Source organism: Nelumbo lutea, chromosome 6 (assembly GCF_056320005.1).
Source record: "Nelumbo lutea isolate HS-2025 chromosome 6, American lotus-T2T, whole genome shotgun sequence".
Lineage (NCBI taxonomy): Eukaryota > Viridiplantae > Streptophyta > Magnoliopsida > Proteales > Nelumbonaceae > Nelumbo > Nelumbo lutea.
In genome coordinates, this window is record NC_142689.1 from 26,289,167 (window position 1) to 26,360,775 (window position 71,609).

Consider the following 71,609-nt stretch of genomic DNA (forward strand, 5'->3'; position numbering starts at 1 on the left):
ACATTTATTGCATATGAAGCAAAATGAAACAACTGTTTGGTTTACCGTTTATCAAATAAATGGTAGAAAACTGACACACTTTGATTTTTGTACATAGGGCATTTGGGGAAATGTCAAATTTTTGTTTTACTCATGCCCCATCGCTTCTTGAAACCAAATGCTAATGTGCTATATTTTAATGAGTATTAATCTAAGGTGGAGAATAAAGAACCTTTAAAGTAAAGCCAAACAACAAAAATAGGAAACGTTTTAAAGTAAAAAAATATTTAAAATCAAAAAGTATAAATAAACACTTAAAATGAAAAAGTACAAATAAGCGACCTATCCATAAACACCCACAGATTCAAACACATACTTTGTTGTTGTTGGTTTGCGTCCAAAGTCCAAACTTAGTGGAAGAAAGATGAACAGTGGAAAAAAGAGTTAGAAGATGGGCATTTTTATAATTTTATCCCTCATGCTAATGTTAGTTTATTGGAATTGGATTTAAATATATATATTTTTAAAAGTTGAGATACTAAAATGTCACATTTAAAAATTCAGGCCCTAAAAGTGAAATTATTCCTAAAGCACAGGGGTTATCTTCATACCCAAATTTTAAAGATGTCGTTAAAAAATTTCTATTGAATGACAAAGTATTATTATTACTTTTCCAAACCACCTTTGACATTGGAAAACGCTTATTTTTCTACATGTATACTTTTAATTATTTAAGAAAAAATTTATAGGGCTCCATTTGTTTCCAGCTTACACGCGTTCGGCTTTGCTCAGTGCAAGCGTACGCTCACACAGTTCGAACAGCCTCTCCCAACCTTACAACCTTACATCGGGAATAACTCCCCAAGAGATTTTAGATATCGAGATATTCACAATGCAATGCTATTCAAAATTTACAATTTTTCTTTTATTCTCATCTAAATTTTGCATCTCAAAAAAATGATGCAAAATTTGTATAATCTTCTCAATGTTTTTTTTTTGTTTCATTTATATTTATGGGTAGTGTAAATTTTGCATCCCAAAACTGATACAAAATTTTACATCACCCTCTCCTTCAAAATTTTACAACGTGATTTATTATTCCCCATTTTTTCCCTCCAAAGAGAATCTTCCACCCACCTTCAATTTTTTCCTTCGTTGAAAGAACCCACACTAAAATAGGGGATTAATGGATTATGTCATTTTGCTTCCTAATCTACTTCCCAGCAAACAGAACACAATAAATTAGAATTTGCACTTTCGTACATTTGTAATGATGCAAATGAAATTTGGACTAAACAAGTGGAGTCAAAGGAGCTACGATCCCACGTTGTGTAGCCAGTTTGCCACCTGGCATAGTCATAAACTAGACAAAATACTTCGAGTAAATTCGACTCCTTCTCTTGACTTATGAGAGCTCTGTATTTTCACTTGATGTTCACTTACAAGGTGTATTGAATCGAGTGGTACAATATACAAAGAGAGACAAGATGTCTGAGAACTTTTAACAACTGATAGCGTCGAGCTGGTTTCTTTCTCTTTTTGTGCTTATCTTATCATCTACGTAGTTGGTGTGAATCTTCATGCTTATCCTTAACCGTATGTCTGCATTTAATTAAAATAAAATGAGATCAGAGGAGTGTCTTTTGGGATTCTGAACACTCGTTCAAGAATGAGGGGGAGTATGGTCATTTGGAGCACTGTCTTCTGTCTATAAATTCTGAACGAGGGTGTCTGACAGCATTTTGTGCTTTTCCCGTAGTTCCTGGACTTCCCATTATCGACTATTGACGTGCGCATTCAGGTTGGGTGGGTACTTTGGTTGCCTACTTGACTCGCCGGAAACTCTCCCAAATTTGTCCAAATAGCCTATCAGCTCTGGTCGTCCAATGGGTGATCTTGGAAGCGTAGAACACTCGTCGGTAATGTCCAATTTCCTCCAGAAGTCTGGTGGGTACGGCGTCATCGATGGTGGTCTTGCAACGGAGCTCGAACGACACGGCGCGGACCTGAACGATCCTCTCTGGAGCGCCAAATGCCTCATTAGCTCCCCTCACTTAATCAGAAGGGTATAACCTTTAAACTCTTTTCCATAGGATTTTAATTTCAATTTTCTATTATGTTTTTTTTTCACTTTTTGATGGCACCGATTTCGTTCTCCTTTTCTGTTTGTTTCATTATTTCAATCAGTTAGCTATCTCTTATGGGTGGATAACTTGGTTTTGTTATCTCACATGCATTGGCCGATTTGTATTCTATTCATGTTTTGATTTTAGACATCTCGCTGCCTGGTCCCCCTATGGAATATGTTCCTTTTTATTTGTTTTTCTTTGTTTCTTGTTCATGCATATTTTTACTGCTGAGGTTTTTATGTGCTGGAGTTCATAATTATTAGTTCTCTCCGGTTTACTGTCTCTGTGGCTGGATTTAGAATTGTGAGCACCAGACTGGATCCTTATTATAATTCATATGTTTCTCTTGTATTTTTGAGTGGAATAGGTACACCTGGACTACCTTGAAGCCGGCGCTGATATTATAACCACTGCCTCTTATCAGGTACTTGAGTGTTCTTTGCTTTTATCAGTAATTACCGATAATGGTTTCTCCAGAGACTTGTGTAATTTGAACAATGGTTATTCTGTTTGTACGACAGGCTACTATTCAAGGTTTTGAGGCTAAAGGCTTGTCAAGGGAAGAAAGTGAAGTTCTGCTGCAAAGGAGTGTAAAACTTGCATGTGAGGCGCGAGATATTTATTATGATAGATGCACAAAATATTTGCCTGATGGCATTGGAAATGAAAGAATCCTGAAAAAGCGTCCCATCTTAGTAGCTGCCTCTGTAGGAAGCTATGGGGCTTATTTGGCTGATGGGTCTGAGTACTGGTCAGTTGAGTTCCCTTGGTTGCAATTTCTTTGGATTTGATATGTTTTTACATTCTTTTAGTCCACAAATCTACAAGGTGCTTTATTTTCAGAACTTAGTTTTTTTCTTATTTATTTTATTTTATTTTTTGTTTTCAACTCCAGCAGTTGTGACATTAATTATTTAAGTGCATAGTTGCTATCCTTTTCCCAAGCGTACCAAAACTAGATTTTCCGAGTAGATGGATGTTATTTGTTCTCAAACCGTGCGTTATTTGCTGTCCAAAAAAAGCATAATCAGTGAGTTACTGATTTTTTTTTTTTTAAAGCTGGGAGTTGATTGCAATGTGGGATACAGGATAAGAAAGGGGAAAATGCATATACAACAAAAATTGATGTGGCTCATCACATGAGTTGTCTCATTCATTGGGCAAAGACAAACTGAGAACTTCACTATGCAAATACTCTGAGGTTATTGATCTATTAGACAACCCATACTGTAGCTTAGGATTTGTATCAAAAACTAATACTGATGTGCCAAATCATCTGAAATGTATGGATAATAAATGATGCAGTCTTTAATCATCTAAATGGTAAGATTCCAAGCCGGAAATGTGAACCCCATGATAATAAAGGAAAAAAGAAAGCATATCTGTAGTCGTAATTAAATATCCAGAGAAAGCAAAGCACTTACCACATCATTATAAGATTATTTAAGATCATATATTTCTTTGTCAGTGGATTCTAATAGCTTTCCATGTGTAAGAAAACTTGTGAGTTTATCTTCTATCCATTGAATATACTGTTAATGGGTTTCATTTTATACTCTTTTGCTATTTCATTGTTCATCAGTCCAATGATTTTCAGTCCCTGTAGTACTATAACAAATTAGTACCATTGCTCTTTTCTTGGATGGTATTTTATGGTATTTTGCATGTCTTCTTTTCCTTGTGGTGTCATTCTGCAGTGGTAACTATGGCGATGCAGTTTCTCTTGCAACTTTGAAAGATTTCCATAGGAGAAGGATTCAGGTTCTAGCAGAATCAGGTGCTGACCTAATTGCATTTGAAACAATTCCAAATAAGCTAGAAGCACAGGTACGTTTTTTGACTCCCTATAAATAAATGGTAGAATTTAGGGGGAGTTTGATAACAGCTGAAGTTGCTGGACCAAATGACATTGATTTGTCTTTTAGTAGATAAAATAATTAAATAATAAAATATTCAAGGTTATAGCAACCTACCCAACTTTAGCTTCAGCCATTAAGGAGCCCCTAACCTCCTTAAAATCATATTCACTTAAAGACAAAGCGATAAGCTTTTCAGTTCAGCAACTTCAGTTGTTATCAAACAGCCCCTTAATTTCGTATTGTTGTTCTTACTTAAAAGTTGATGATGAATGGTTCATCATCCTCATTCTGTTCCATGCTTAGGGGTGCAACTTAGGCTAGGTTCAGGGCCAATGGAGGTCCAATCCTAGAACATGGATCTTGGGTCTGGGAAGGTTGGTTGGGTTTAAAAATTTTCTTAGTTCTTACTCACATTTTGTATTTCTACAATTCCTTTGGACTTTATAGTGCAACTTAGAAATAGAACAAAAGAAAAATATGTACACATATTACATAAAATGCATAAAATATGTATTTTGTGCATTTGTGCATGAATGTGGGGCTGGGTTGATCATATATATGTATATAATGGTGTAAATATATCGTATGAACATATATACTTAGCAGAAATACACAACATATGTATGTCATGGGGTAAATAGATTATAGAAGGTTAGATGGACTCGGGTTGGGTTGGACCAAGCTTGTTCTGTGCTTGGACTACCCAAGCCTAATCTGAACTGAGGCTAAACCTGATTTTTCAGGTTCAGGCCCAATTGGAGTTGGAGCCCAAAATAGAAGCCCAATCTGTACAAACGCTTGGTTTGGATCAGGTGGGGCTCATGTTGGGCCCCGTCCAGGTTGCAGCTTTATCCAAACTACACAGCCATTGGAACTACTGATCTTCTGATCTAGAGACATAACTTGGATGGGTAGCAACTCCATATAAAGTGTCAAAATACATCGGACCATTAGTATATGGATCAAGAGTATGCTAAGAATCAAGAATGATTTCCTAACTGTATTTCTGGTTATGTTACATAGATATTTGTGAGTTGTGTTATTCACATCTGGATACCATAACTGATACAACACTTCAGGGGACTTTTCTATTTGTTACATCTATGATATTTGCTTAGAGTACATCAAGCTCTTACCATAAAAATTGGGAAAATCTGTAATTTACATGGTTTGATAGTTGATGATTTAGTGTATCCGGTCCTTGTTTGCTTAGTGCTTTTTCTCTGATTTACACATCTGTTTTTAATATTTTTTCTTTTTCAAAAGCTTTATAACATGCAAAGATATGATTAGGAAAGTTACGTTACTTAAAACCAAGGTATAGCAGCTGAATCTCTGAATCTTGTTTTTCAGGCTTGCCAAATCACACACCTCACAAGTCATACCTATGACAGATTCTGATGATGCTTGTGCCAGTATCCATATAACATACATTGCTAGGTCTATCCCAATTTGTTTCTGACAATCTTTTGGTTGGTTGGTGGTCATGTAGGCCTATGCTGAGCTGCTTGAGGAAGATGATATAATGATACCAGCATGGTTCTCATTCAATTCTAAGGATGGTTTCAATGTGGTTAGTGGAGATTCTTTGCTTGAGTGTGCATCAATTGCTGATTCATGTAAGAAGATTGTTGCTATTGGAGTCAACTGCACCCCTCCGAGATTTATTCATGGTCTCATTCTCTTAGTTCAAAAGGTATGATCCTCTATTGTGTTGTTTTTAATCCGGGTTAAATATGAAGAGGGTCATATTTGTTTTTCTTTTCCATCTTGGAGGAAATTAAATCTTTAGAAGGAAAAAGATGGAGAAGAAATTAATAATCTGGTTAGTGTAATGTCCTGTTCTACAGAGTTTGAAGTTTGGAAGTCATGGTTATCCTATTTAATCTTGATTATTTTCTGCATTCTATTTTTTACTGTTGCTTGTTCACAAGGATCTATATGTGCAGCATCAAACAGGTAGATTAATTAAAAAATAAAAATGGAAAATGAAAATCTCAGAGACTTGGTCATAAGGATCTATTTTTTACTGTTGCTAGCTGCCAACTGGTTGGTTGGTAAGGTCTCTGGCTGGCTGTAGCGGGGACTTGGGATCAAATCCTACCTGCACCAGTGTTGGAGGGGTTATGGGTTACCCCTTGTTGTGTAATCCCATGGTGCAAAAAAAATTAATACTTCTCAAAAAAATGAAAAAAAGAAAAACAAATGTCTTATTTGGAAAGAGGTCTGTTATAAGTTAAATAGCACAATGACAGTGGAGTATTAGTGGTGTTGTTAACCGGTCAACAAATTTGTATGCATTATTTTTCTCTTTTTCTGTTCACTCTCATGTTAGACTTAACAAATGTCAATTTCTGATGTTCAAAGATGATGCCATCTTATACAGACACCCTAATAGTGAATTTAAACACGAGATTATTTTTATAAATACCCGACTCTATGGAGGAAGCAAAAAATCATATCCAACTAATATTTGAGGTTAGATTGTGTATCAAGGAAACTTTTTTTTTTCTTTTCTGGATCAATGAAACTGTAGATGCCTCAGTTAGAATGACACTGCTGCTAGATTATAGCGCTGTCATTTACTGGAAACTGTTTTCACTCTGTCAGTGCCTCCTATAAGTCTCTTGATACTCTTGCCAATAGTAGCCTAGTAGGAACCTTTTACATAATAGTAGCCTAGTATGAACCTATTAGATTATAGCGCTTCTATGGATACTGTTCTTAATGCTTTTAAGTTGGTGATTCATATCAATCAGTCAGTTCATGCTTCTGATTTTTCCAGAAATTTGGTCTTTAACCACTTTAATTTATTAATGCTTCTGATCATTCCCTTTCCATGCAGCACTCTGAAATACTTGATGTTTGTCTGTGTAACCCTGCAGGTGACAAGTAAACCTATACTTGTTTATCCAAATAGTGGTGAAACTTATGATCCTGATCGAAAAGAATGGGTGGTAAGTTTCCTCCTTGATCTTTTCTGCTACATTTTTTATAACACTTGTTCTTTGCATCACTTGGGAAATCAAGTCATAGGCTCAGGAGACCAGGATGTTGCTTAGATAAGACAAGCATTTTGGTCTCCAAGTTTATGTAAGACTGCAAATCTGCAATACAATTGGAACTATTAGCTCACACCCATGTATCTTTATCTATTCAAAGCACAGATGGGTAACCTAGACTTTGGCCTGTAAAATTCACCGCTCAAAAATTATGTGTTCTCTTATCAGCATCATATTACCTCAATCTGTTCAATGTGAAGAGAAAGAAGCCATTCTTTGTATGGGGCCCATTGGTGAGAAATTGGACCTTCATCACCTCAATCAAACCTAGGCATCATCCATTTGGGGTGAAGTTTAGCTGAAAAAACAGATGAGCAGGCCTACAATTTGTACACCTAATATCATGTTTTAGTCCCATCGTTGAACTCCTAATTTTCTCTGTTAACCCGCCCTTTTTCTATCAGATTAATTGCTCTTGAATGGACGATCACGAATTCACGATCAGCAGTTTATAGGCAAACGGGCCACATTCAAGATTGGAATCCTCTGTCCATGGTTGACCATGTCCAGACTATATCTTTTCCTTTTCAAAAGAAAAAAAAAGGATGAAGTGCTTCATATAAAATCACTTTTATATACGCATACAAATCAAATAAAAAGTGTAGCCAAAAGTAAATTAGAATAAAGTAGTAATGAACTATTGATCTTTTAGATAACTATTCCAAAGTGGATCATGCCCGGACCAGCTGATACATATCTACTTCAACCGGAATGCGGAGTCATGCGTGGCACCCCAGATAACCCATGCTAATGGAACAATGGAAATGGGAATAATAATGATAACTAGCGGGTGAGCCCCTGCGAAATGGAATAAAAAACAGACCGAACTATTTGGTTTTTTAATAAAGTAGCAAAATACATTGTGCTTAGATGGAGTTAAATTCAATTCGAAGTTTTTGATTTGTTCCATAAAATCAAGTTCGAAGTGTAAAAGGGGCAACATAGAAAAAATGTTAAAATGGATTTTGAATCATTTTAAGCAAAACTTTCCATATCAGAAAATGGTGAAGCTCAAGTACTCTGTTTGAAGAGTCCAAGTTTGAAATGTTAGATGTGATTACTCTTGAAAACCCATCATATAGATAGCTAACTGTTTGAATATCTATAATTATACATGTAATTAATATTGTAAGAAAATACATCTATATATAAAGTATTCTAATCTCTCTTATATGCATTCCCTATGTGAAATAGCACAGGTTCATCCTCCACAAAAGCAAGATGTTATCAGACACTGGTGTCTATAACTATCAAGTCATTGTTAGTAACTATCCAAAGTACAACAATAAGCAACTGTATATATGAATAATTCAAATTTTTGATAGGTCCGAGGAAAGAAAATTCATTCATTATAGAAATCCATGATGTATAAGGCTGATATTTGTAATAATGAAGCTTATCCAGTTTGTATGTACATAAACCTTACATATGCCATCTATAAACGTACTTGTTAAACAACCAAATTAACCTTTTCATTGGGTAGAAATCAATAAGTTGGTATCCTTTCCAAGTTTCTTAGCAAAAACCTATGCTAAGAAGATTAGGGCTGATAATAAAGTGTAAGATTTTCCTACGCAATCACTTTATGCTAAAATGAAAGCTATAGAAGGAAAAGTACAAATAAAGTTCATAACCCAAGGAGATCAATTAATCAAGAGATGCAAGAAATACTGCAATATAGTAGAAAATTTATGGGGAGATACCACGTAACATAATAAATGCCATTTGTCCTTACGAAAAATATAAATAAATGAGTAATGAATGCCTAGAGGAGTCTAATGTTGTTAGAGGATCTTATATGAGTATGTACCTTTATTAACTAACTATTGAAGCTTGTCTTTTTCTTCCATCAAAATTGTTCACCCTTGAATCCCAAAGGTGGGTATCAAGAGTCAAGACTATATATTATTCTAATTTGGGAAAAAAACATAGTAGAATTCTCTATTTCCTTTTACAATTTAGATTATAAAAAAATTTGTAGAATCCCATTCTCATATTTGAATTGAACATTTAATCATTAAAATATTATGAAAATTAAGTTAATAAAACACAACTCTTATCACTATTGCTTTACCCAAGATGTGCTCAAATACTCAATGAGTTTTTTATTTATTTTTGATAATTTGTGCTCAAATGCTCAATGAGTATGTTAATTTACAATTTGCTACATCCTAACTGGTTCAATAGAAAAACCTCTAAACTCTCCCTTACAATGTCCTCTTCTCTCCTTGGCAACAATGGTTTAACTTGAGATTATTAGCTCATTGTGTCTTACTTGTCAGTTATAAGTCTTGAAATACATTTATTAGATTCAAAATTTGAATCAAGAAAAGAAATTGAATATTAAACGATATCTTTAGACTCCCAAACATGTCATGAAGACCACAAATACAATAGTACAAATTACAAAACCAGCATTCATGTATCAAAGTCCAATTCTTGAGCCCTGTCTTATTTGAGATGTAAATATACAAAGGTACATGTATCATATAAACAAATAAAACAATGCTTTTTTAGGAATTATTTCAATAAAAAACAGATATATGCTAAATAGGATAGAATATACCTAGCTTTCTACTTTAAATCACTAATTTGAAAATCTGGTTGTTCCATACTTTCATCTATTTGTATCAGGTTTTCTTTGAAAGTTTGAATTAAAAACAAAACCAGGGCAAAAAATCCTCCTAGCCCTAAACTCACAAATAGTGAAAATCTCTCTCACTATTAGTGAAGGAAAGTCCCTTGTTGTGGTATGAATCCCCTCAATGAAGAGTATTCAATGCACTAAGAAAAGGAAAAGAGAAAAAATAAATGTTCAAACTCCTTGGAATTTGTAAAGAAAAGCAAAGCGACCATTAGTGTCATCATAAAATTACTCTTAAATGTATGCATTCTACAACATGAAGTTCCATTGAAAGGCAATTGAAACCCTTAACTGAGCCTTCACTTGCTTTTGAGCAACTGTTGTTGTCAACTGAAATAAGTCTATTACTCTTCAGAACATAGACGATATTACAAAGCATTACATTTGTATACACTGACCTTTATGGGTTTCATAAACAAAACCAAAGATTTTAGCTTTCACTAGATTAATATGGCCAACACCATACACAAATTCAGCTTCATGATTTTGAACAGAATTCATGGGCCAAACTATAAAAATAAGAAAATATTATGTTAGAAATAAGCTCTAAATAATAAGTACAAAATGCCAAATTAATTCCATAAGTGAATAACAAGACAAAAAAAATAAAGAAATGATCTTTAAATAGAAGCCATCTTTAAACAGAACCTACAAAAAAAAATTAATTAAACCACTCTTCCAGGTAAGTAGGATGCAAAAAACCCAACTCTTTGAATCTGCATTTCCCCCTTTTCTGTGTTGGGCCCAGCACATTATGGGATATTGACCCATATTATAGCCCTCTCCTTCAACCAATTGTTTTTTTTTCAAAAAAAAAAAGAAAAATAAAAACTAGGGTTAGATCCTTTTTGCGTGTGATGTGTTGAAGAGAGAGAGAGAGGAAAAGAGAGAAATCGAAATACTATGTAGATTTCTTAATGCGCAGAGTTCATCAAACGGACGGAATTTTCCAATCCACCATCAGATCGAGCAGAAATTTGGATAGTAAGTGAATGACTCATTTTTCTTCATTATGAACAGTCGGATCTTTGATCAAAGCCCTAAATCGCCAATTATTTGAGGTCGAACAAAAGCAACTCATACTTGTTCGGGAAAAGAAAACATCTCGCGGCAGTCTTCATCAATTACTCTGATCGAGGGTCATTTGTTGTTCGATTTGGCTGAAATTTGGTGGGATTGTTCGAAACTTACAGACCTACGATTTGAATGGTGGAGATCTGATTTGTAGCAGTGAAAGTCTCCATGTTGTGGCATGAACAGTAGCCGTGTTTGTGAGTTTTTCTGACTGTTATTTTTCACCACTTTTGATATTCTCGTTTGTATGTTTGAAAATCTATATTTGCTCTAAGTTTGTGAGCATATTGTGGTATTTGAGTTGTTGTAATTGTTACCTCAAGTTATTAGTGAGATTTTTTATTGAGTCTCCTTGGCCCCGTGGTTTTTTACCCTTCACATTGGAGGGGCTTTCCACGTTAAATATCGTGTGTCTCTCTTTGCTTGGCTTATGATTGTTTTTGTTGATATCTTGCTTGGAATTGTGATAGCTAAATATCTACAAGTTTTTTTTTTTTTTAAAGAGAAATAGTTTGTGGATAAACTTAATTTCTTCCCAACATTCTATGTTTTGGACAAATGACAAAACTACAATTTACTACTATCAAGTACAATCAGTTGAACAAATACAAATGCAAAACAAGACTTGAAACAGTAATCAACAAGTTCCAATAAATGTAAAGAGAATCCTACCGGGGTATTAGACTAGTGCCTACATTCCACTATTCTTCTCAAATATAGAAATTTTCTAGACAATACCAAAGGTTGAAAATATATTGATTCTCCCAAGCATATTTTTATTTTTATTTTTTATTTTTATACGTTGGCATTCCCTCAAGCAGATTGACAACATAAATGTAAATCGAAAATCTAGGCTATAGCTATTAAAGTCAAACAAAAGACTAAGATCTAAGGTACAACTAACCCAAATATTAGATTTAATCTCATTGCCCCACTTCAAATCCATTTGCATGCCCAGAATGCACGAATAACAGCACCATAAAGTCTTACACAAAACACAATACATAGAAAATTGAAATGCAAAGGGAACATACCAAGGTTACCCTTGCCTTTGGAATGCATCGGTTTCAAAACCTAGTTTCATGCAAGCCATTTCAAGAAATGGAAAACGAGAAGAAATCTAAAGTAAAAGATGGGATTTGAACAAAGGCTATTTCAAGTGTAGTGAAAACTTCCAATTGAAACTCAATGTTGATTGAGAGAGAACTGAACTGAAGAAAACCCAAACCCTAACTGAAGTAAAGAGGAAAATCACCCTCGACTGGAGCTCGACCTAATTTGCAACCAACAAGAAAAATGAGCCTCTAAAATACACCATGCAAGCAAGAGAAATCAAATCCTCAAGAAACCCTTAAACAAAAAGAAAACAAAGCCCTAAAAAAGACAATGCACTTACAAATCCTAAAACAGATTCAACAATCCTTATAGGCATGCAATGGTGAACAATTGTAGAGAGAGATGAAGATAGGACCATGAGGATATTCTTGCAATTGAAAGCCAGACCAAAGAAATAATGGGCGGGGTTAGGAAGACATAAGTTTAGGGAGAGAAAGAGACAAAGGGAAGATAGAGACATGCCTAGGAACAGTGTAAGGCAGCAAAGCGATCAACAGATTGAGGAGTAAACCAGAGAGGTCATTCCTAAGATTTACTCCAATTCGGTTTATCGAGTGAACAATGTTGGATGGACAGGCTACTGAGGAGTGTTGATAAAGAGAGACAACTTGTTAAGAAGAAACGATGAAAGAGAGAGTGAGAAAGGGCTTAAACCGGCTTTTCCATTGGCGTTTCTAGCGAGGAGACAAGAAGACAATAAGAAGGAAATGGAGGTAGTAGAGAAATTTCAAGGGATGGTGGGGGAGGTACAAACTCGTGCGGCACGTTAAACGTATGATATCATTCTATAGATTTCGCACGCTTACTTTATGTCGCTCGTGGGGATCATACTGCCACGAATCATCCACAAAAGTAGAGAAAAAGGTTTTATAAATGGATCAAGTAGTGATTTTGGTCTATGATAAGGAGGGGTGTAACAGGGGTTGGGTTGGGTTGAGCATTTATCAAAAATTGAATGGACCCAAAACTGATGTAATTGAAACTTGAAAGTTGTCAATTCGGCAAGAGGGCAACCCGATCTGCAGCCATAGTGAATAATGCCTTATTGCAGATCGGGTCGGGTCTCAAGATTAGGGAAAAGGTTTTACAAATGGGTCAACTAGTGAATTTTGCTCTACAATAGCCAGTAGGGGTGTAACATGGGTTGGGTTGAGCATTTATCAAAAATCGAATGGGCCCGAAACTGATGTAGTTGAAACTTGAAACTTATCAATTCGGCAAGAGGGCAACCCGACGACTTGCAGCCATAAACGACGTAGTGAATAATGATGCCTTGTTGAAGATCGGGTCAGGTCTCGCTCCAACTGATTTTTTCTTTTTCTTTTTGTAATTTTTAGTGCTTCTTCTAGGGTGAAATAAAGGGCGCCTGCTTGCGATTGAAATTCCGGGCATTTAAAAATTCAGAATCGTGATTGTAGAGTAACTTATCGGAAACAATGGGTGCTCAACCAAAGTGATAAATCTGATTTTTTTTTTTGTAAAATGCAGAACGGTTTCAAACGGGGCCTACTAAATCTGATTTTCTAAAATGCAGAAGTGGTAAATCTGATTTTCTTCTCTCCCTCTCATTCGTGGCGGTAAAATACAAACAAATGGTGTAAATCAGTGCTGTCTAACATCTGAGTTTGTTTTTAAGAACCATCAAGCATGAAGCATCTCAACAACTGCCTTGGAGTTTGATGTAACCGTTTTCGGCCACATACCAATGTTTTGTGATGTAAAATTTTTTGGTAAAGTACCTCGTTATTTGATCCGGTGGTGGCGTACCTTAGTGGCGAGCTACTTGATGGCGAACTGCTTTGGTGGCGAACTCCCTGGTGGCGAACTGCCTGGGGATGAACTGCCTTGGTGGCGAACTGCCTGGGGGCGAACTGCCTTGGGGGCGAACTGCCTTGATGGCAAACTGCCTGGTGGCGAACTGCTTGGGGGCGAACTGCCTTGGTGGCGAACTGCCTGGGGGCGAACTGCCTTGGTGGCGAACTGCCTGGGGGAGAACTGCCTGGTGGCGAACTGCCTGGGGGCAAACTGCCTTGGTGGCGAACTACTTGGGGGCGAACTGCCTGGTGGCGAACTCCCTAGGGGCGAACTGCCTTGGTGGCGAACTGCCTTGGGGCGAACTCCCTACTAGGCGGTCGATGCCTTAGAGAATGTTGGAGCTCTCTGGTGCGGCACAATCCAACTGCCCTCAGCATGAGGTGGTCTTCTTTCCTTTGTAGGCTGCGAGAGATGAGGGACCTGCGAGAACTTCATCTTTTCCTCCTCTTTGTAAGTGGCGGGAGTTGAGAGACCTGCGAGAACTCCATCTTTTCCTCCTCTTTGTAGGTGGCGGGAGCTAAGGGACCTCCGAGAACTCCATCTTTTCCTCCTCCTTATAGGTGGCGGGAGTTGAGGGACCTTCGAGAACTCCATCTCTTCCTCCTCCTTGTAGGTGGGGGGAGCTGAGGGACTTCCGAGAACTGCATCTTTTCCTCCTCTTCGTAGGCGGTGGGAGCTGAAGGACCTGCGAGAACTGAATCAGAGGTCCCAGGGGTACTTTCCCGGTGGAGGCTCTCCGATGCTTAAGTTAGCACTCTTATTGTAGAGAGCTTTGAAGATAATATGAGAGAGCTAGAGAGCAGGGTTACTTCCCTTTCTTTTTCATCCCCCTCCCCTTTGGGGGGTGAGGTCTTTATATACCGGAGTCTTCGCGGGTTAGGTGGGTGAAAAGCCTCCAAACGGTAAGACTCGTCGCATCCGGTCAGAACCGGGGTACGGTGGTGAACTCCTCGAGGTCGTCAGACTAGCGCTTGTGTCAGGCGGCCAGGTCGGCGCCTGGGCCGGGTTGTCAGAGGGGTGCCTGCATCAGTCAGCGGGTCAGTGTTTAGGCCAGGTCGTCATGTCGGCGCCTGTGTCAGTCGACGGGACAGTGCCTAGATCAGGTCGTCAAGCAGGCGCCTGTGTCAGTCGGTGGGTCAGTGTCTAGATCAGGTCGTCAAGCTGGCGCCTTGGCCGGATCATGCGCTAGGCTGGTCCAGGTTGCGTAGGCCGTGCGCAGTTCGCGTAGGCCGCGCGCAGTTCGCGCAAGCCGCGCGTGCGCCGTGCAGTTCATGCGCGCCGCGCAGGCGCGCGTCAGGCTGCACGCAGGCCGCACCAGGCCGGCCAGACAGGTGCCCGGGTGGGTCACCAACTTCGTAAGTTTGTTGGTTGGGTGTTTTCCTAGTTGTCACGAGGTGCCACGTGTCACAATTTTACTGGAGGGCCAAATCTGCCCTCATCAATAGCCCCCCACTCCCGAGCTGATAGTAACTCAGCGAAGGGAGTAGATTTCTTCTGGCCCGTAAGTCGATGAGCTAGTAAGTGCTGATCCAATTACTAGTATGACCTGTAGGCTTTGGGAGCGACTCGTAGTCTATTCTTTTTTGACTTTTGCCCGTGCCGGACAGGCGACTAGGTCTTAAGCAGTAATGTGGCCCGTAGGCTTTTGGGAGTGACTCATAGTCTACTCTTTTTTTACTTTTGCCCGTGCCGAAGAGGCGACCGGGTCTTAAGCAGTAATGTGGCCCGTAGGCTTTTGGAAGCGACTCGTAGTCTACTCTTTTTTTACTTTTGCCCATGCCGGAGAGGCAACCAGGTCTTAAGCAGTAATGTGGCTCGTAGGCTTTTGGGAGTGACTCATAGTCTACTCTTTTTTTACTTTTGCCCGTGCCGAAGAGGCGACCGGGTCTTAAGCAGTAATGTGGCCCGTAGGCTTTTGGGAGCGACTCGTAGTCTATTCTTTTTTTGACTTTTGCCCGTGCCGGAGAGGCGACCAGGTCTTAAGCAGTAATGTGGCCAGTAGGCTTTTGGGAGCAACTCGTAGTCTACTCTTTTTTTACTTTTTCCCGTGCCAGAGAGGCGACCGGGTCTTAAGCAGTAATGTGGCCCGTAGGCTTTTGGGACCGACTTGTAATCTACTCTTTTTTGACTTTTGCCTGTGCCGGAGAGGCAACCGAGTCTTAAGTAGTGAGGTGGCCCGTAGGCTTGGCCTGCATCAGCTTCGTAATGTCGGTCACCTACTCCTACAAGAAGCTACTAGGGGCTCGACCTTCAAGGGCAACACCACTAACTTTAGGTTGCCAGCTCACACGGGAGCATTGGAAGGCTCGACCAGTAAGGGCGCCTATGTAGTCAGTTGGCCGCCAACTCCCGCGGAAGCCACGAAGAGCTCATCTTTGTAGGGGGGGACCTTGCGGAGAGGACTGATGTGGCATTATCTGAATTGAAAGTAAGGTTGGTAGAGCTACTTAGTTCGTTAGCTCCCTGCATAGTCTCTGAGTTCATAAAAAATGTAAACTATAAAGCGATAGCTTCAATTTCTAAAAAGTGAGGACTTAGTTTTGGTAAGATGAGAACTTAGCTTTGGTAGGATGGGAACTTAGCTTTTTGTAGCGGGTTCCCACAGACAGCGCCAAATGATGTAACCGTTTTCGGCCACGTACCAATGTTTTGTGATGTAAAATTTTTTGGCAAAGTACCTCGTTATTCGACCCGGTGGTGGCGTACCTTAGTGACGAGCTACTTGGTGGCGAACTGCCTGGTGGCAAACTGCTTTGGTGGCGAATTGCCTGGTGGCGAACTCCCTGGTGGCGAACTGCCTGGTGGCGAACTCCCTGGTGGCGAATTGCCTGGGGGCGAATTGCCTTGGTGGCGAACTGCCTGGTGGCGAACTGCCTTGGGGCAAACTGCCTTGGTGGTGAACTGCCAGGGGGCGAACTGCCTTGGTGGCGAACTGCCTGGGGGCGAACTACCTGGGGGCGAACTGCCTGGTGGCGAACTGCCTGGGGGCGAACTACCTGGGGGCGAACTGCCTGGTGGCGAACTGCCTGGGGGCGAACTGCCTTGGTGGCGAACTGCCTGGGGGCGAACTGCCTGGGGGCGAACTGCCTGGTGGCAAACTGCCTGGGGGTGAACTGCCTTGGTGGCGAACTACCTAGGGGCGAACTGCCTTGGGGCGAACTGGCTTGGTGGCGAACTGACCCACCTTGTAACAGCTCGGGTTATACTTGCCAAACTAACCTTGTAACAGCTCGGGATACACTTCGCCGAACTGACCCACCTTGTAACAGCTCGGGATACACTTCGCCGAACTAACCTGCCCTATAGATACCTCCGAGCTCAAGACCTCCGAGCTCAGCACTTCGCATCACTTGGCACCAAAACCAAACAAGTCGTACCACGCCTGACACAAAGGAAGTTCGTGCCCAAGGGCGCTGCGCTTGACTGAGATCTACGTTTGGCGGTAGCACCCTAAACGGCCACTTGCCACCGCCACTGACACCGCCATCTCCGGTTATATGACGATTAGGCAGTGACGGTTCTGTCTCAGCAGAAAGGACGATGGCCGAATTGACAAGCACAAGGGCAATCATACTTGACCTGACACCCCAGGACGAGTGCACGAAGTGACTATAAGAGCCCCCTGCCCCCCGACAACGGAGGTATGCAAACTTTGCGCTATCTGGTATTACCTTGCTTTTGAAGGATTCTAACTTGAGCTTCGGAGCCTCTACACCGGGTTCCCCCCGGAGTTTCTCTGTCTCCTCCGTTTCAGGTTCCCTACTACCCCGTTCGGAAGCAAGGCAGCGGACAGCTAAGACCGACCGGATCGCGCTCCATCAGAGTTTGCCAAATTTTTTGGGTAAATTACACAAACCCCTATACTATACTATGGAGTCACTGATAATTACCCCCTCTGAATTTTTACTTTGCCACATTTACCAATTGGCCATTTAGTCATATGCTCATATGATATTATGATGGCATTAAATTACCAAAATATCCACTTGAATTTATCTTATTTTCTTTTTCTTATTGTTTTCTCTTAAACCCTAATTAACTCAAAAATGTCTCCGTTTTTTCACAAATAAATCAACTAAAATAACAAGAATCATTTTACTTACATAAAAAACAAATTTCTTGAAACTATTGTTTCATTTCACTGACAGAATGTTTTTCTTCATTTTAAAATAAATAAAAAATTATCCACTCTTTTTTTTCAATAAAATTAAGAAAAATCAAACAAAATCTTAAATTTATATCTTTTTCTTTTTAGAAACATAAATTAATATCTATCAAAAAGAAATTTCTACAATTTCATTTGAATATTAAGTTTAAAAATCTACAAGGATCTATTAAAACAACTGAGAGGACTTTAATGTTATATTTGGAAAACTTATCAAATCATAAATTGTTCAAATAACTAAGAAAAGAGTAATTTGGAGATTTAAAAAATTCTAAACAGCTGAATGAGAATCATTTTTGAAGTTAAGTGAAGAACTCCAATGGAATAGGTATTTATTGCAAGGTAAAATTTTAGGGAAGTCTTTGTTGCAAATGAAATTCAAGGGGATAATTGTCAATGGCGCCATAGTAAAGGATGATGATTATTATTATTATTATTATTATTATTATTGGTTTTATGGGCTACCACACGGGGTTTGATCCTATGCCTCTACTATAATGATTCACCACTCACCACCAGTTGGTAGGTGACATTGGTTTACACACTTGATATCACCAATCACATAATTTTTTAGGTTAAATACTTAAATTATCCTTAGGTTTAGCAAATGAATACAAACTTATCTGTTTAAGAAATTACTTAAAGTGCCCCAAACATTTTTAACAATGGACAAAATCCTTCCCTATTGTTAGCACATTCATACAATCCATTCACATGCGATGTCAGGTGACATAATTTTTCTTAATTTCAAAATTACCCTTTTGTGATATATTTTGCCCTTCATTTCTTTAAATTTTTATTTAACTGGAAATCAAATTGCTCTAAAAAATTTATGAAAAAGTACATATAGATCTAATGCAGATTTCTGAATCCCACTGCAGATCTAAACATTCAAAATGTCAAAAACCCCCCACTCTATACACCTCTTTACTCCACCAGTTCAAAATATCAATTCTGAACTGGCACATACTCCGACTGTACTTTGGGCTGAACCGTCTTTCTCCCAAAATTTTGAGAGGGAGTGCTGATTTTGAATGATGCGGTGGTAATGGCGGAGTTTGGCGTTTTTGGAGGGAAGTGGTGGTAAAGTATGGTGAACCCAGGAGTGATTCGGACGAAGGATGGAGGGAACGAGAGGCGTTTTTGCGCTGATGCTTGGTTGTTTCTATGTGAGGTTTCCGCCCTAAGGTTTCAGATCAGGAGGCTTGGGCGTGTCAAGTGTGGAGCTGCAAATCGGCCTTGGGCGTAAGGTCGTTTGACTGCACCAGGTTTCTTTCATTTTTCCCTTGAAAACCCAATGCCCTACTTGCTCTAAGTTTAGCCGTAACATTTATTTGGGCTATCCCGTCTCTACGAGATATAAAACGGATCTTCTTCTCAACCTAGCACCATTTTTTTCTTCGAAGAAGTATCTTTCCTTTCCATGGACAGCCTGACACCATTTTTCTCTCCTCAACCTCTGTAAAATCCCCCTTCAATCATCGTTCGTTGTATTCTGTTATGTGGAGTGTGAGTGCAAGAATTTCATTCTATGCAAAGAGAGATATACAGTAGAGAGAAATAGAGGAATAGTAAGGAGCTACAGCGTGCTTAGAAGCTCCGTTTCTGAGTTGAATGGAGACACAATTGTAAGATCTGTTTTAAGTTCTTCACCAATAGGAAGTATCAGTGTGGGACATGCAAGGTGTTTCGCTCTGCTCTTATCAAGCCTTGGGCGGCCATAGAGCAAGTCACAAGAAGATCAATGGTTGTACGCCATCTTCCTCTGGGCACAACTCACAAGAAATCTTTGCTTCTGGACCAGCTCTTGGTGGGCACAAGAGATCTCACCTTTCTCGTCAGGATTCATGATCAGAACTTCCTTTTGAGACATCTTATGCATGGCGAATATCATCCCGGCGCCGCTGGCGATGGTAACCTCTACCATGCCTATGGTAACCCCCATGCCCTTGACCACTATGTCTAACATTATGAGATGGCATGACAGGTGGAAAGCACCCAAGTACCTGTACTAGCTGACTCTTAGTGAATTGACTAACTTTATCCTTATTATTTAATTATTGTTATAGAATATTATAAGTTTTATGACAATTGATTAATTACTTCCTACCTTTAGGGTTTCGTCTGTAACAATTGACTGTTACATTTTGACAAAATGAAAGATAATAAATTTCAATTTAGTATCTGAACTTTGGAAATAGTGTCAAGTTAATACCTAAATTTCAAAATGTCAATGCATTATCCAAATTTTGGAAAACATTCAATTTGATCCCTACCATTTGTAATCCGTCCTTTATATCACTCACATGATGACATGTGACGATTGAAACTTTTCAATATGTCCAAAATACCCTTTAAGCACATTTAAGGACTATTTTACCCTTTTCCAAATTAATTTAATATTTTCCTAAATGTAGGGTTGGTAAAAGCTCAACAATGAAGATTGGGTGTCATTGCGTGTTTATCCAATCTACATCAACTGGAGAACGACTGGCATTCAGTTATGAGACAAATATATTAATTAATGTCAAAAATTGTACATTAATTAACCATCTTCCCATATCTTCCTCCTCTATCACCTATAGAATGGCCATTGTTGTTCTTGTTCTTAATAGAAGAAGCATTCCAATCACTCACTCTCTCTCTCTATTTCTCTCTTTCAATCAATCAATCAATCTATCTATCATTCTCACAACATGGCGTATTCATCCATACGTCCCTTTTAACACCCCATCTTCCCTTCTTCCTTCCAAAAACCCTCTCTCCTATCTCACAAAAACCCATAAAAGATCACCAAAATTGAGGGAAAAAAAAGAAGAAATAATAGAGAGAAAAGAGAGGAAATCTTCCGCTTCTAAAAGAAAGATCCTTAGTTGAGTCGGAAGAAAACCTAGCTACAACTATCAAATCCAATCTGCAACCAGAAGAGAAATTGGAAGAAGAAAACGCATAGGAGAAATCAACGAAGAGAGGGAGAGATAATCGCCAAGGAACCCGAGGAAAGAGTAAAATATTAATACCCAACAAGAAGATTAAAGGGAAAAGGCAGAATAGTTACGGAAAAAACATTGGATGGTGCATCAGAGCCAAACTTCGGCGAAGGTCCGTTGGCAATGGGTGGTGGGGGCGCAGAAGGATCATCAGCAGCTCTACCGAGTAGGTATGAGTCACAGAAGAGGCGAGATTGGATCACATTCCTACAGTACTTGAAGAACCACAAGCCCCCTTTATTGCTGGCAAGGTGTAGTGATGCATTAATCGAGTTCTTGAAGTAGTTAGACTAGTTTGGAAAGAAAAAGGTGCACTTAACAAGGTATGCCTACTCTAGACACTCATAACAACTTGTTGAGAAATCTTTCGCTTCATCCTTTACTCCGGTAATGGCAAAGCCTTCCTCCAATATTCTCCGTCAACACGGCAGCCTTAAAACTAGTCTCTTTTGTTAAATGGTTCGTAATGAACTTCAAAACTATGGTAGACAAGGGTTTATTCTAACTTGATTGTTGGCGGCGAATGAAAACACCAAAATTCTGTTAGACATTTGTATGCCCTTAGCTTTAATCAGAAATATGTACATTATGAATTTATTGTAAATAAATAAAGTACACATTTGATTCATGTTCCTGTGGTGTGTTTCTGTGTAATACCTATAAATTGGACATTTAATGAGACTTGTGTTAGTTTAGAATGTTCACAGTCATTGGGTAAGTCTAGGGAAATTTATCCTACCAAGGCTGACACTGGTGTGCTGCCAACTGTTGGGGTGGCTTGTCTCATCTACCGGTGTGAGACCTGAAGCACATGTAGTGTAGGATTAATAGAACCTTTGAACCGGACTAGATTTTCAGTATTGCCCTGGACCTTGGAGATAGATGGGCAAAACTGGAAAGTTACACCTGACCCCTAGACTTGATTATGATACTACATTAGGTGTCGGATTGGACTGTCTTTGATGTATCAATCAGTGAGATCCTTAGCGGGGGTCAAAACCTGGGTATGTTGGGACAGTCCGAGAATTCATCTGAGTGGGTGATCATAGTGATAGGATCAACCCCTTTGTCGGACAAAGGTAATGATCGGGGATGCACTCTCTCTGATGAAACCAAGACAGCCGGCAACCGATTTCAATTGTTGAGATTTTGTTTTGCAAAATATATTTATACAAAGATATATATATATATATATATATATATATATAACCTTTGAATCGAACTAGATTTTCAGTATTGCCCTGGACCTTGGAGATAGATGGGCAAAACTGGAAAATTACACCTGACCCCTAGACTCGATTATGATACTACACTAGGTGTCGGATTGGGCTGTCTTTGATGTATCAATTAGTGAAATCCTTAGCGGTGGTCAAAACCTGGGTATGTTGGGACAGTTCGAGAATTCATCTGAGTGGGTGATCATAGTGACAGGATCAGCCCCTTTATCGGACAAAGGTAATGATCGGGGATGCACTCTCTCTGATGGAAACCAAGACTACCGGCAACCAATTTCAATTGTTGAGATTTTGTTTTGCAATATATATATATATATATATATATTATGGTTTCGAAATGATTTGCAAAATGTTTTAATTCTCAGGATCCATGTAAGCAGAGAGTGTAACACTGTTCCTTGCAGTCGAGGGAGAGGTCCTCCCTTGTCGGGCAGTATTTGATCATTATGGGCTGAGAGGTTAAGTGTAAGACCATTGAGGATAATACCTGATGGGTTAATCTTGCATTTGCCCACAGTCCCTGGGTGTTACAAGGTGGCTTGGCCCAGGGACCAGTTAGGGTAAGTGTTGGGCCCATAGAGCCCATAAGATGGGTTTTAGGGGGTGCACTGTCCATAACAATGTATTCGGCCAGGCCTTGTAACAAAGGCTAGGCTAAACCCATGTGGCTGATGTGTAGATCAATGTTTGGGTCCCACGTCATACAAGGAAGCCCAATTGGGCAGCAGTTTGGAAGGCTAAGTGAGTACATAACCTTAAATGGGCCTTAAGCCCATTTCGAACTGGGTTGATTTGATCAGTCAATTAAAGGGGGCGAATTCTAAGATGGATCAGCTGATAGGATTGGGCCTAGACCCTATTCACTTAGAGAGTCCAAGATCTAAATAAGATTTAGATCTGGAAGCCTCCTAATTGGATTAGGAGATGGCTGATCTGATCTGCAGATAAGACAAGGGTTCTCCCTTATCACTTAAAAGGAGTTCTAATCCAAATATAATTTGGATTAGCAACTCCTAATAGGATTAGGAGCTGATCCCTTTAAATCTATAAAAGGAGGAGGAGGCGGCAGCCTTTAGACAAACAACCTAAGACTCTTGTCTTCAGAACTGAAATCATAGAAGAGAGATTTCTGCAACCTCTGCAAAATCTCTCTTGTCGCCTCCTTCCTGCAGCCGCTATTACCTTCAGTTCGATCTCCAGCTCTTAGGAGAAATCAAGATCTGATCTTGATACCAATCTTTTGGGAAAAGATTGATTGGAGCTATACTCACAAGCTATCCAGTGATTCTTGCGAAGGGTCAAGTTTTTTTTAAGAACATTGTTGATTCTGCTCCATCCTGCACTGCGCCATCTTCAGTGAGAGCAGTCTTTGGATCATTCCTTGGGCATGAACACCTCCATTGGGAGATACTAATTCTCCGTATCAGGTACATCCTCCCTCCTACTCCTTTTGGTTCAGCTCTGGTTTGGTTCATGGTTCAAGATTGATCATTGAAAAATATGTTTTTCTAAAATAGGGAATTCGATTCCCTGCAAAGGTGGGAGAAACTTTTGAAATTCGCCCAGTTCATTCCGCAAGACTTGGGCATCCATGTAATGGATATCCCATCCCTTCAAATTCCTCTTTAGCAACAATTTAAAAAACAAACCCTCTGGCGGTGAATGCTGCAACTTCAAACAGACCACTGATGCTTGTTGTGTACAGTGATTCTCGATCTTAGCAAATAGGGGTTTAAACATGGAAAGTTTCGAGATTTTGAAAAACACACTCTCTTTTTTGCACTACTAGGGGCATTTATATCATTACACTTGTTTGTTAACGTCGATTAATAGTTTGGGACCAAATTGATAATTTTCAAAAGTTTGGGTACTACAATGACACATTTTGAAGTTTGGATACTAACTTGACACAACCCCAAAGTTCAAGAGACTAAATTGAAATTAGAGAAAAGTGGCACCGCGGTTCAACCAGAGGTCCAACTAGAGCCACCAGGAAACGCCAGTGGTTGACTGCTATTTTGTTACAACTCATGTTTCTGTCTTGGCACTTGAGGTCGTCCAACTCAATCTCTGACGTTCATATCATTTCGATTCCTCAATTTCCGACTCCAAGGTATTGTCCAAAGGTTACCGACTATCATCTTCAGTTCTAATAGCTTCCACTCTCTATTATGGTGGGGCTCTTCATCGACTTCTCCATCGATAGAGTAGTGGAGTAGGAGGTGACAAATTTTAAACAATGGTAGTTTCCTCTAGTCGTCTTCTTCTCCTCTCTCTCTCTCTCTCTCTCTATCTATCTCTCTCTCTCTTAAACAACGGTAGTTTTCTCCTGTTTCATCTTCCTCTTTTCCCTTGTGAAACTACCGCTATAACAGTAGCGATTCGACCACCAAATCACCACCTCCTCTCTCTCCTCTCCACCATCCTTTCTCACTAATTCCTTTTCAACCAACACCCAACCATGTAAATAGACGAGCCGAGTCTTTCCCCTCTTTGTTGCCACTACAACTCTACCACCTCCTTTCCCCTCTTTGTTTCTCCCACTCCTTCCTGGTGAGAAATCACCAAAAAAAATGAACTCATTGTTGTTGGGATTATGTCTTATTTTGCAACCACTGGATAATCTAATGGTTGGTGTGGTCTCTCATTAAGTTAAAGAGGTTTTGCATATAAAATCTTTCTTTTGTATGTAGGGTTAAGTTTTTTTGAAGATGTGTGAGAGAAAAATACAAAGTTCTCTTGGTGTGAGAGTGGGTTTTTTCTCTTGTTTTTGTTCTTCGGGTTGATAGGAAATGGAGAACGGGTGTACAAGGGTTAAGGTTTGGTTTGGGTTGCAAGCCACAAAGTACTTGTATTGTTTCTCAAATTTCTTTCATAGTGAAGAATAGGTTTTATCTCTCTTGTGGATGTAAGCGGTAAGGCCGAACCATGTAGACCTCTATGTTCTTTGTAGTGCTTGTTTTTATTTGTCTTTGCTTGGATTTCATCATTTTTGTTGCTATTAGATTTCTCGTGGTTGCTATTTCAAATACCTTGCGATTTTATACTATGGGTGGTTATTGTGAAGCCCCAACAAAGTCATATCAGAGCTCCCAAGTTAGTGTTTATAAGGTGTTTGTACAATTGCTTAAGAGATAATGGCAACAAAAGGTACAGGTTCTCAGTTCCAGATTGAGATGTTTGATGGCAAAGGCAGTTTTACCCTATGGTAAATGATGGAGGATGGTTTGACCCGATCTACTGAGATGATGACATGTGAATTTGACTCAGCACGAGCAACAGCTTAGCGTTGTGGTCTGACCCCAACTAAGTAACGAGCCTGTAGAGTAGCTCGCTACATCATAGCTGGCTATAGGGCTGAGCTACTGAGAATAAAGGAATACTCCAAGACTATTTCAACTCGCGAGTTAGGGAAACCAGTTCGCTCCAGCAAGAACTGCCCCAAAGACTAACCTTGATGAGGGTCACCTTGAAATACTCCTAAGAGCTTGCTACAGAGTAGCTCGCTGCGCGATAGGGTAACTACCTACAAAGTAACCCGCGACTAAGCAACGCGACGCTCTCAAGAAGCTTCTATCTGACAAGACCATACTCGTCAAACTGCACCACGTCTCTCGAATGATGGCACAGTCCCTGTCCATTTGACAGTATGCACCCATGTCTTTAGACAGATGGTGGCGTGCCTATCCCCTTAAAGCGTGTCACTCATCCAAGCGGGTAGTACATTGTAACGATCACCTACGCAGCTCTAGCAGGTAACGACTGCGGTAGGAGCCCAATGGCGATTATGCCCGATTTGACAAGAACGCCCCTATAAAAGCCCTTTTTTCGAATGGGAGAACTCTCTCTCGAATTAGATATGAACTTGAACTCTTAGTGATCTAGTGCGACCTACACTCTTAGCCTTTACACTCTTTTCTTCCTCCCCAGCATTCTAACTTAAGCTTCGGAGTATTCCCGATGGGAAAATCCCCCGGGAATCCTTCATCTTCCTCTTCTCAGGTGTTGTTCATTGCCAACAAGGAGCCAATCAGCAGCCAGTTAGGAGTGTCTGGATTGCGCAACATCGTTTGGTGCCGTCTATGGGAACACGCTACAAAAAGCTAAGTTCTCATCCTACAAAAACTAAGTCCTCTTCTCCCAGAAAGCTAAGTCCTCTCTTTTTAGAAATTGAAGCTCTCGCTTTATAGTTTACATCTTTTATGAACTCAAAGACTATGTAGGGAGCCAACAGACTAAGCAGCTCTACCAACTTTCAATTCAGATAAAACCTCATCAGTCCTCTCCACAAGGTCCCCTCTACAAGGATGAGCTCTTCGTGGATTCCGTGGAATTGGCGGTCAATAGACTACATAGGCACCCTTGCTAGTCAAGCCTTCCAAGGCTCCCGTGTGAGTTGGTGACCTAAAGTTAGTAGTGCTGCCCCTGATGGTCGAGCTCCTAGTAGCTTCTTGTAGGAGTGGGTGACCAGGATTACGAGGCTGATGCAGCGCAACGGGAAGCTCGGCACCTAGTTAGCTTGGTACCTCACAGGCAAAGCCTATGGGCTACATTACTACTTAAGACCCAGTCACCTCTTCGACACGGGCAAAGTCAAAAAAGAGTGGACTATGAGTCGCTCCCAAAGCCTACGGGCCACGTTACTACTTAAGACCCAGTCGCCTCTTCGGCATGGGCAAAGTAAAAAAGGAGTAGACTACGAGTCGCTCTCAAAGCCTACGTGCCACATTACTACTTAAGACCCAGTCGCCTCTTCGGCACGGGCAAAGTAAAAAAGGAGTGGACTACGAGTCGCTCCCAAAGCCTACGAACTGCATTATTACTTAAGACCTAGTCGCCTCTTCGGCACGGGCAAAGTCAAAAAAGAGTGGACTACGAGTCGCTCCCAAAGCCTACGGGCCACATTACTACTTAAGACCTAGTCACCTCTTTAGCATGGGCAAAGTCAAGAAGAGTGGACTGCGAGTCGCTACGGGCCACATTATTGCTAAAAACCCAGTCGCTTCCTCAACATGGGCAAAATCAGCAAAAGTGAACTATAAGTTGCTCCCATAGCCTAAGGGCTACAGTACTTAACTAGCGGAGACCTCCTCACCTTACGGGCAGCTCGCCACTTGCAGGCAGCTCCCAAAGCCTAAGGAATTGGATCAGCACTAGACCTGTTCATGGGCCGGGTGGCCCGACGGGCCGAGCCGAGCCCCAGACGGGCTTGAACGTGGTTATAGGCCCGCAGGCTTAAATTTGGGCCAAAAAGCCCAACCCGTAATAAATTCGAGATGGGCTCGGGTTTTGTCAAAATAGCCCCGCCCGACCTAATATTAGACTTAAAGTGAGTAATGTGATTATGTCCATTTGAATAATTTTTTTTATTTAAGAATGTAAAACTGTGTTTTAAAATATAAAAGAAAGGGGAAAAAACCATCTTGTAGGCCCATTGTTCATTTAAATAGGGAAAAAAACTATCCAAATTTTTAATTATAGTTTGAATAGGGAAAATTGTTTTTTTTTATTAGGTTGGGCTTCAGGCTTTTTATCAGGGTCGGGCACGGGCCCAAGTTATAGGCCCGTTGGTCGGGCCGGGCTCGGGCTTGGGCCTAGCATATTTTCCTTAATGACAAATGAAAGCGCGGCTTGGCCCAGCCCAGAACAGGTCTAATCAGCACTTACTAGCTCGTCGACTTACGGGCCAAAAGAAGAAATCTACTCCCTTCGCTGAGTTACTCTCAGCTCGGGAGTGAGGGGCAAATGATGAGGGTGGATTTAGCCCTCCAATGAAATTGTGACACCTGGCACTTCATGCAAGCCAAGTGCAGCCTCATGACAACTCGGCAGCTCCGGCAGCTCGGCATAGCTCCCCCCCCAGGCAGCTCGCCACTTATAGGGTAGCTCGGTATAGAAGAGTAGTTCATCATATCACAGCAAGATCTCCTGTCTGACAACCGTACCCGACAGATCTAGAGACCTACGCCCACGTCTCTCGCCAGGCGACGCCGTGCCTATCAGCCCTGAGAGTTGTCCCTTGCCTGGTAGAGTCGTACTCTGCAATAGCTGCCTGCACCCGCCACTTCAGCTCTGGCAGTAACGGCTACGGTAGAGAGACAGAGGCGGTTATGCCTGACTTGACAGAGGTTGTTATGCCTGATTTGATAGGACACCACTATATAAGGACCCCGACCCCCAAAGACAAGGGGGAGAGAATGGAAAAATGGAGGTAATCCCTACACTCTAGCTCTCTCATTTCTCTCCAAGGTCCCTACAATCAGAATGCTAACTTAGGCATCGGAGAGTCCCCGCCGGGAAAATACCCCCGGGTCCTCTGATTCAGTTCTCGTAGGTTCCTCAACTCCCGCCGCCTACAAAGAAGAGGAAAAGATGGAGTTCTTGCAGGTCCCTCAACTCCCGCCACCTACAAAGAGGAGGAAAAGATGGAATTCTCACAAGTCCCTCAGCTCCCACTGCCTACAAAGGAGAGAAGATCACCTCTCGTAGGAGTAGGTCAAATGACGAGGCACTTAGCCAAAAAAAATTGATACATCACAAAAAATTGGTACGTGACAAGAAACGGTTACATCAGTAAAGAAGGGTAAAGGATGTCTTGGTTCAACAAGGCTTAGCTAGAACGTTGAAGGGAATGGATGAAAAACCAGAAGACATGAAAGATGTTGATTGGGAGGACATCGAGTCAAGGTGTGTTAGTACGATTTGATTGTTCCTAGCTCAGAACGTTATGCTTAACATTATGGAGGAAAATTCTACACCGGAATTGTGGGATAAGCTAGAGAAGCTTTATTTGGGAAAAGAAAAACTTAACTACAAATCTATATCTGAAGTAACAATTGTATGAGCTAAAGATGGAAGAAGGTGGGAATCTCTTGAAACACTCAAATGTGTTCAACGGTATCTTAAATCAACTGGGGAAAGTTGATGTCAATGTGGAGGAAGAAGACAAGGCCCTTTTGTTTCTTACCTAACTTCTTGATTTTTATGAAAACCTGATGACAACATTGTTGTACGGGAAAGATGCAGTGAAGCTATGAGAAGTTATTGCATCTCTTCTATCCAATGAGGTTAGGAGGAAGCCCAAGTATGAGAACAGGCAAGACTCTATGTTAGTTACGCTGGGAATGAATCAAAAAGGAAGGTCGTCTGACAGGATGTCTATATCCAAGGCTAAGGAAAAGGGCAAGATACAATGTTATAGATGCAAGAAATTTAGTCACATGAAGAGAGATTGTTCTGCACAAAAAAGAAGTGGGAATGAATCCAGAGGCGTGGCAATTGCATCTAATGATTATGGATACATTCTCACAGTCTCCAAAGGCATGTGCAATTTTTCTCCAAATGAATGGGTTTTAGATTCTATATGTTCTATGCATATTTTCTCTAGGAAGGAATATTTTGACACGCTCCAATAAAGAAAGACAGGTGTTGTCTCCTTGGGTGATGGATTTATGTGTAACATCACAGGTGTTGGGACAATGAAAATCAAAATATTTGATAGAGTGGCTCACACTTTGGGTGTGTGACGTATATCCCAAAAAATGTGTAGAAATCTAATATCACTTGCAAGGTTTTTGTTGCAGGTGAAGTCATGAAAATCACACATTGTGGTATGATCCTAATGAAGGGAGGAAAATGCAAGGGTTTGTATCATTTGGTTGGGAGTACAGTTGTTCCCAAGACCTCGATGGGATGTTGGAAATGAAATGCATAATGTAGTGTGGACACACGGAGGGTCTCTTTTGCGGATAGAGTTGAGACAAGTGTTACAAGTTTCCAATGTATAAATGATGGTGAGAAGATTACTCTTATTGGAAGAGAGGAAGGATTGAGATCCCTTTCTAAAGTTAACTATGATTGTTAAATTGGATATAGTTACACAAGTACATTGACCGTTTTGTTTGAATTAGGTGGAGTCAGGTCCGAGTGATTCATGTTATGTGTAGATGGTGGTATTTTACAAGACCAATGGATGTTTGTGGTATTTGCAAACAGGTGGAGACACAAATAGTATATTTCTAAGGTGATTGAAAAATAAGTCAAAGTGGAAATTGTTGGGATTGTCTTATTTTACAACCATTGGATTAATTTTAATCTGACGGTTGGTGTGGTCCCTCTTTAGGTTAAAGAGGTTTTACTTATAAAAGCTTTCTTTTATATGTAAAGTTAGTTTTTTTTTTTTGAGAGATAGAATGTGTGAGAGAAAAATACAAAGTATTCTTGATGTGTGAGTGGGTTTTTTTTTCTTGTTTTTGTCCTTTGGGTTGAGAGGAAAGGGAAAACGGGTGTACAAGGATTAAAAATTGGTTTGGGATGCAAGCCACAAAGTATTTGTATTACAGTTTTCTTTCATAGTGAAGAACAAATTGTCTCTCTAGTAGATGTAGCGGTAAATCGGAACCAAGTAAACCTATATTCTTTGTGATACTTATTTTTATTATTAGATTTCTCCTAATTACTATTTCAAATATCTTGTGATTTTATACTGTGGTGGTTGTTGTTGTGAGGCCCCAACAATTATTTCCTGCCCCACCCACTCTCTTCTGCTGCACAACAGAGAACATGCCCCCAACCCCATAAGTGAAACCTGGTATCTAAAGCGCAGAGACCAAAGACTCAAATTCTGAATTGGGTTTTGAAGGTTAGGTCGAGTGTAGCTTGTCGCAGTTATATCCGCAAGAAATTATATTGTTATGCTTACAAGGAGGGTTTTCCACCAAAAATTAAGGGACCCTCGTTGGCTACGTCTTGAAAAAGTAGAGATCTTGGTTAGCCGTTGGTAACTAGTTTGGTTGTCTAGTCACAGATAAACAGAGACAAGAGGATTTAGCGAACGCAAAACTGGGCAGCAGTGTGGTTTCCACCCACGAGTGCCACATGGGTACTTCGCACTCTTGCCCAAAGGAGCAGCAACCACCTCATCCGCTGCACCTCCATTGCTTTCACCGGTCTAGATCGACGGGAGTACTTTTGCTTTTGAGATGTCCAAAGGGATGAGAGGATTTATTGATTTCATTGGAAGGACAAAGGACGGAAGTTAGGGAAAAGGTTGGGTAGAGGAGTGAATGGAGGAAAAGCGGTGATTGATTGATTAACGGGTCCATGAAAAACCAGATTCATCGTTGTTGTTTCTGTAATTTTGTCAAGTAGTTTGTTTTTCCGGTTTCCATAAGGGTTGAAAGGTGATATCGGTGGAGTGGATGAGATACAATAAATGTACGATGACTGAAAATTCAAGAAAGCTCTTCAAATTTTCATGAATTAGATTTTATTTTGAAAATTTTAAAAATTTTGAAGGATAAATTAGACATTTCGTTCTTTTCTATTAGTGCTTAATGACGATGTAAATTGGAGTTAGTGAGTTGGTGAATTAAATAGTTTAAGAAATTTGCCCTTGATAATTTTACCCACTGGCCACTACATAATACATATAGCATACTCCCCACACACCCAGGTGATGCGGCTTCAGATTTTGAGTTTGAAGTGCTATTGGCCGCATGGCTGTCGTCCTTAGCCCGTCTCCCCCGCTCTCCGTCTCAGAGGACGGCATCCTCACCGTCCAGAACAATTCTACTTCGATAGCAAAGGATTACCCTGCAATTAGGTCACTTATAAGAAATTGCAGGAACGTGAGGGAACTGAAGCAGTTACATGCCCAGGTTACAAAGATGGGCCTTGTTCAATCCCCTTCATCCATATCCAATCTCATTGCAGCTTGCGCCGAAATGGCTACTTCCCAAAGCTTGGATTACGCGAGGAAAGCCTTCGAACTCTTCGTCAAAGACGAGGCGGCTGCCAATTACTTGTTCATGTGGAACTGTCTCATCAGAGGTTACTCTTCAGCTGCATTTGGCGATGAAGCCATCTCGCTTTATCTTCGAATGGTGACTCAAGGACTGGCACCCGATCACTTCACCTTCCCTTTCCTCCTGAGCGCTTGCACAAAAGTTGCGGCATTTCAGGAAGGATTTCAGGCCCATGCATCATTAATCAAAATGGGTTTGGAGCATGATATCTTTATTCAGAATTCTCTGATTCACTTCTATTCTGAATGTGGGGAGATTGATTCTGCACGACGAGTTTTCGATGGAATGTCCCAGAAAAATGTTGTCTCATGGACAAGTCTTATTTGCGGTTATGCTCGGCGGGACAATCCCAGAGAGGCCGTTTCTTTGTTCTTTGACATGGTAGAGGCCGGGGTCACACCCAATTCAGTTACCATGGTGTGCGTAGTTTCTGCATGCGCAAAGCTGAGGGATCTCGGTCTAGGTGAGGCAGTTTGCGCTTGTATTGGCAAGTCCGGCGTCAGGCTTAATTCGATTTTGGTGAACGCTCTTGTAGATATGTACATGAAATGTGGAGCAACAGAAACTGCAAAGCGGCTGTTCGACGAATGTGATGACAGAAATGTGGTTCTCTACAACACAATTATGTCAAATTACGTGCACCAGGGGATGACTAGAGAAGCGCTTGCTATCTTGGATGAGATGCTGCGGTTGGGTCCACGACCAGATAAGGTTACAATGGTAACTGCGGTTTCGGCGTCTGCGCAATTAAATGATCTTGGCTCAGGGAAGGTGAGCCATGGTTATATTTTAAGGAATGGGTTGGAAGAATGGGATGCTGTGAGTAATGCCATCATCGATATGTACATGAAGTGTGGCAAGCCAGAGACTGCATGCAGAGTTTTTGATCACATGTCGAACAAGACTGTTGTCTCGTGGAACTCCGTCATTGCAGGTTTTATTACGAATGGTGATGTGGAATCAGCGTGGTCAGTTTTCAATGCGATGCCAGAGAGCGATCTGGTGTCTTGGAACACCATGATTAGTGCGTTGGTACAACAGAGTAGGTTTGAGGAAGCAATTGAGCTTTTCCGGGTGATGCAGAGTGAGGCCGTGAAGGCAGACAGGGTGACAATGGTGGGTATGGCTTCTGCCTGCGGCTACTTAGGAGCTCTCGGTTTTGCGAAGTGGGTTCATGCTTATATAGAAAGGAACAGAATTCAGTGTGATATGCGGCTTAGCACTGCCCTTATTGACATGTATGCAAGGTGTGGAGACTCCCAAAGTTCATTGCAGGTGTTTGAAAAAATGAGGGAAAAAGATATTTCTGCCTGGACTGCTGCTATCGGAGCAATGGCTATGGAGGGGAATGGTGAACGGGCAATAGAGATCTTTGATGAGATGCTCAGGCATGGATTGAAGCCAGATGGTGTAGCATTTGTGGCAGTACTGACTGCATGCAGTCACAGTGGGTTAGTGGAGCAAGGACGGTGCCTGTTCAGGTCTATGAAGAACAGTTGCGGCATTTTGCTACAAGTTGTCCATTATGGATGCATGGTAGATTTACTTGGCCGTGCTGGGTTGTTGGAAGAAGCGCATGATCTGATCAAGAGCATGCCAATGAAACCTAACGATGTGGTTTGGGGGGCACTGCTATCAGCTTGCCGGATCCACAACAATGTCGAGCTAGCAGCTTATGCAGCTGAGAAGGTAATCGAATTGGCTCCTGAGAGAACTGGGATCCATGTGCTACTTTCAAACATATATGCCTCTACCGGGAGATGGAATGATGTGGCGAGAGTAAGGCTGCGTTTAAAGGAAAGGGGGATCCAGAAGCTACCAGGGTCCAGCTCCATTGAGGTGGGAGGGATGATTCATGAGTTTACCTCTGGTGATGAATCGCACCCACAAATGCCTGGTATAGTCAAAATGCTCCATGAAATAAGTTGCAGACTCAAGGATGAAGGCCATGTGCCTGATCTAGCTAATGTTTTGCTTGATGTTGATGAGCAAGAGAAAGAACATCTCCTCAGTCGACATAGCGAGAAACTGTCCATTGCCTTTGGGCTCATTAGCACCAGCCAGGGGGTGCCAATTCGTGTAGTTAAGAACCTCCGTATTTGTACTGATTGCCACTCTTTTGCAAAGTTGGTTTCAACAGTATACAGTCGAAAGATCATAGTTCGAGATAATAATAGGTTCCACCTTTTCCATCAGGGACTGTGTTCTTGTGGGGATTATTGGTAAGAAAGAGGAGATGACTTGGGTTGTAAATTATGTACTTCAAAATTTAAATAAATCATTCAAGACTTGTAAGCAGTAGACACCCAACCAATGCTGCAATGCATATATCATAACCTTTGGATCAAAACTCTCAACTTTCCATTCTACAAGCGACACAGAATTCTCCTTTTAGCAGCAAGGTCTAGGAATAGAAATCCTAACACATCGTTTGTACGATATTTTGAGAGGGAGTTTTAACTAATGTACATCAAGAATCAAAGCCAGAGTAAATACCACTGTCCCTTAACAACCTCTTCTCTTCTTCAACATAATTTTTCCCTCTACTGGCCTGACCAAGATCTCTCTTTCTCTTCTCCTTCTGTGAGAAAGAAAGATTCTTCTTCTCCTTCCGAGTCTGCACACCTGTTAACTCCTCTCCCTCAGCTAGCGCAGCTCTGGTTTTCTGCCGCTCTTCATATGATTCTTCAATTTCCCTGTCTTTAACATTCTCCTTGCCATTAGACCACGACCAGTCTAGTGGCTTGTCATCAACCTCCTTTGGTGGAGGCATGCTCAAGAGCGAAGGTCCACCCCTATAACCATGCCGACTCAAAGCTTCAAAGTCTATGCCACCATTACCCTTCAATTTTCCAAGCTTCACTGTATCCAAGATTCCAAGGAACAAACAAGGTCAATAGGCTATTTCTGGTTATATTTTTAAGAATATAAATGAGATATACTAGCGTCCTTGCATATTTCCAATCCCCCACCTCAAAACTTCCTTTGCCCAGAATCCAAGCCATCTAACACTTGCGGCATGTATTACCCCAATGCCTAGAATTTTGGAGGTGTTTGGTACAGTGGTATTGTGTTGCCATTGTGTTTTGGGTTGATCAATACAAATTTAAAGTTGAGAAAGGGATTTTTCTACTTGAAATGTTTTAAAAACATTTTGAGTTGATCAATACAAATTGCTATTTCTACCTAAACCGTTCAAATTTAATGTTTCTCACAAACATGCAGTTTTCTAGTTGAAATGACATATATAATGAGACAACACATTTCTCACAAATTTGTATGGATCAACCCAAAATGCAACAGCAATGCAACGCCACTGTACCAAACACCCCCTTTGTTTCCAGACGCAGTTTTATGAAATCAAGAGTGGTTGAGAGAACATCTTTTCCTTCCTCAATTCATTGTCAAAGAGCTGAACATTTCTTAGCCACAGTTATCACCCTAAATCATCAGAGCATTACATAACCAATAAAAATGAAGAAAAAAATACAATTTCTTATTCTTTGCTTTTTTTTCATTTCCTAGACACCAACCAAAAGGATGTAATTGTTATGACAAAAAACATCATTCCTTCTTAAATTAACAGTACATGGATCTACAACAATATCTAAAAATGTTACAGAATGCCCCAGTTTGCTTAAGAAACACACTTTGTAAAATGTGTTGCATATCTGTGGTAAAAGATGGGATCAACAAAGGCATATTGCATGGGACTCAAAAGCCAGAGTCACCTAATATGATGATGAAAGTAAGCCTATACATTTCTTCCATGAACCAGATAATGGCTTCAGCTTTAAAGGATGGATAATGGCCAGCAGTGTTACTTGGACTCTCATAAGTGGATGTGCCTGTGTCAGACATGTGATGGATTCTCACACTCCATGGATTTTTGAAGAACACTTCTATGAAACATTTTCCTTTCTCTCCTTATTTATTTTGCCATAAAAGATCTGCTAGTGTGCATAATAAAATCCATTTTTCCTATAAAACATCAATAAGTAACAAAGATAAACTTCTAGAGCTTTTTTATATAGATGTAAACTTTAAAATTAAAAACAAATATGGATTATTTTAAGGGATAATTACTTATATATGCCCTGTATGTTTAGAAAACTACTTAAATGTAACCTGTAGTCTCAAAAACTACCTATATATACCTTATAAGATGGATAACACAAATAGACTCTGTTGAGAAAACTTTTAGGGCCATTTCACATGGCCATTGATTTGTTTTATAATCCTATTTTTATCCCTTCTCTTCTCTCCTTCCTCACCTCTTCAGTCTCCCAAAGGAACAAATCAAAGAGGCTGTACCTCCAATCATGAATTTACAACTCTCAAACCTCCATGACCTCCCACTTTTTTAGAACATTAGTGAGGTAATATAAGGGCTACCATATAATTGCTTGATAGATTTTCCTAAACCCTGCCATAAGGTGAAGGGAATGATCAATTGGATTCATGTCGGAATGGATTTGAGATATGTTTCATGTATTCTTGATGCACTTATGCTCATCAGATTATAGAAATTGTATCACATGGTCACACAGCATGCTCTATGTACCTTACTATTTAAATAAAGAACAGAAAAATCTAAATGAATAAACAAAACAAAAAATGTGGGCAGCTTAGTATGTTCTAAATGGAGTCCTATCCAATTGTCAGAGCATGGACATGCATAACACCACATACATGCAATGGAGGTGTAAAATAGGCACTTCAGTCATTGTAGTTGTGTAAAACAAAGTCGCCAACAATGGTAAGTAATTGACTGCATCCAGGATATGTGATTGAGTTTGGGAAAGGTGTGTGACCATGTTGAGGGCCCGGGAATAGGATCTCGTCACGGGTCGGTCCACGGGGAAAACCTGCTCATGATGAACCTATCTTGGCGCCTTTGGTGATTTGTTCAAGAGATCACCAACTCTCCTAACTCACTCTTGACTGAATAATTTGATATCTCATTCAATAATGGGGGGGTCTCCTTAAATAGGAGATTACAAGAATCCTAATCAAGGGGAGTCTCCTTGCTGAATAGAGAGACTTCCAGTTCTATCTTGCTAAGGATAAGATAAGCTACTAACAATATAAGATAAGCTAAGCTAATCCTAATCTGATAAGCTATTAACAAGATAAGATAAGAGATAAGAACAATAAGATAAGAACAAGCAAAATGAGCTAATCTAATCTAGATAGGACTGCTGTTGCCAAACTGGGTAGGATGAGCATCACTGAATCCTTGCTGATGCTGGCGGTGGGCCCGGGGCCTGTTGCTGCCGACGGGGATGGTACGTCTTCCCAAGGAAGGCGTCCATAACAGACCATGTACCAACCCCCGCATGCAATTCCTCCCATACCAAACAAAGCTGATGTGGCAAAGCTAATCAACATGTCACATCTTGTCAGACAAATATCTCATAACAGCATCTTTGCCGTGGCTTCCTAACAGATTATTGAATAAAGACAAAGTAATAAAAAAACAAGCCTAAAAGGCCCTTGAGTCCAGAAACTCCTAAGAACAACTATAAATATCAGCTCAGATCCCAAGAGCAGGAGTCAGTCATCAAGTCCAAATGGGAGTATCAGTCTTGAAACCTTAGTCGAGAAGATTCCTATCTGATCATTATCAGGGGTGCAGCAGCACCTCTACCACCAATACTAAGGAAGTCCTAGCTACCTCCTATTCAGTTTTCAGCCATTCACGTTCTCAGATCTCCAGATCATCAGATCTGAGAAGAACTCAACCTAGCCTACACTGTTGCTCCAACTTTTAGAGCTCCAGCCCGTCTCAGTCATAACCAATGCCTTAAACTAGGAAATCCATAAAATATTGTTGACAAATATACTATTGGAGAAACTGCTTTAAAATATCAGAAACCTGGTTTCATGTACCAATTTTTTACACCTCCAATGAAGCCTACCAACACGTCTGACCACAACAGAACAATGACCAGAATCCCAACAATCCCAACAATCCCACCACCTTTGACTCTATTACCTTATACTGTGTACTATAAGCTAACCGTTTCATTCTAGGAAATTCATGTATGTATGCATGCATGCAAATGTGTGGGTTCACTTCTTTTATTAATTATATTGTTTAAATATTTCTATGAACAGGATAAGTGAAGAAGTAGCTGCTCAACAATCACAGAAAAAGAAAGGCAAAGAATAAGCAAGATATGTCTACACTTGTTTAAATATAGATACACGTTAGGACAACTTAAATATTTTTTATTCAGAAAAATCCTCCAAGGGAAATGTCCTTTTTCTTTCCTGCAATCATTGTTTCAATGGATAAGAAATAAGATCTTGATTTTTATTGTCCTTATAGCTCCTTTTGTAATGCTGGAGCTCTTTTTGTACCTACGCACACTGAGTAATCTTTTTAGTTGATGTACAGCTTTTGATTGGGCACTGCACAGCTCCTTGTTGTGCAGATTTTGTTCATGTTTTTGTCTAATATATTAATTTACTTTTTCTCAAAAAATTCAGAAATCAGGAGTGCACTTTTAGGTGGCTTTTCAAAAATATCTTGAGAACAGCAGCCAAGGTCCTTTTTACATATAACTCTGTTCCTCTACAAATTTTCCTGTTATAACTTATCAGTAGCTATGCATCTACTTCTCTCTAGAGACACCTTTTAGGGATCCCTGGGAAATCTAATCTCTGATACAAGTTCTTCAAAGCTCAATATGGGAAACCAGGTAAATGACATAGGAAAATAGGAATTGGATGAGAAGATGTTATCTAAGTGTGATGAGAATGAGAAGATGGAGACATAAGTTGGTTAAGATTGCAAATATGATCTGTTCTCCAAGGGTCTTCTCATGTAACCTGTTCTGATGATCTGGTCTGTTCTGATTTAATGAAAATTTGAAATTTTATCTACAAAAAAAAAAAAAAAAAGATTGCAATTATCATATTCAGTCAAGAGAGTTTTGTGGTAATAAATACAGTGAGATGGCCAAGGAAACTATAGGTGCTTGTTTTTAGTTACAATGTAACTTAATAGTTCTAGCAATAGCAGGTATTTTGCAATGTGGTTGGAAATATGGGAGCAGAATAATAGGGGCAGGTTCATCACCAAAACAAAATTAGAGAGAAACAGTAGCACTCATATCAGTTCCAATTAGATGGGTTCCAAGAAACTTTAATTCAATTATTGATGGCCTTGCTACATCAGAGCTATAAAGAACTTTGTGTACAGTAATAGATTCTTACCCTTATCATTTTAGTTTTAAAGGAAGTCTATCTTGTTTCTTGTACAGCTCTATACATCCCCTTACAGTTTTGCCTATACTTGACACAATATACATTGCCTATTTTACAAAAAGAAAAATAAAAGATGTATGAGACTATAATTTTGATGCCTGACATGAAACAGAGATCACATGCAAGTAGGAAGAAATGTAATGGTAATCAACATTTCAGTTTAATTAAAATTTCATTTGTTAGAACTTTGGTTCCCAGACTTTCACAAGGTTTTTTTCTATATCTAACGCGAAACCACTTACACAGAATCCATGTTTGTCTTCCTATCTGAAATTGTGTTTATGAACCAGGTAGACCATCATGTACCTTGTTCTCCTCTCTGCCATTTTGATCTAGCAAAGTTTTTTATGATGAGCAAACTAATCATATTAAGATTTGTATTTAATAACAACTTTAAGAAGTAGAAATTGCATAGAAACAACTTTAGGAAGTTCAAAATTCAAAATTCAACTACCTATCACTTGGTGGTCGAACTACTTTGGTTAGATCCACTCTAGCCAACTTGCTTGTATATTAGTTGTCGGCACTCAAATCCCACAAGGGGTAGCTAGGAAATTGGAAGTAATGATGAAGGACTTTCTTTGGGAGCCAAGGGAGAAATTGTGAATATTCAGAAAGAGAAATGTAGCTTTTTTGGGTAAGTGGTTGTAAAGGCTACCTCTTGATAAGGATAAATTGTGGGCTAAGGTAATTGCTAGCATTCATGGGCTTGCGGTTAATGGATGGGATGTTGGGATTGTGGCTAAGGCTACAAGAGCCTCCCCTTGGAAAGTAGTTTAAGCTATCCTACCTTCCTTCTTGCCTTGGATCAGGTGCAGTTTGTGTTCTGGTAATTGCATTAAATTCTGGGAATAGGTTTAGATTGGGGACTCCCCTCTAAAAGACCATTTTCCCTCTTTGTTTGCCATCTCAAACTACAAAAATGAGATTATCTCTACCTTTTTGGTACCTTCTGATTCCAAAACTAGGTATGGATGGGGCTTGGGACTAAGAAGGGCCATCAAGGACACAGAGTTAGATAATATACCAGTGTTACTTGATATTCTTGATGGGACTTTCTTGGATCCAAAACTAGGTAATAGATGGAGTTTGGGACTAAGAAGAGCTATCAGGGACACAGAGTTAAATAATATCCCAGTGTTACTTGATACTCTTGATGGGATTTTCTTGAATCAAAAACTAGGCACAGATGGGGTTTGGGACTAAGAAGGGCTATCAGGGACACATATTAAATAATATCCCAATGTTACTTGATATTCTTGATAGGACTTTCTTGGACCCTTCCAAATCTAACAACCGAATTTGGACCCCTTCACCCTCTGGTATGTTTACTTGTGCCTCTTTCTTGAGAACCTTAACCCTACTTGTTGCTAGAAGACCTATTCATGGGCTGGTTAACCTGACGGCCTGGCCTATTCTAAGTCGGGCTTGGACATTATTTTAGGCTTGCAGCTCGGGCCCGAGCCTAAAACATCAGGCCCTACCATTTTCAGGTTGGGCCCGGGCTTTCTCAAAAAAGCTCGGCCTAAGCCTGAGCCTGACTTGATAATATATATTATATAATAAAAAACATATATGCAATACTTTTTCTTTGTTTCTCCTCTTTTTTTCAAGTAATAATGAGATCTTTCATTATTTTTGAGTTTGGAGGGCTTTTAATATAAATAAAACACTTATTTTGTTGAATACAAAAGAAAAAACATTGTTTTCAAATTTCTAGCCAGGCTCGGGTTCAAGACCTAGGCCCGATGGTCGGGTCGGGCTCGGGCAAGCTCGGGCCTAAATGTATTCTATTGATACATAGGCAAAGCTCAGCCCAAACCCGGCCCAACCCATGAATAGGTCTAGTTGCTAGTAGTGGGTAGCCTTTCCCTATAAAAGAGGTCTAGAGAAGGCAGTAAGCCTATCCCCCCAAGGTTGGGGGTTTTTGTTGGGAAGTCTTCATGAAAAGAATCAATACATGTGATTCACTTCAAAGAAAGAGACCTCAAGTTGTTTATCCACTCACCAGTGTGTTCTCTGTAAAGTTGATGGTGAGAATTGTTATCACTTATTAATCTCCTACCCTTTTGTTAAAGTTATTTAGGAATGGTTTCTTTCTTTGTTTGAGTGTAGGTGGTCCCCTCGTCGTATGTGCAAAGCACGTTTGGCTCTACAACCTTCAATTGGCCAAAGAAGAGGAAAAGGATAATTTGGAGATGTGTGAGGGTTGCTATAAGTTGGACTATATGGGAAGAAAGAAACTCAAGATTATTTTAGACAATGAGAGAGGTAAAGGACGTGGTACTCAATACAGTGGTATACTGGATCAAGTAGTTGGAATTATTTAAAGATATTCCAATGGACAACTTATTAGAATCTAGAAGGAAGTTGCTTCCTCAACCCCTGTCAAGGATACCATAATTCCTTTATGGACCCCACCCCCCACCCACCCACCAAAATAGTGGGTTTATATTTTGTAAAGATGAATTTTGATAGAAGTTGTGTCGGAAATCTAGGGCCCTCAGGCATTGGAGGTGTTTTTAGGGATGAGGGTGGAAAATATTGCATTCTTTTCAGGACCAATTGGAGAAGGTGATTCTCTATGGGCTTAGTTGTTAGCAATAATGGAAGGGTACAAGGGGCAAAGGATATAAACATTAGAAAGTTGATTATAGGAGACTCCAAGTTGGTGGTGGGCTGGTTGAAGGAAGAGCGAAATGGACTTTGGAACTACAATAATGAAAGGAAAAATTCAAGTGGCTAACACAAGACATTGAAGTACAGGTGCTTTGGGTCAAAATAAGTGCTAATTCCTCTTTTGATGTTTTAGCAAAGCAAGGGGTGAATAGGATTTCTATGTTTTCGGCTCAATTTTAATTGTTTTTTAATTTGTTTTGGCTTTGTTTGAACTTCTATGGGAGAATTAAGAGAGATGATCTCTCATGATCTTGTACTTGTCTCATAATCTTCTCTACAAAAGCAATAGCATTAAGGGTCTGACGCACAAGCAAGGACTTTTTAGGCTGGGATTTAAAAGGTGCGCTTGACAAATAGGCATGGCACAGTTTCAAAGCTACACGGCTACACCCCACCCAGGCCCAACCACGGCCCCTTTAAAAAAGTGTGTGCCTGATCCTGGTGCACTTTGCACCTCACAACCCAGGCATTTGCACCCAAGCCCCTTGAGGCAAGCTCAAACAAGTCCGTGTTAGAAAAAAAGGGGGTTCTACTCCACTCTGGCTTGGTTGATTCACTTGCTCGCCAATGCTCTGAAAGACCCCTTTTTGGGCTTGCCTCCAGGGGCTTGTTCGGGGGCTTATGGACTCCACCCATCTCAAGAACTCAGATAGCTAGGGCCAACATCAGGTGATGGTCCCTTATTACAAACTAGAATTTGAGGAATCAACAAGTTAATACCTTCAGATACAGTTTCTTTGGCCAGTTGAACAATGGTTGGTTTTGTTTTACCCAGCCCATCATCAGATTCTGAATCAGAGTCGGAGGAAGATTCCTCGGATGATAATCCATCCACTTTATCGCTCCATGGCATTGCCCTTTTCATGTTATAAGAAATCCTGACTGAACAAATAATAAATGGGTTATCCAAATATAAAATCCCATGCATATTTTATATGGCACGATGCAAAAACTCATTCTGGTGCACTCAAAATTATAAAGTTGTACTTAAAAAGATACAACAGATACCATTAGAATGCACAGAGTGAACAGGGATAGAAAATCACCATCTGATCAAGCTACAAAACTTAATGAAAATCATATGATAAATGAGAAAAAAGAACAAAAAGAAAAAACATCCATTTGTTGGAATTGAACCCAAAAGGTAAGGAAATCATATCCACTTTCTCGTTGTTCACTGTGATGATTCCCTGATTCAACAACCTCAGTGTCATATAAGCAAAGCAATGTTGCTGAGAAAAAAAAGCATTTATTACTAGATCCAGAACAAAAAGAAAAACACCAATCAATTATTTTTATTTTTGTAAAACAAAAGAGGAGAATGGAGGAAAGAATAAATTGTATCACTAATCTAGTATAAATACTTATGACCTGAACATGAAGAAAGAACAAGGAAGTCAACCAAAAACGATTAACAGCAAGAACCACCCTTTTCCTTTTTGATAACAAATTATACTGAGGTTCCTCCCTCCCTCCACCTTCTTCCTTTTTTATTCCAAAATAATCTTTTTAATACGCAGAATTAGTTAAGAGTAATCAAAACCGAAAAGTCATGTTTTTATATGGTCCCAGAATTTTACTCATGAAGTGATTAATATGTTAACAATCCATTATCCAAATGAAAATGGAAAAGCAGTTCTTGGGTTTTCTTCGGGACGATAATAACTTCGGTCCACTCCCTCGTATACCCGTTCTAATTGAAACAAGCAATTATGAGTTTTGCTTTGCAGAGAAATTAACCAGAGGAATTCTTCTTTCTTTTCTTCGCTAGGGATTAATTAGATGATTTTATGAGAAGAGATGGATTAAAAAACTAGGGTTTCAGAAGAGACGTTAGAAAGTAGCAAATGTGTGAAGACTAAAGAGCGAATACGATACGAGCAAACCCTAAAGATAACTCGGAGAAGAAACAGAAAGATACACGTACCTAGCGGCTGCAACTTGCAAACAGAGAGCTGTTCGAACTTCTGAGACTTGCCACCAGAGTACTGTTACATGTGAATTGTGAGACAAATGAACCAGGTAGGACTTGGCTAAGAGACTACCAAAAATACTCGTCTAGGAAGGCTGACGCTTGGGTTGAGCTGCTTTAGAGAAGCCACTGAAGAAGCTTCAACAGAAAGCCCTTTGCCCCCTTTTTCTTGGCTTTAAGACAGCAAATTTGGGCTTCCTTAATTGTTCACCAGACATTGTTATATATATATATATATATGCTATTATAAACAATACAAATGAGGGTGTGGAATTTTTCTCCACTAAAATGCCTTTGTTATTTAATCCATCTCTAATTAAGAAGGTTAAAAATATAATATTACTTAATGTTTTTCACCCCTTTTAATCCATTTTCATTAACTCTTTTATTTATAGTATTAATTCTCATTCTCTTTTATCAAATCTTATATTTAAGTTAAATTTTCACTAGAAAATGCTATTAATTAGATTTATGTTTAATACTTTTAAAAATATAAACATATAAACCCATATATTTTAAAACTTATTCAAAAATAAAATGGTTCTTTATCCAAGTGATGACTAAACAATTCAACTATCCAAATCAAATTGGCCAACCAATGAAGTCATAGTTAGATAATAACATTTTTAAATAGAAATAAATATAAAAATTTATAAAAATATAGAAAAAATAAACACATTTATGATATTTTTTATTAATCAAATAAAAAGCAATTCTAATAAACATGAATTATTCTTATTGGTGATGAAAATGAAATACATAATCTAAAACTAACAAAAAATGAAATTATTTTCCTTTTTGGTAAAGATCAATAGTTCAACTTTTGGGTTAAATCTTTCAACCTTGAATGTCATAATTAAATAATAATAATAATTAATAAAATATAAAAAACAAACAAAAATAAAAAAAAATACATAAATTTACAAAAAAAATGAGCACATATATTATCATATATTTAACATATTAAATAAAAAAATAAGTTTAAATAACAACATTATTTTTACACACATGAAAATAAAAAATTATAAAAAAAAATTGAACACATCTATAACTCTATATTTAGACTACTATTAAAAATATGAATAAAAATTTGGAATTTTCTTTTGACTAAGGTAGCGTTTGATTGCACTTTTTAGACGTCTGAATATGAAAACGTTGCTTTTCAGACGCAACCTTCGTTTGGTATGCCCTCTTATTACTGATCTAAAATCCAATTTCAAATCTTAATTCATAAGAAGTGGGGTGGGTCCTTAATGCACTCACATGTAATTCAGAGGTGTGTAAAAGACATTAGTATCCTCAAAGAAATTTTAATGACATGGTTTGTCCTTCAAATAACTCAAAAATTAGGTCATTCAAACCCTCTATGTGACCTGAACAAGCTCCACCGCCGTCAAGCTCTCTAAGAACCCTCTCTATGACCTGAACAAGTAGCGGTGGTTCTCTCTCTCTCCCTTTCTCTCCCTGTCTTCCCATCACCTTGCAGTAGCGACGGTTCGGTGAGTACTACTACTACTACTACTACTACTACTACTACTACTTATTATTATTATTATTATTATTATTATTATTATTATTATTATTATTATTATTATTATTATTATTATTATTATTATTATTATTATAAATTATTTTACTAATTATTAAATATTAATTATTTTAATATTTTTATTAAACATTAATCATTTTTATTAATTTTACTTGTGTTATTTATTATTTATTAACTATTTTTATTAACTAGTAATTTTTAATTATTTCATTAAGTTTTAAAAATTATTTTAATTTTTATTTGTGTAAATTATTAATTATTTAAATATTTTTATAGTCATTAATTATTTTTTTAATTTTGATCATTTCATTTATTAATTATTAATTACTAATTACTAATTACCAACTCTACTGGAGGGCAGATTTGGCCCTCCAGTAGAATTGTGACACGTGGCACCTCGTGACAACTAGGTAAACACCCAGCCAACAAACTTACGAAGTTGGTGACCCACCTGGGTCTGGCCGGCCTGACGCGACTTGTGCGACCTGCGCGCGGCATGCGCGATTTGTGCGGCCTGCGCGACCTGGCTGACATGGACCAGCCTAGCACATGATCTGGCCAAGCCGCCCATAAGACGCCCACCGATAAACTCGGTGGCATACATACCCCACAACTCGGCAAAGCTCGCCACAAATAGTTCGGCAGAGCTCGCCACAAGCAGCTCGCCATAGGGAGTTCGCCCCCAGACAGCTAGCTATAGGCAGCTCGCCACTTGTAGAGAAGTTCGGTACAGGAGTAGTTTGGCGTATCGTAGGAAAATCTCCTGTCTGACGACCTGGCCTAGACACTGACCCGCCGACTGACACAGGCGCCAACCTGACGACCTGGCCCAGACACCGATCCGCCGACTGACGTAGGCGCCGCCTTGACAACCCGACCCAGGCGCTAACCTGGCTGCCTGACACAAGCGCCAGCCTGACGACCTCGAGGAGTTCACCACCGTCCCCCGGTTCTAACAAGATGTGACAAGTCTTACCATTTGGAGGCTTTTCACCCACCTAACTCACGAGGACTCCAGTATATAAAGACCTCACCCCCCAAAGGGGAGGGGATTGGAAAAAGGGAAATAACCCCTGCTCTCTAGCTCTCTCATATTATCTTCAAAGCTCTCTACAATCAGAGTGCTAACTTAAGCGTTGGAGAGCCCCCGTCGGGAAAATACCCCCGGGACCTCTGATTCAGTTATCGCATGTCCCTCAACTCCCGCCACCTATAAAGAGGAGGAAAAGGTGGAGTTCTCGCAGGTCCCTCAGCTCCCGCCACCTACAAAGAGGAGGAAAAGATGGAGTTCTCGCAGGTCCCTCAGCTCCCACTGCCTACAAAGGAAAGAAGACCGCCTCATGCTGAGGGCAGTCGGATTGCGCCACACCAGGGAGCTCCACTATTCTCTAAGTCACCGGCCGCCTAGTAGGGAGTTCGGCACCAGGTAGCTATCCGCTAGGCAGTTCGCCACCAAGCAGCTCGCCACCAGGCAGTTTGCCACTGGGCAGTTCACCACCAGGGAGCTCGCCACCAGGCAGTTCACCACCAGGGAGCTCACCACCAGGCAGTTCGCCACCAGGGAGCTCGCCACTAGGCAGTTCGCCACCAGACAGTTCACCACCAGGCAGTTCGCCACCGGGCAGTTCGCCACCAGGCAGTTCGCCCCTAGGCAGTTCACCACCGAGCAGCTCGCCACCAGGCAGTTCGCCACCGAGCAGTTCGCCACCAGGCAGTTCACCACCAGGGAGCTCGCCACTAGGCAGTTCGCCACCAGACAGTTCGCCACCAGGGAGCTCGCCACCAGGCAGTTCGCTACCAGACAGTTCGCCACCAGGCAGTTCGCCCCTAGGCAGTTCTCCACCAAGCAGTTCGCTAGTAGGCAGTTCACCACCAAGTAGCTCATCACTAAGGCACGCCACCACCGGGTCAAATGACGAGGTACTTAGCCAAAAAATTTCACATCACAAAACATTGGTACGTGGCCGAAAACGGTTACATCACCAATTATTAATTATTAATTATTAATTTTTTATTTTTTATTTGTATTGTTTCGCTATTATTTTGAGGTTAATAATAATTTTTTATGAGATAATGCAAATTGAATTCAACATTTTCAAATAGTATGTTCTATGGGTAAAATAGTAAAATCATTAAGTTTCATATGGTAAATGGTTGATCCAACACAAACAAACTTATGGATTCAGAGCCTCTAAAAAATAGAAAAACACATATGCTTCTTTTCAGATTTCAGACAAAAAATATCTTTTTAACTTTTCAGATCTGAAATTTCATATTTATCAAACACCACCTAAAACACTCATTTTTTAATTTAATCTCTATTTAATTGTGATGTTTAAAATGTTGTTTGAACTACAATTTTCACCTCATCCAATTCCTCATCTTTAAATCTTACATTTTTTGATAAATAAACAAAAAAGTATACACTAAGAAGATAAAACATTACAAGAAGAAGAATCCAACCAAATAGGTAGGTCTGCCAATGATACCCAAAACTTTGTAGCCCAATATGAAGTGTTTACGTAATCAGATCGAGATTCTGTAATATGTATATAATTAATAGTGAATAAAAAATATAAATTTTATAGAAAAATTTGGATATATTATTCCTATCATTATCATTATCTAGAATTATCATATGCAAAACATGTGCACGCTTTAAGTGTATATTGAAAAGCAATGTGAATCAACCAATCTAAAGCTGTTATGGGATATATTTTGAAAAGCTGTGTGAGTCAATCAATCAAAAGCTCTATTTGTTTCCTAAAAGGCATGGTGATAGGAGAGGCCACGATCCATCATCTCTTTCAAGTCCCAACACTCTTCTATGATTGTTGAAAGGTTCTAGGGGGTCATGCGTTTCTTAAATTTAGCATGACATTGTGCACCGATAACCAATTTTATCTCCCATTTGGACCATGCTTCAGCAACATTAACGGTAGTTTTTCTAATGCAATAATTTTTTATTTCCAAGAGGCATCAAATTTTATTTTGATAACCCCTTTTGTGGGCTATCCCAACAAATACTCTTCCATGATTTTCTGGCAATGTCTGGTGTCACCTTCATGAGAAGCTTTAATGCTTAGGAATAAGTCCATAGCTTTCTCTATTAGAATGGGGGAGGAATCGATTTATTGTTGAACAGATTCTCATTTTTATTTTTTCAAATGTATCATAAAATAATTATACATTTTTTCCTTTAACCATAAGTCCAAGGACCTATTTTTATAAATTTTTTATTTAAAGGTCCTCTCTAACCGAAATATCACCCTCCATTGGGCCATCGATGTTTGCCCCCACTAACCATCAAACTTGTTTAGCATAGTGGAAAATTTTGAAAATATGATCAAGATCCCTCTTCACCACAAATTGCACAAGCACTATCAATGTTGTAGCCCCTTCTAACAAGTTTTTTTTTTTTTTTTTGTGGGGAATTTATGGTTAAGGAGAAGAAAAGAAAAAAAATAATAATTTAGGAGGGTAGAGTAATTTCCAAATATTTTTCATTTCATTCTGAGGAGGAGCCTTATTTTGAAATGCCAAACATTCCAACTTATAAGCTGATCTGGTTGTAACATCACCATTAGAGGATTACAGACTAGATTATCCTCTTTATTCGTAGAGGGGATGAGGATAGATTGGATTTTCCTCCACGACCCTGAAGAAACTAAAGACTTGATGAGACCTTCGTTCCAGGTTCTTCTATCAGCATTCATTACCTCCTTTACCATGAGGTCCAAATTTTCTATACCATCATGACCAACATCATCATTGTTTTAGGGGTGCACACTTTTTTTTCAACTTAGCAGTGTGGATAGGTTTCCTATTACTAGATTTGGACCGGATAAAATCTCTGTGTCCTGTCCAAATCATCAATCACACTATTTGGGATTTTAAAAACCTCATGATGAAATGAGGTAAAGTCCCAAGGCATTGGTGAGGGTCAACTTTAGAGTAATTTTTTCCCAATCTACTAGTTTATTGGTCATTTTCTCATGAACCTAGAGGTGTACATCAGGGCGGGCGGCACAGCCCAGCCCGTAGTTCGGCCCAGTATGGCCTATATATATATTTTATATATTATAATTATGTAATAATATATTAATATATATATTTTTAATTGTATTATACTAATTTATTTAATTATTGCATATATAAGCAATTTTATACACAAAATTCATATAAAATTAAAATTTTAAATTTTTTTATTAATTTTTTAAATAAATAGCTTTGGCCTAATACACGGCCCGACCTGGCCCAAGGCTTGGCCCACAGGCCCATATGGACCCGGGCCATGGGCCGTGCCGGGCTGACCCCTAAATTTTTCACCGGGGAGGGTGGCACAGCCCGCACCGCCCCCACTTTACACCTCTACATGAACCATTCAAGCTTTGTTCGCAATAATAGTTGAACTTATATATAATATTTTTAATTATTTGTGTAATAAATAATAATTTTCTTCTTCTTCTTCTTCTCATCATCATCATCATCATCATCATCATCCTTGTTGTTGTTGTTATGAGCTTGAATTGAGCCAAACTCAAACATATGAGCTTTTGAATCAAATAGAATTCTAACTAGGTAATCTAGGCCAAGTTTGGGAGTGCTTATTTGAATAAGCACTTATGTGTGTGTGGCACCCCACTTTTTCAATCATCATCATCATCATTATGAGCTTGAGTTGAGCCAAACTCAAACATATGAGCTTTTGAATCAGATAGAATTCTAACTAGGTAATTTAGGCCAAGTTTGGGAGTGCTTATTTGAAAAACAAGTTGAATAAACACTTATGTGTGTTTGGCAACCAACTTTTTCAAGTGCATATTTTAAAAAAATAAACACTTATTTTATATTGGTGTTTGGTGGTCTTTTTTCCCCAATAAACATTTATTCATTCATTTAAAAGACAAATTGAGAAAGAACATCAAATTGATATTCATAGAAAAAAAATGAGAATGTTGGTTGGATGCCATGTCCACTATTCGATTGAAGATGAGAAAAAAAAAAAAAAAACAAAGATTAGAAAAGAATGTTCACCAACTTGGATGCACAAGCTTGGAAAATCCCCAACGTTTAAGAGAAAGAATAAGTTGGTATTCACACACAAAAAAAAATAAATAAATAACAAGGCTGCCCTCTAGAATGGGAACCCCCAGTGCTTGGATTTTTTGTTTGTCACTCAAGGGATTTTAAGAAATTTTGACATGATCCTCTGCAATTTTCTAGAGATATCTTTTTTAGAAACTCAAGACAGATTTAGAGAAATTTAGGTTTTGACTTGAAGAAAGGCATATTTACCCAAAATATCCTTAATTTTAATACATGCATTAATAGAACTTCTCGCAAATATAAAGGCAATCATCAACAACTTGTAAAATTGGAATGGAAGGGCCACTCCTAGGGATTTCACACCCAATTAATTTATCCATACTGATTGATTCACTCTCAAGTTTTAATGATAAAGCTTTAGCACAAAACAAAAATGTACGGGCAAAGGGGTCCCCTTGTCTAATCCCCTAAGGCCTCATTCATTTGCATTTTTATAATTTACTTACCCATGTTCTTTTGATTTTCAGGATTCCAGTTAAGTAACAGAATGTCATTTTTACCCATAAAAGTTAATATAAAATGGACAAAATTATCACATTATTATTTATAAAATTTCCCCTCCATGTGAGAAAGTTACTTACCCACTTGGGAAATGGGTAAGTTTTACTAGAGAAGTGGAGCTTATTTTATTGTAGGGCCCATCAGTAAATGTAAAAAGAACATTGTAAAGTTGGTCAATGGTAAAAAGATACCTATTGACCAACTTTCTTAGGCTTATTTAACAGTAAACTAATGGGGCCTAAAGGGTAGAATCTCTTGTAGGGGTGCCATTAATAAGGATATGAAAGGAAACATGCCTAATACATTCCATGACACAAGAAACCTACTTGTGGTGAAAATCAAATTTGAGAAGCACTTTTTTGATAAAACCCCACTCAAATATCTATGCCAATTTTGCAAACCATAATTTCCATTTTATCATTTTTTATTTTTTTTTTCCTTATGGAGTGGAAAACTTCATGAGCAATTAAGATATTATTAGATATTTGTCTATTTGGCATAAATGCACTCTAGAATAGTGAATTGGTATTATCAAGGAGATGCTTGATATAGTTAGCTAGAATTTTGAAAATACTTTTATAAATCACATTGCATAGACTAATGGGTTTAAAATCATTTACTGTTTATGAGTTCCCTTTTTGGGAATGAGAGAAACAAATGTTATATTAAGAGTTTTATTCATTTTCCAATAATGAAAAAATGCCCTAACAACCAAACAAATGGAACCATCAATTATTGGCTAGATTATTATTATTTTTTTAAATAAGGCATTTTAAACACTCGGGATTTCCTATTCACTTTTCCTACCCACTCTCTACCTGCCGTGAATTGGAGCCACACATCTCTATTATGAATTGAGAGATGTATGACTGCAATTCAGTGCAGATAAAGAGTGAATAGAAAATCTGGGCTCCACTTTAAGCTGTCTGGACTAGGTGCTTTTAAGCCTAGAAGTGCCTGGAGAGCATTATAAATTCCGGCATTAGAAACCTCACTAACAATGTTTTGATTAAACTCATTAGAGATGGGTTGATGTCATTAACAAACTCAGCATCACATGTACCTTCATATTTAAATCTGTCCTCAACAAAGTAGCAAAAACTATCCACTCCCCGCTATAATTTTTGATACCAAGAATTCTATTTTTGCATCTTCTGGTTGTGATGCGTGCTAATATGGAAGAATAGATTATTATTGTCACCAAAATTAAGCCACTCAATTCTAGATTTTTTGGCCCAAAAAACTTTTTCACGAGCCAATATATTATTTAACTGCTTTTGTTGAGAACTTTGTAGATTAATTAGGTAGGGATTAGCAGGATCCTCAAACAAACTTTTTTTAACATTCTCCAATTGAGATATCAGATTTCCTAATTTTTATATTCCCAAAATGTTTTTTATTATAGTCTTTAATTTTATGGACTAGAATATTCCTTTTTTAATGAATTGCATTGCTTTAGACCTACTAACATCACACTCCCAATCATTTCTAATCAGACCCGAAAAGCTGGGGTCAAGGTACCACATGGCCTCAAACCTGAGTGGTTTGGGGTAGAGCATTTAGAAAGGTTGGTCTCGAGCAAGAGAGGTGAATGGTCAGAGGATAAAAATAGGAGTTTGACAAGATTCCTCTATGGAAATTCACATTTCCCAACATCATTAACCAAATACCAATCAATTGTCTCCCTAGTAGAAGAGTTCCTCCATGTAAATTAAATACTTTTAATGTCAAGATCGATCAATTTACAACTAAATATAACATCATTAAAATCTCTAGTTTGGCTAGAGTGAACATCTCTCCCTCACATTTATTTAAACTATTTTGTAGAGCATTGGAATCACCCATGAGGCACCATGCTCTAATGCTCTATTAATATTATCAACAACCTTCTTAATCCAATTTCATACAATAATTTTTTCTTTTTGTTTATTAGGAAGGTATGGTTTTCAAAATTGGATTGGACCAAAAAACTGGGAACCGGTCAAGTTTCATTTTACCCTAAAACCGTTATTTCGCCAGAAACCATTGATATTATTTATTTATCAAACCGTTCGAACCATCCAATGGCTTTGGCTTTTTATTTATTTATTTATTTAATTTTTTCTATAATAGGCTGTCCATTTGGTTTGAATGATTGGACCATTCGGCCCGAGAACCAGACCCTTGACTGGTTCGTTGTTTGGTTCAATTTTAAAAACCCTATAGGAGGCCATAAATCATGGTTTTCGAACCGTCGTTGATCTGGATGGTCGTACCATTTGGCCTGGAAACCGTCCAGACAACTGGTTCCATTTTACTCCAAACCTGATATATGTCCAAAAACCGTTGAATCGATCGACAATCTATTGACCCAAGCAGTTGAATCGTTGACTCGTTCAACAATTTTGGCCGCTTTTTAAATTTAAATTATTTTTTATTTTTTAATTTATTTTGTTAGAACGGTTTTTGACTGTCAATTTGGAAACCAATGGTCAGAACGATTCCGGTTCCGAGGTCGCTTTTAAAACATTGGCATAAAGCAATAAACTAAGGTGTTCAACCAAAATTGATTAGTAACTAAATAGCCAATATGTGACAAAAGCATGAAATAGTCTTTCATTAGATAGAACAATGTTGACAGTAAATTGGCTAGAATCCCATAGGATCGATCCATAGCCCACTAGAGATCAAAACAAAAGGTTCCAACAATACTATTAGCACTAGGGCTAACTCTTGTCTCTGGAACCAGGTTTGTGGATTCTAACAATTTCTTAAACCTGGCGTCTAAATACTAGGGCGTCCATCCAGCTTACAATTTTCATCTTCAAAGTTTTTATTTGCTGAGAACCCATGCCATCTCTTAAGTGCATGAACTAGGAATTCAGAGGATCGAATACCCCATTTTCCGTCTGCCCTTATGGTTATGGTTATGGGTGCTGGGTACAATAGGCACCAAGCCCGGCCCACTGTGGGCAGGGTTTCGGCTGCAGTTCTCTGTCTCTCTGCGCTGCATATTTTAATGCCTTCGGTTTAGTTTCACACTTTCACACTTTCACAAGGGTCCGGGTCGTATAAACTATCTATCATTGCCTAACTCGACTGTCATCATCCGGGTTATCCGGTTAGGGCGAGTAAGAAACTACCGTTGGGAGTGGCGGAACAATTTAAGAATTAACCGCAGCTTTCATCGCCCATCTCTAAGAAAGAAAAAGCAGAACGAATTTAAGGGTTAGGCTCGACCTTGACTTTCTCACTTTATCCACAGCAGTCCTGTTAGGAGAAGTGTTGCTGCGCTATCTTTTCCTTCTCTCCCCAGAACAACAAAGCAGAGGTACCGTTTTTTTTTTTTCAATTTAAATATATATATAGTTTTGATTGGTTGAACTTCTTTTTTTTTTTTTCAATTTAAATATCGTTCTCCATTTCAGTTTCAGTCAAATTCTTTACAGATTGCAGATGTACCCACTTCGGAACTATGACTTTTATTTGAACATCCAGTCTTTTTATGAACTTTACCTCCTTTTGTTATGGTCTCCTATAAAATCAGTGCAGAAACTATAAAAATGCCACCTTTAAGCTTGGATGAACTGATCACATACTTACCCAAATTGATTTTTTCACTGTTATTTCTTCCTTACGTTAGAATACACTTCTGTCACCTAATACAACTCGAGTTCATAGATTACATTTTCAAAATTTAGAAGTTGTGAGTTTTGTTAGGAATCTTGCGTCGTAAAGAACCTTTAGGATCGGCAATGGTCATTCTCCCAGTTAATGGAGTTTATCACATCTTATTCAGGCGTTTCCGTAGCATCAAGTCACAGAGATTCCTGATTAGGTTAAATTCCAACAGGATGGGAAGTGCCTCATCACTGGCTCAGAAGATGATTTTATGCTTCCTACAATTGCAAATTGGTTTAGGAATCAGAAGGACCAAAATAGAGAGACAAGACATTTGTCAAGCGAGATTGACCATGAAGTTGATAAAATTAGTAGGATTCTAAAGAATAGGTTCTGGTAGCCAGTAGCTGTTATCCAAGCAATAACCCCGTTCTACCAACCTATTCTAAAGAATAGACTGATATCAATTTTAAAAATGACCATGGTTGACAAACTATTGAAAAGGTTGAGAATGGCTGTGGAGATTCCCCACAGAATCAAATTCTCTCTGGGCAACTATCATCACCAGTAAGTATGGGTTAAATGCAAATGGTTAGGACTGCAATCTCCAATCAAACTGATCAGAAGATCAGCTCTCTCTAATCCCTGGAAAGGTATTTCTTCTATTCACAACTTTTTTTCTTTCATTAGATACAAGGTAGGTAACAGTAATAGAATAAAATTCTGGATGGATTTGTGGTGGAGCAACTCCACATTAGCAGATCTGTATCTTAGGCTCTACAACCTTACTATAAATAAGGGTGCAACCATCTCCCAGTGCCTTCCCATATCCAGCAATGAAAGAAACCTAAACCTGAACTTCAGAAGACCCTTAAGGGATCCGGAGATCAGTGAGCTAACTGAACTCCTTTATCTTAGTGAAGCCTACATCTCCCCAAATTCCCAAGATTCCCAAGTTTGGAAACCCCACCCTGGAGGTGAGTTCTCGTCCAAGTCTTTCTTCGAATCTCTGGTTGTAGATACTTGAGACAGTTATTTCCCTCACAAGAAGATCTGGTGCAAGGCTATACCCTCAAGAGTGAATTTCTTTGTTTGGGAGGCTTGTCTGCAGCGAGTGAACACCTGTGAGTTACTGCAGAAGAAAAATCTTGGAAGACTTTATATCTCCCCTCACGCCTGTACACTATGCTTATGTGAAGGTGAGACAACAAACCACCTCTTCATACACTGCCAGGTGTCTAGCAGCATCTAGAACTTCTTTCTTCAGTTAGTCGGCTTCAGTTGGGTGGCTCCTAAGCATCTGCAGGATCTGATTTCTCAGTGGCAAGGAATAGGTCTGAGCAAGAGAGGTAAGACCTATTGGTTGATAATACAGCACGCTGTTCTTTGGGGAATTTGGGAGGAAAGAAACAATCGGCTGTTTGAAAATAGGTCCAAATCTAAAGGTGAACTGATCAGCCACATCTACCACTACTGCAACTTGTGGGCCTCTAGTTCAGAGGAGTTTATTGTAGTTAGTATCAATGATCTCATCAGCAACATATATAACTTCCTGGTTTCTTTCCCTCCTACCCCTCTCTCTACCAGAGCTCCTTTAGTTAGAAGGGTAGGAATCTGGACTCTCAGCTTTGATGGAAGTGCTTATGGTAACCCCGGAGCTGCCGGCATTGGAGGAATTCTAAGAGATGAGAATGGCCACACATGATGGGTTTATAGTGGTCCGATTGGCATAGCTGACTTAACAAAGGCAGAAGTGTTAGCAGCTCTAACAGGGATTCGCCAAGTCAACAAACTGGGCATCCAAAGCTTCTCAATTGAAGGTGACTCAGCCAATACTATAAGATGGTTGGAACAACAGGAAACTGGACGTTGGAGACTTAGTCACTTCCTATCAGAGGCAAGGGACCTCCTGGCTCCTTTGAATGTTTTTCTAACCTGGATCTGAAGGGAACTAAATGCAATGGAAGATGGTCTAGCAAAATTAGGAGTTATTCTAGAGACTCTATACTGTGATTCCTGTCCTCCTGTGTAATTCTCAGGGGGTCTCGCCCCTCCTTTGTATTTGTACACACTCTTGTGTACCTCTCCTTTCTTCAATAAAATTGTTAACATTTCTCAAAAAAATGATTGGAACTCAGCCTATGGTTCTTTAAGTGGGCCCACAGGAAAATAGGTGATAGACATTCAATGAACTCTTATGGTCTAATGGTTGATGTTATTGGAAAATCAAAGCAGTTTAATGTTAAGTTGGAATTGGTTGAGGAAATGGTCCAATTGGGACGATTCACGATTGATCTTGTCGGTAACACTGAGTTGGATCATGTGAAGGCATGCAGTAGCTAGCAAATAGACGGATGCAAGAGAAACCTTCCTTCAAATAGAACAATTTGGTTTGAGCAAGGACACTTCAGCTATGACATGCTCTTGGCCACATTATACAGGGAGGGAAATGATGAGCATGCATGGGTAGCATTTTTGGAGTTCAAAAATGACATACATCCAAATTATCATACTTTTAATATTTTGATACATCAATGGTGCAAAGCAAGGCAATTGGATAAGCCCACTTGATTATGGAAGAGAGAGAAAATGCGGGTTTCATCTTTGTGTGCTTTCTTATACTAGTTTTTATTGTGGTGAAAAGGATTTCCACAAGTTTGATGCTGTTCTTGATGAGATGAAGTCCAAGGGTTGCTCTCCAAATGCGTTGACTTATACTATTATTATGCATTCTTTGGCAAAAGGCAGAGAAACCAGTAGAAATCACTGTTTGTAAATCAGGATGAATTCCTTGTGAAGAGAAAGAAGAAGAAGATGAAGAGTTTCAACAGTAGAGAAGAAAAGAGAGGAAAGAAAGAGTGGGATGTTAACCAGAATTGAATTAGTTTTGGCCGCCAACCCCTCATTATATTTTATACTTAACTTAAAAGAATGAAAGATTACAAGAATGCCTTTAGTAGGGCGGCTACTAAAGTAGCTGAATAGTCACAACTTAAAAAACATAAGCTAATGGGCCTAAAGCCCAACAACTTCCTAACTTAACAACTTAAAATAAGAACAAAACAACTGGGCCCAATAACTAGAAATCGGCCCAACTCAACACTCCCCCTCGAGTTGGGAGTAAATGTCACACATTCCCAACTTGCGTAGATCATGCTCCAGCTTGTTCCTTGCAACACCTTTTGTGAGAACATCAGCAAGCTGTAGATCAGAAGCAATGTATGGGAGAAAAACTTCCCCAGAATTCACCCCTTCTCTGATGAAATGTCTATCCACTTCAATGTGCTTAGTCCAATCATGCTGAATTGGGTTATGGGCAATGTTAATTGTTGCTTGGTTATCACAATACAACATCATAGGTTCTTCTGCCTGTACACCAAATTCTCCCAATAGGGAACGGATTCAGAGAAGTTCTGAAACTCCATGTGCCATGGCCCTGTATTCAGGTTCAGCACTTGATCTTGCCACCACTGTCCATTTCTTACTCTTCCACCAAACAAGGTTACCCCCAACAAGGGTGCATACTCTTGAAGTAGATTTCCTGTCATCATGGCATCCTGGCCAATCTGCATCTGTATAAGCCTCTAGTTTCAACTGTCCATGATTAGCAAACAATATGCCTATGCTCGGGTGTCCCTTCAGATAAGCAAGAATCCTGTCAACAACCTCCCAATGCTGGACTTGTGGAGCATGCATGTATTGACTTACCACACACTGCATAGGAAATGTCTGGTCTTGTCATACACAAGTATAGCAGCCACCCCGCAAGCTCTCTGATATCTCCCAATGTCCTTTACTGGCTCACCTTTTGATGCATTAATTGTATGATTTTGATCAATAGGAGTACTGATTGCCTTTGTTCTAAGCTTCCCTGTTCTTGAAGAAGATCCAAGACATACTTCCTCTGAGAGATAAAAATTCAATGTTTTGATCTTGTAACTTCAATGTCTAAGAAGTATCTAAGTTCTCCAAGATCCTTAATTTCAAATTCTTTGTGTAGATTATTCTTCAAACAATCAATCTCACTTAGATCATTCCCTGTGACAACAATATCATCCACATAAACAATTAGGACTAACACCAAGGATTTCCTTCGCTTCACAAACAAGGTATGATCGGATTGAGTCTGAGTGTAGTCAAAAGCAACCAAGGCCTTCTTGAACCTGTCAAACCATGCTCTTGGAGATTGTTTCAAGCCATAAAGTGACTTCTTAAGCCTGCATACCTTTCCTTTTTTAGCATTACTGTAGAAGCTAGCAGGAAGATCCATATACACTTCCTCTTGTAAATCCCCATTTAGGAAAGCATTCTTCACATCAAGTTGAAACAGGGGCCAAGAGTATGTGGCAACAAGAAAAAGAAGTATCCGAATAGAGGTCATCTTTGCAACTAGTGCAAAGGTCTCTAAGTAATCAATGCCATAGGTCTGTGTATACCCTTTTGCAACAAGTCTGGCTTTGTACCTTTCTATACTTCCATCTGCCTTATATTTTACTATGTAAACCCATTTGCATCCAACAGTCTCATTGCCCTCTGGTAGGTCTACAATCTCCCATGCTGATTCTTAATTAAAGCTTCCATCTCTTCTTTCATAGCTGTTTTCCACTTAGGCTTGGAGGGAGCATCATTGACACCCTTAGGTATAGACATAGAGTCAAGAAAGGAAAGAAAAGCACGATAGGAAGGAGAAAGTCTATTGTAGGATAAGTACTGTGAAATACAATAAGCAGTACACTTTCCCTTCCCTTTTTTGAAGGTAATAGGAAGGTCCAGGTTATCTATAACGGGATTAGTAGAACCAATGGGAACTAAAACAATAGAGGGATCAAGAGGAATACTTGAATTTGTGTCAGCTGAATCTGGAGTCTCCAAGGAACCGGCAGGAAGTGATGTGAGTTCTGCTGCACTGGAATCAACCTCCCTGTGAAGTCTCTATCATGAGTAACGCTGAGAAGCAGGACGCAAGGGAGGTGGTAAGGTAGGTGACACAGGAGGATCAGGCACAGGAGTGGACATAGGGACTGGAACTGGGAGAGGGATAGACTGCTCACTCACTTCCCCAAAACACTCCCCCCGAGAAGGATTCTTCGAGAAGAAGTATGTGGACTAAAAAAAAGTGACATCCATAATAACATACTGACTCCCAGAGACAGGATCATATCTGCAATACCCTTTCTAATTTTCTACATATCCAAGGAAGACACTTCTTTGCCTTTGGGTCAAGCTTCGAGCGGTGAGGACCAAGGACATGTGCAAATTAGACACACCCAAACACCCTGAGAGGAATATGAAACATCTCCCCCTCAGGAAAAAGAAGACTGAATGGGGTGCTGAATCCAAGTATACGAGAGGGCACCCTGTTAATCAAATATACTGCCGTGAGATCTGCGTCACGCCAAAACTGAACTGGAACTGTAGATGTGATCACCATGCTTCTTGCAATTTCAACAATGTGTCTGTTCTTCCTTTTTGCAACACCATTATGCTGTGGACTGTAGGAACAACTGCTCTAATGGACAACACCATATTCTAACAAATATGAAGCAAGGTGTTTTTCAAAATATTCCTTGGAGTTGTCTGATCTGAACACCTTTATTCGTGTTCCAAACTGTGTTAGCACCATCTGATGAAATTGCCTTACCAAGGATGGTACCTCATCTCGAGATCTCATCAAGTAAACCCAAGAATATCGAGAGAAATCATCCACAAATAAGAGAAAATATTGATAACCACCCATAGAAGGAACATGATAAGATCCCCACACATCAGAATGAATAACATCAAAAGAAGTAGAACACCTTTTATTACTAGCTTTAAAGGAATGTCTACAATGCTTTCTAAGTTGACAACCTTCACACTCCAGACTTGACAAACTAACAGACTCAAATAGCTTTGGAAACACAAGACTCATAGAAGGGAAAGGCAAATGACCCAAACGATTATGCCAAAGCATAATTTGACCCACAGACCCTAACTCACTATCCCTGCTGACATGATGACACTAATGAGGATGAAGCACATCCAGGAGGTAGATTCCATTCACTTCACGACCACTCCCAATCGTCCTCTTTGAATCTAGATCCTGCAAGATACAATGACTAGGAGAAAAAATTACTGAACAGTTCAGGTTTTTAATCAAACTACTAACAGATAACAAATTAGTGTTCAATCTAGAAACATGAAGGACAGAGGGAAGGGAAATGGAATCACCAATCTTGACAGACCCCTTCCTAGCAATGGGAACATGAGACCCATCAGCTGTGGAGACCCTGTCTCTGCCAGAACAAAGCTAGTAAGAGGAAAAAATGGTGGAGCTATGGGTCATGTGCTCTGAGGCTCCAGAATCTATAATCCAAGGAGGTCCCTCCTTACTTGAAGTAGAAACATAATTTGCAGTGGCATCCTGTGTGAGCAAAGGAAGTAAAATGAACTCCACCAGAACCACCTGTACCTTGTTGTCCGCCTATTTTCAAGGCACCAAGGCGAGGATAGGGGAGGTGCTTTGTTGCCTAGTTTCCTAAGTGGGGTGACAAAGCTTTTTTTTTTTTTAATTAAAATCATGAGTTCTACAGTAATTCCCTAGGTTCCATAGCAACCACCAACCAGTTTTCACTTGAAATTCTCTATAACCTTCAATGTTAGATCATAGAAAATCAACATACTCATGAGAAGATAAAGAAAAAAGAAAGAAAATTCAGAAAATGTAGGGGCTGAGCCCCTATTTTTGTCCTAGGTAAAGAAGAAATGGGTTGATTGGACAAAATCTTAAGTTCTTCCTTGCTCATTATTTTAGGTTCCAAGTTCTTGAGAGTTCAAGACATCATACACCAACATGTGTGTTGATTGAACCATAACAAATAAGAAAATAATAAAAAGAAACTAGTTTATAAATCTACAAAATGAATAATTTAGTTTAATAATATCTATTTTATTATTATAATCTCAAAAATATACAAAATATTTCACAGCGCCATGTACAAAATAGCTTGGTGTTTAAGTGAGGCAACCCTCCATGGTGCCTTGTTGTCTAGGCATCACCTTAACAACTATGCTTCAGAATGGGTAGGTTGATTTGTTTGCAATCATCAAGTTGTGTGTTTTACTCTCCCTGAATTTTATTGTGAATAATTTATACATGCATGCATTGGTATCTTTTCTGAATATGCATTGTTCCTGAACAATACAGTGTTCTTTGCCTGGAATCTGTATGTTTGTCTGCCACTTGGATTTGCTACTAACAGAGTTAACACTAAACACAATCTCTTTTTGATCAATGACTGTCAAATTTATTAGTTATAAAGCAAAAAAGTCCATTTATGTACAGGTGTTCTTTTTATAAGGAGTCTCATCTCAATTATTTAATCTTCTTTTTCTTTTCCTTACAACTGTGACCAAAACATTTGTTCTATCCCCACCCCTTGCTTTGCTAGAGCATCAGCCAAGCTATTATGGGCTTCCCTTGGAATCCAATGAACCCTCACATCTCCATATCTCTGTTCAGCTACCTGAACCTTTTTACTTCATTAGTGTAGGAACAGAAAGCAGCCTCACTTTTTTACACTATCCTACCACCAATTTTGAATCTCCTTCAATAATGATCTTTTTTTTTTTGACCAACAAATGATTTCATTAAAGATGAAGATTAAAGTTAATACAATTGTTGAAGATACAAACACCCTTTGGTAGCATTCAATAATGAACTTTTCCATATCCATTTCCTCTGCTTTTTGCAAGCCTTCCATAATATCCATAATTTCAGCCCTTATGGAATCTCCTACACTTATTGGGTCCAAGAACAAAGCTACAATCTGACCTTCCTCATTTCTGAAGGTCTAGACACAACCATTTGAAAAATGGGTATTAAAAAGAAGAAACAAACAGCATCTGAAAATGCATTCTGACATGGAACTGCCTTATTGGTTAAGGAAAGCTTAGAGATAACAGCAACCTAAATTTTCCTGTTGTTATCGCATTTTATTCTCTCTCCTAAAAAGGTAGAGATGAAAGAAAATTTATCAGGCTTCCTTCCCCTTTTAATATCTCTCTCTCTGCTAGTCAACTACTGGGCTAAAAAAGGGCTATCATTCAATGATATTACTAGTTATCTGTAGTCTTGGGAGGGTACACTGTATAGGGACTTACTAAGCTGTGCATCCAATATCTATCTGCCAGTTAGATCTTGGTAATGATTTGTGATATATTTTATGGTCTTGAGGACCATTTTTTTTAATAGCACCGTTAATTAATAACTTCCCCTTGAGGTGACTTGACAAGGGATTAAATCTTTTCTTGTTAGTCAATTTGGTCTTCTCTGTATTAAGCAACAACCACTCTTCAACTTTAACATTGATGTCATAGAAAGTAGAGAGAGAGACAACAGGAGTGGTGTATTCAGGTTCAAATCACTAGAAGGCGTATGAATTGTCCAAATGACTGGATATTCTTTTACCAGAATGAATACTTGAAATCCCATAAGGGAACTAACTAAACTAAGGCCTTTTTTCATCCTACTGTTTGATGGAATAAGGGCAATATTCATGCTTGAAGGACTAGATGACATGATTGCAAGGAACAGTTTATCTGGGCTTGAAAAACTGCAGTCAAGAGAAGATCAGTGACACAGTCACTTCTGTTGTTGTTCTGCCTTATATTGACATTACAGAAACTGTTAGAAGGGAATGGAAGAGATGAAATTTGAGATTAGATTTTGCACAGAATAAAGTAGTTTGGTCTGTTATAAGATATGATGCCCAGATGCAGATGCGGACACAGTGGATATGGGAAATGGGGATATGCCTCTCTGCTTTCATACCTAGTTTTTGAAGTTGAATGCCATTTCTCAAGACTTATGTTGCCATATTTAATTAAATTTCCAATATGTACAGATTTTTTTAATAGTATAATTTGTTAAAGATTACTATTTTATATATTTTAGAAGTGTTATCTGTGCAGTATCTGGTATCATATACATTGCTACACTAGGCATGTATAGGGTATCATAAGTTACCAGCATGAAAAAATGTTAGAACTTTAATGAGTTGAAATTGCTGGATCATCTAACTAGTGTAGGGATAATATTTAAGGACATTAGGTACTTGATTGAACTAGGAAGTGGAGTGGGTTCAGGTTGAGGAGTCAAAGGAGTGATTAGGTAGTTTTTATACTTTTCTGTATATAATCAAATAGGTAATAATAATATTATTTTTCTCTATAATTCCTTTTCTTGATTTTTTTTTATGCACAGTCGCACAACAAACAGAAGGTACTACCATTCTCTCTCTCTCTCTATGAACCAACTTAGAAGAAGATAAAATGGTGAAGATTAATGATAAAGATAAGTTAAGAAATTACCTTTTAATCTTGTCAATGAGATGAACCTCTTACCAGGCATGTTCTCCCTTAAATCAAATCTAATTATTTGAATGAACTCAACTCATTTAAGCCTTGTCTCAACTACATTAAGTTGGCTAAATGAATCCTGTACTGCCATTCCACTCTGTTCAGTTCGTATCAACTTCCTAGCATGAGCACAAAATGACTTTGGCAAAAGTTTTAATGCCACCTGCCAACTTGACACAACTCTCCTTTATCTGGGTTTGGGATCAGCAGTGCAAAACAAGCTCACACTGGCAAAATTAACTGTCTGAATGATGGTGATCCAAATTTTCTATGGACAGTGGATGCTACTATCTTCCTATTCTGAGATAGGCATACCAATACTTTGCCAATGCACTAGCCTAAAATTTATTATTTTGTTATTGGAAGGGTACATTCTATTTGAATGTATGCTTTTCTTCTTAATGCCCTCATTCTGGCTGAAGGGAAATGTTCTGCATTTGAGTTGATCTAAAACCTAGGAGGTATGCTTCACAAGTATTTTGAATTAATGTTTTTAAAACTGTCCTGTAAATAGAACCAAGTTTGCATCCGGGTGGCAGTTCAGCGGCTCAACTGTCTGGTTCAAATGCATCAACTCATGACATCATAATTAAATAATAAAAATATAAAAATACAAAAAAAGAAATTACAGATTCTTTTTTGAAAAATTGGACAGATCTCTAATATTATATATTCATTATATTAAATAAAAATAAATGTGATAAATAAGAATTATTTTTGTAGAAAAATCATTTTCTTTTACTTCAACATTCTCTTAGATTTCAGAGGTGAAGGTTTAACATGTAGATCTAGATCTAAGTTTTGTTTGTAAGTCAGATAAGAATTCCCATTTATCGGCTTAAAGATTGTTAATTGTGATAAGTATTGATGTTTTAATTTTTTGCTACATATTGGTGTTTGTGCCCTGACATACTGCACTGTTGTTGCATATATTTTATTTATTATGATTAAATTGCTCATGAACAACAGAAAATAAACAGTCAATTGACAGTACAAATTTATGGACTTCTCTGCATTTCTTGTTTGCTTGATCCTTTCATTAAGTAATAGTTCTCCATGGTGACTGCAGTCAGAGACATCCATTTTGAACTGAACTCTTCGTTATGGAGATTGATCAGAATGTAAAAGACCATTCCCTTGTTCTCTTGAAGCAGGGGGCAGAAGCCGTAAGTGAATTTCATTTTTTTCTCTACTTCCAAGAACTTGACTTTGACACACACCTGCTTCTAATGCTTGTTTTTGCCTTCTTTTGCAGAGAGTATACGAGTCAACTTTTGTAGGAAGGAGGTCAATTATCAAGGAACGTTTCTCAAAGAAGTATAGGCATCCGATATTAGACTCAAAAATTACCCTTAAACGCCTGAATGCGGTTAGTTTCTTAAAAGAGAGTTGGTTTCAACCGATGTTGTTTCTATTCCTAGAATCTATGAGTTGGTACATGGTCAACTTGTCATGGTTCTATCTTCATTGCAGGAGGCTCGGTGCATGACAAAAGCAAGACGACTTGGTGTTTCCACACCAGTACTGTATGCTGTTGACCCTGTACTACATACCCTAACATTTGAATATGTAGAGGGTCCCTCTGTTAAAGACATATTTCTTGGCTTTGGTTTGCATGGTGTTGTCAAGGAAAGAATGGAAAACATTGCAACACAGATTGGTGATGCAGTTGGGAAATTACATGATGGTGGCCTGATTCATGGTGACCTGACAACATCAAATATGTTAATCCGAAGTGGTACCAATCAACTGGTGAGCTCTTGGATCCTCACATTTTCACACACATTCAAACCTTAAAAATCGTGTTAGTTGTTATTCTTTGACCCTGCTGTTATGTCAGGTCCTCATTGACTTTGGTCTGAGCTTCACATCAACTCTTCCAGAAGACAAGGCAGTTGACTTATATGTACTTGAGAGAGCTTTGCTGTCAATGCATTCCTTATGCGGGAATGTGGTATGTCCAGCAGGCCTCTTTCTCTGTTTTTCTTATTTCCATATAAATATCAAGATCCTCATAGTTTGCCTTTTGGACAGATGGATCAGATACTGGCTGCTTACAGGAAATCATCGAAGCAGTGGTCATCCACATTGAACAAGTTAGCTCAAGGTGCAGCTCTGTTATTTATTTTCTCCACATTTGAAAATGGTTGCTCATTGTTTTTATCTCAATCTTACTGGTTTCATTTTCTTATCTAAAATATTTTACAGTTCGACAAAGAGGTCGAAAGCGCACCATGGTTGGATGAATCCTCATTGACTGAAGAATATAAAATAACAGTACGTCAGATAGGAGAAATGCCATTACAGATCAATGAAGACTACAATATATTTTTATTCAAAGCAATATTTGTGAGCATATTTTGTACAAACGATATCTTTCTCTGTGTTTTCTTTTTGTTTAAATTTTACCTTTTATTATGGAATCTAGGGCATCATACTTGAGTAGTAAAATTATCTCCACTTGTGCAGTTAAAACTTGCCTGGGGGTGTTCAAGGCATCCTCTAAATCGGCTAGCATCTTCTTCACTTCTGTATCTCAACCGGCTAGCATCTTCTTCTACAGGACAGAGAAGAGTTAAGGCGTAAAAGAAGGCCCACAGATGTGTGATCATCAACAAAAAGAGGGATCAATGAGTTCAGAGTTTGCAGTCTCATTACGCTGTTCTTGATATCCCAACTAAGTTTTTCAAAAGAAAAACATTCTCATTTGCATTTGCCTGCTTCGCGGCAAAAAAGGTTCCAGCAATCTGAGAATCCAAGACTACTAGCAAACTTTCAACACTTTTTGACTTGGCGACTTAATTCCACATCAAGTTCTGAGACAATTATTCTTCTTCTATAAAGTTTTTATGATGACCTTCCCAATTCCCATGCTTTGCAGCATATGCCACCAAAACATCATTTAAAAATGGTTGCAGGCAATACCTCAGATTCCAGGATACTTAACCTGGATCAAACCATCCTAATTCCAAATAGAACACTCTTATCGTGGTCTTATCCACTTGGGTAGATCACACATCTGTGGGCCTAATTCCACAACCTAATTCCAAATAGACCACTCAAATAGTCAAACCAACCTAATTCCGATTATCCAGTATCTCCAAAACGAGTCATATAGCTCAAATAACATCTTCCCATGGCTTGATCTGTCTCCTATTAATAAAAGCTACAAGATATATTCCCATAAAAAGCATATTAGAAGAGTAGTGAATGCATGGTTTTTCATCCCTTTGCAGAGAAATGCCACTCTGCAATCAAACAAACAGCATTTCTCCTTCTATTGGACGACAGAGTGTACCACTATCGACTCCATGAAAATTTCAGTCAGGCCCTGCCACAGAAAATCATTGAGGTATTATCAAACTGTACTAGATCAGTAGAGAATTAGAGATGAAACATGAAAGCTATTCAATGCTGTATTACACTTCAAGCCAAACTACATGACAGAGAGATGCAGTTTCCAGGTCTGAAGCTTGTTTCTCATCTTCGACGACTAGCTTCCGACGGTCATTTATGTTCAGCATTGTAGAGATGGCAAGGTGGTCGTAGATGTTTTATTGGAAAACTTCCTGAGCAAAACCCATGGTAATGGAGTTATTTTTCAATTTAGGGGGAGACTCCACAAGAAGGGACGAAGCTCTTGCTAACTTTGAAGGCAAAGAGAGTGTACGTGAGAACGATGGAGCTCTACAATAAAACAATTTATTATTCCTAACAACACCCAATTTTCTCATGGAGCTCTACAATAAACAACACGCAATTCTACAATAAGGGGGTGTTTGGTTCACGGGAATATACGTTTGGAATCAGAATTGGAATGGGTCATTTTAATTCCAACTGTTTGATTGGGTGGAATTAGAATCCCATTCCCATTCCAGTTGGAATGGCATTCCCCATTTGAGGGAATGGACATTTGGGGAATAAAATCTCATTCCGGTTTATACCAATTCTGATTTCAATTCCTGTCTTGAGCAAACAGACTGTGGGAATAGACCATTTCGATTTCAATTCTGATTCTGATTGCTTTGGACCTGTCTTAATCAAAGAGGAAAAATTTGTCACGGATAATCTACCTGCCTGGCAGATTGCTTTGGACCAAAAGCCAAGCACCAACCAAAACTTCAATTCTTGAAGCTAAGCACCTCAGATGAATTTATACAAAGAAATTACAGAATGCAGTTCACATACAATTTTACCTGAAGTGGTATTAATAGTATCTTCCAATATAAACCTTAAGCAAATTGAGAGAGAGAGAGAGAGAGTTTTAGCCAGTCACTGATACTGTTCTTTTGCTTACAAAAATGGCTTTTCAGTCGTCAGGAGTCAGGTAACCAAACCATACACCTAAATCATAAGCCATTTTTCTCGAGTCATATCCGCATGGGAAATTGGGGCCCCAACCAAAAAAAAAAAAGGCAAGTTCCAAACGAACTGGGCCTAGAAGAGTAGCTTCAAAGCAATTCCTTTCTCCCATTTGCTAAAATAACCTGCAGCCGCTCAGGCCTCCCTAACCAGATCCATAAATAAAACCTGGAATCCAGGATGAGAAGCCCACGTATGAAAATGTTTGCCTCCTCATTCCTGTCTTTGAAGGCTTCATGTTCCCATGTGACATGACATTATAATCACATGGGGCCTTAACTCTTAAATATTACATACTCCGTTGGTCCCACTTTGATCGTTTGAATTCCATGGGCCCCACAAGATCCGCCGGTTGTTGTATTAATCTATTAAAGTGGGGGCCCCTTTGCTTTGTACTAGCAGCAACTACGTTTGCGCACGCAATTCCATCGTAATATTCCTTAGGTCCCACATGATCCCTCGGGCCTTTATTTTCGTGGACCCCACTAAATAACATTACGGTAAAATGACAATGTTGTTGAGAGTGGGATTTGAACCCACGCCCTTTCGGACCAGAACCTTAATCTGGCGCCTTAGACCAACTCGGCCATCTCAACTTCAACGACAGACTTAAATTATAAAGATATCTAATTTCTTCCATAAAATCCAGTCAACCATTCAAAAAATATTGGTGGAAAATATGAACTACGCAAAAGCTTGGGTCTAGAGGCATGGAAACCATTAGATCATTCTTGAGCCTCAACTTCCTAATGAGATTCTTTGAAAGCTTTGAAATTGACTTGCTAACCCAAGCTAAACTCAATAAAACTTAGGTTAGAATTAAGTGGGTTTGATCGAGTTTAGACTAGTTATTTAGGTTTGAAAAATCATCTTACTAATGCTTTTCAGATCTATCTTTAATTTGGACTTTACTCAGGCTTTATAGTCCAATATAAAAAAAAAAAAATAGAACAAAAAGAAGAATTTATGGAAATGTTTTTACATAATACATAAATATATATACTTTTCATACATAATATGTGTCTTACAAGCTGAAGGGACTCTAGAAGAGCTAAGGGAAGATTGAAAAATACTTGGGTAGAAGTAATAAGGCCTCACTTGGTTGGCGAGAATAGGGGTTTGGAATTGGAATCAGAATGGGTTATTTCAATTCCAACTGTTTGATTGGGTGGAATTGAAATCCCATTCCCATCTCTGTTGGAATGGTCATTCCCTGCCCCTCATTTGGGAATGAAATCTTATTCTTGCTAATTCCAATTCTGATTTCGGAGGATTTCAATTCCGATTCCAACTTCAAACCAAACAGATGCTAATTCTGAATTTCTGATAGAATACAAATGTAGCCAAAATTTTTGCATCACTATGGAAACAGTTAATGCAAACATAAAAGGAGAGCTTAGAGAAGGCTTCCTTGTCTCTCATGCGCTTTTAAGAAATAGTCTCTGGAGGCCCAAATGAGATAGATGCATAATCAGGGCTCCTAGTGGATATTAGAAAAGTGCATTATATAATAATATAATTCCAGAGGCGACATTCATGGATACAGAAAGTTTGATGAGACGATCATGACCGCCTCTGTAGCGGTCAATGGGAGTTTGAAGCAGATTTTTAGGTTTTAGTGATTAGAGCTATAGTTTTATCAAACACCATCTAAGATCAATCCTGGCCTGAGACTAGATATTTAGGCTCATCCACTGATTTTGGGCTTGTCTAAACGATGATTATAAGCACTATGTTCAAGATGAGGCCAGCCCAAATGCACCCCAAATTTGTGAGCGAGAGACATGGGCGTCCATGTATCTGGCCATGTATTCAATTCCTGTGCACAGAAGACCAAATCCTGGAACAATTTATTTTAATTATTTATGCACATTTTTTTTTTCATACTTTGACATGATCTGCGGCAAAAGGCTTCATCTGAGAGACTGTGATTGATGCAATCCTTTTAATTTGAACAATTTCGAGTTGTTTAAAGTAAAATATAATCATCGCCACATTGACAATGAACCTAAAAACAGGTTCTATTTTCTCTGTTGAAATCCTTAAATGGTCCCAATTCCGATTTAATAATTATTTTAGTAGGATAGTTTCATATCCACTATGTTCCACTTGTGCATTCAAATGTCCCCTGAATTATGCAACTTGGCCAATGCCATTTCCAGTAAGTTCATTTATATCCAAACACATTATTTTATTTTTTGTTTGTATTGGCTACATTAAGGCTGTGTTTGATTTAAAGGAAAAAGTAGAAAAATCTTTACAAACTTTGTCCCTATCCTTTCCTTCAAAGCAAACATAACGTTAGTTTCAATTATCTTCTTGTATTGTGCCAAATTAATTTATGGCAAATACTATAGTGCAGCCATGAAAACTAGTTATGTATGGTAAAGCTAAATTTATATAGCCAACCACCCCATGAATTTACTAAGCTATCCACTTGTAATTCAAGGTTTTTATAGTTGATTGGCTCAATCTTGACTTTATGGTGTGGAGAAATTACTCTTTATTTAAAGATTTATTTAGAATTATCCATTTGAGTTGGTATGTATTTACTTGGATGGATATTATAGCTCATTCCAAACTTATTATCATTATATATCCACAAGACACATAAATGAGAACATACAAGTATGATAGATGTTTTGGATGTGTGGTTGTGGTGTATCTTGTGGGTAAGTGCTGATAAGATTCTCATGGATAGCAGATTTGAACTCGTTTTCAACCTAAACTATTAATTCTTAACATTGAATTTTTGGAAGGAGTACAAATGCAAATATGGACAATGTAAATACATACAAAATGATACAAAACATAAAGTTTTGCACTCTATATTTACATTTGTATTCCATGCAAACTTAACCAAAGTGTCTCCCTCCCTTTCTCTTTCTCAATGAATAATCCCCTATAACGTATCAATATGTAACTTAATTATCAAGTCAATGAATACACGTCCCTTTTCACAGCCATAACCTTTAATTAAATAATAAGTCAATAAAAAAGTATATTTGGTGAAAACAATTGGCAATGTTCAATGAGGGAGTACTAAAAAAATGAGTAATTCGTTAAAATCTTAGTGTGAACCTTTTCTAAATAAATGGCAATTGTCCAATTTTAGAAACAAACATTTACAAAAGAAAATAAGGAAGCCTAATATACTTATATAAATAATGAACAAAATAAATGTTTATAACTCATTCGAGATATCAGATCACACTGAGAATCCAAAATTAATTAATAATGAAGATGGACCAAATTTCAGAAGGTGATTAATCCAATTTTAGATATAAAT

At 38.9% G+C, this 71,609-nt stretch overlaps 4 protein-coding genes, 1 long non-coding RNA gene and 1 other non-coding gene across 10 annotated transcripts; 3 read left to right on the forward strand and 3 right to left on the reverse strand.

Annotated features, from left to right (window-relative positions):
- The first annotated feature begins 1,381 nt into the window (after positions 1-1,381).
- Positions 1,382-7,223, forward strand: LOC148848069 (homocysteine S-methyltransferase 2-like). Its single transcript, XM_088950697.1, has 6 exons — positions 1,382-2,045; positions 2,476-2,532; positions 2,630-2,859; positions 3,806-3,935; positions 5,460-5,663; positions 6,853-7,223. The coding sequence occupies exons 1-6, from the start codon at positions 1,866-1,868 to the stop codon at positions 7,027-7,029; spliced, it is 978 nt and encodes a 325-aa protein (XP_088806823.1). The 5' UTR covers positions 1,382-1,865; the 3' UTR covers positions 7,030-7,223.
- Positions 7,224-20,413: 13,190 nt separating this feature from the next.
- LOC148848070 (LOW protein: PPR containing-like protein) lies at positions 20,414-34,172 on the forward strand. Its single transcript, XM_088949333.1, has 2 exons — positions 20,414-21,156; positions 31,523-34,172. The coding sequence occupies exon 2, from the start codon at positions 31,566-31,568 to the stop codon at positions 34,098-34,100; it is 2,535 nt and encodes an 844-aa protein (XP_088805459.1). The 5' UTR covers positions 20,414-21,156; positions 31,523-31,565; the 3' UTR covers positions 34,101-34,172.
- A 16-nt stretch (positions 34,173-34,188) lies between these two features.
- LOC148848071 (uncharacterized) lies at positions 34,189-44,040 on the reverse strand. Of its 3 annotated transcripts, none has more exons than XM_088949335.1 (3): positions 43,756-44,040; positions 42,549-42,706; positions 34,189-34,736 (listed from the first exon to the last, which is right to left on the reverse strand). In XM_088949335.1, the coding sequence occupies exons 2-3, from the start codon at positions 42,691-42,693 to the stop codon at positions 34,345-34,347; spliced, it is 537 nt and encodes a 178-aa protein (XP_088805461.1). In that variant the 5' UTR covers positions 42,694-42,706; positions 43,756-44,040; the 3' UTR covers positions 34,189-34,344. The 3 variants fall into 3 exon arrangements, with proteins under 3 accessions (XP_088805461.1, XP_088805460.1, XP_088805462.1); XM_088949334.1 differs by having other exon boundaries at positions 42,549-42,710; positions 43,756-44,022; XM_088949336.1 differs by having other exon boundaries at positions 42,549-43,018; positions 43,756-44,001.
- LOC148848072 (uncharacterized) lies at positions 35,245-39,182 on the reverse strand. The gene is made up of 2 exons (XR_016100661.1): positions 39,099-39,182; positions 35,245-35,315 (listed from the first exon to the last, which is right to left on the reverse strand). It is a non-coding gene; the product is annotated as an uncharacterized LOC148848072 (long non-coding RNA).
- Positions 44,041-53,679: 9,639 nt separating the features above from the next.
- On the forward strand, positions 53,680-66,823 carry LOC148848073 (uncharacterized). 3 transcript variants are annotated; one of them, XR_016101343.1, is made up of 8 exons: positions 53,680-54,269; positions 65,028-65,124; positions 65,214-65,327; positions 65,432-65,710; positions 65,799-65,912; positions 65,993-66,065; positions 66,167-66,307; positions 66,428-66,823. XR_016101343.1 is itself a non-coding variant. In XM_088952185.1 (8 exons), the coding sequence occupies exons 2-7, from the start codon at positions 65,062-65,064 to the stop codon at positions 66,202-66,204; spliced, it is 681 nt and encodes a 226-aa protein (XP_088808311.1). In that variant the 5' UTR covers positions 53,680-54,269; positions 65,028-65,061; the 3' UTR covers positions 66,205-66,235; positions 66,428-66,823. The 3 variants fall into 3 exon arrangements, 2 of the variants coding, with proteins under 2 accessions (XP_088808311.1, XP_088808310.1); XM_088952185.1 differs by having other exon boundaries at positions 66,167-66,235; XM_088952184.1 differs by having other exon boundaries at positions 66,167-66,433.
- A 2,012-nt stretch (positions 66,824-68,835) lies between these two features.
- TRNAL-AAG (transfer RNA leucine (anticodon AAG)) lies at positions 68,836-68,916 on the reverse strand. Its single transcript has one exon. It is a non-coding gene; the product is annotated as a tRNA-Leu (tRNA).
- Positions 68,917-71,609: the final 2,693 nt, after the last annotated feature.

Coding starts and splice junctions, on each gene's coding strand:
- LOC148848069 (XM_088950697.1), top strand. CDS start 1,866: ATGGGTGATCTTGGAAGCGTAGAACACTCGTCGGTAATGTCCAATTTC. Junction 2,860..3,805: donor GCTGATGGGTCTGAGTACTG/GTCAGTTGAGTT, acceptor GTCATTCTGCAG/TGGTAACTATGGCGATGCAG. Junction 3,936..5,459: donor CAAATAAGCTAGAAGCACAG/GTACGTTTTTTG, acceptor GTGGTCATGTAG/GCCTATGCTGAGCTGCTTGA.
- LOC148848070 (XM_088949333.1), top strand. CDS start 31,566: ATGGCTGTCGTCCTTAGCCCGTCTCCCCCGCTCTCCGTCTCAGAGGAC.
- LOC148848071 (XM_088949336.1), bottom strand. CDS start 42,756: ATGCATGGGATTTTATATTTGGATAACCCATTTATTATTTGTTCAGTC. Junction 34,737..42,548: donor CAAAGAAACTGTATCTGAAG/GTATTAACTTGT, acceptor TCTTGGATACAG/TGAAGCTTGGAAAATTGAAG.
- LOC148848073 (XM_088952185.1), top strand. CDS start 65,062: ATGGAGATTGATCAGAATGTAAAAGACCATTCCCTTGTTCTCTTGAAG. Junction 65,913..65,992: donor ATTCCTTATGCGGGAATGTG/GTATGTCCAGCA, acceptor CCTTTTGGACAG/ATGGATCAGATACTGGCTGC. Junction 66,066..66,166: donor ATTGAACAAGTTAGCTCAAG/GTGCAGCTCTGT, acceptor AATATTTTACAG/TTCGACAAAGAGGTCGAAAG.